This window comes from Mustela nivalis, assembly GCF_964662115.1.
Source record: "Mustela nivalis genome assembly, chromosome: 18".
In the NCBI taxonomy this organism is placed as follows: Eukaryota; Metazoa; Chordata; class Mammalia; order Carnivora; family Mustelidae; genus Mustela; species Mustela nivalis.
Genome location: NC_139037.1, coordinates 31,289,600 through 31,361,688, shown reverse-complemented (window position 1 = coordinate 31,361,688; position 72,089 = coordinate 31,289,600). Strand labels below are relative to the sequence as shown.

The 72,089-nt window shown below is 43.5% G+C and overlaps 1 long non-coding RNA gene across 1 annotated transcript; it reads left to right on the top strand.

The window, feature by feature from the left end:
• The first annotated feature begins 14,891 nt into the window (after positions 1–14,891).
• On the top strand, positions 14,892–65,085 carry LOC309853238. Its single transcript, XR_014305590.1, has 4 exons — positions 14,892–15,014; positions 53,890–53,972; positions 63,558–63,828; positions 64,526–65,085. It is a non-coding gene; the product is annotated as an uncharacterized lncRNA (long non-coding RNA).
• Positions 65,086–72,089: the final 7,004 nt, after the last annotated feature.

Genomic DNA, 72,089 nt, shown 5'->3' with positions numbered 1-72,089 from the left:
CTAAGCCTTTGGGCTCCTTCCAGAAAAGGTTTGGTCTCCTGATAAATGAGACCAGCCAGCCTTGTCCCGGCCCCTCCATCACCTCGCCCGCTGGCAGGTGCACTGCCTAGCGCTGCAGGAGCCAGCCTTCACCGCCTTCCAACTCCTTGGGGGTGGAGGAGGGGACAGTCAGCTGCTTCGGGGAACCAGAACTCTCTGGGAGGGAAGCCATATTTCAGGGGCAGGGTCTCACAGGGAAGTGTCCATGCAGCGGGGCTAGACAAGGTCTAGACAATTTCTTGTTCTCGTTCCTGATTCTCCAGACCCTAGGATCCCTGTATGTATGTATGTTTTCTATATCCCAACTCCAACATGCCAAATACAGCCTTCTGTGCATGACTGCATAAAGACGTAAAAGTGGAGACCCTGCCTGTCACCATTATTTTGATGTCTGTTCTTCCCATAGCAGACTGAACAGAAGGAGAAGACCAAGTCTCTGCACACCCATTCAGCAGCATCTCACAGAGACACGGCTGTGATTGGTTCACGGGCAGCCATGTGACCCCCAACTGGGCCAATAGGAAGGCGTCTCTGGGATTTTAAAGATTAAAGCAGGGAAAGATGCATTCTTTTCTGCGGCCGTGAGGCTCTAGGAACAGTGAGGCCCTGGCCCCTGGAGTGTGTGGTTTCTGGGGTTCAAAGAAAGATCTTGGGCAGTATGATGGTCTCAAGTCTAACCTGTCTGCTGGCTGTTCCTCAAATGTGAGTTGGACTAGGATCACAAGATAGTACAGTAATTTTCACTTATTGGACGTTTAGGGTCAGTCGGCCCCTGCTTAAGATGCCCTCACTCTTGACATGCAAGCGGGCGATCCCTTCCCCGACCTTATAGGGAAGCACACATGTCCTTCCTCCATTGCAATTACCATACTCCACTTGCTGAGCGCTTGAGGAATGGAAGACTATAGAAAATCGTAACGTGATTTCATATCAGATTCAAGCATAAGCGTCTGTATCACCGTGTGAGTCAAGCTTATGCTGAAATAATCGGAAGCAGTCCAAAAATTTGGGGCGTTTTAATCATGCATGTTCATTTCTTGCTCAAATTTCATACCCATGGTGAGTGGTCTAGGACTCTGGCTAAGGATGCAGCAATGTGGCAGAAGAAAAAGCATGACACACTGACTCTGGAGTCTTCTACTTGGAAGTGACCGGTCCCGTGCTTGTGTTTCATTGGCTAAAGCAAGCCACATGACCATACCTGAGCTCAGCAGCTCAACAGCCTTTCCAAGGTAGAGATGGCAAATCCTTTTGACCAGTGCACTGTCTGCCCCACCCTCGATATGGGGCGGCCCCGTGCTTTGGACCAAGCCAGTGCTCAGGGATTCCTTGCACTCTTTCCTCCCTGCCTATTCATTACAACTGTAAGAAATACTCAGGCATTGTCTGTTTAATGTCTTTTTCACCCACTAGACTATAAATGGCTTTGGGGAGGGTGTGTGTCTGCTTAATTGCTTTAACCCAGCACTTAGTCAAGTACCTAATACACACTAGGTACAATGAATGCTAGTCCATGTATAAATGAATGAATGAAGAAAGAATCCATGATGGAATTTACACCCGCTTTATTTGAACACTAGTCCAGCTCTCAGTGTATGCCAGGCCTTGGGCTAGGGTCACAGATGAAGTGGAGGTACCCCATGGCCTGCCCTCCTCCTGGAGCAGGTGGCTGGAGCAGGACCGTGTCCAACCTGCACCACACCCCTCCCCAGTCTGAACCAGGAGGTTGGCTACATCAGATCCATTTAACCCCAGAATGCTTTGTTTAAACGGCACCTTACATGAAACACCAATATAAAATATGGAGCCACATGAAATTCTCATGGTCCTGCTTCTGAGAGGCCAAAATCACAAGTTTATACAATTCAACCTCATAGGAAAGAGATGAGAGCTTTGAAGCTGGGTCCCCAGCCTTTCAGTGTTTTTCCATCCCTACAACACCCCTCCCTCGCACACATATTCACAGAATCCTCGTGTAGAAATCTCTGGATGAAATGATCTCCGAGTCCTAAAAATTCTGAGTTCCTGAATTGAGCATTAATGTGGGACTCTTGGCACCAAAACACGTGCACCAGATCCACGTGACAGCACCTGCTGCATCTGGGTCTCAAAGACAATCCCAGGTCCCCGGGGCCTACTCCAGCATCTTCTATGTGGCTTGTGTCCCGAGGCATCGATTCCACCCCCAACGGGATGAGAAATTGCAGCGCGTTTTCCTTGCATGGCTCTTCCATGCATCTCTGTCAGTGCTGGTTTACATTCTGGGATTGAACTAATTTGTTTCCCGTTTGCTCCTGGCTGCAAACTTCAGGCAGCTCAGCTTTGCTGCCCTGTGTTTGCAACATGGTCACCGCCTGCCTGGGGCTTGCTCCCCCACCCTCGCCCCCACCCGCTTGCTGTCCCCATCCCCAGCTAACCACATCTGAGAGCAAGGAGGATTAGCAGGCTCAGTGTGATGGGGTGCTGGCAGTTGTAGCGGACACTCCTGCTACTGTTGAGCGCTGGGGGGGATGGAGGGGGAGTGGAGGTTCTGATGGCACGTGAATGGAGGCGGGGGGGAGGGGAGTTGTTAGAGAAGGGGGGGAGCCCATCTTCAGTGTGCAGCTTACCTACCACCCGGCTCAGAACACCCCCACTCTGACAGCAAGCAAGCACAAAGAATCAAAGAGAGGCTGCTGATTGCATTAATATTTTACTGAGGATCAAGCCCCGAGCAGTGCGCTAACTGGGGTTCATGCATTCCAGGCTCTCCTGTTCACTAGCCCAGCAGCCTATGGACTCTCATTCTTATACCCATCTTGAGGATGGAGGAACCAGGACCCAAAGCGGGAAATAACATCACCCATTAGAACTCTAGCTTCCAAATCTGTGTGCACCTCGAGGATTTATGTCCTTAACAACGGCTTCTCTGGCTCTTGAGGCTTCTAGGCAGCTCCTGGAAAGTCAGCATCTTCCAAAGTATATCTAGCATCTAGCCTGAAAATGGTGGGGATGCAGTCTGGATTTCTGGAAACCTGAGCTGAGAGATGCCTTTGGGGGACGGGGTGGGGGTAGATTGGAGACGGCTGAGACACTTGCAGTCCTCCGGATGGAGCCACGTGGCAGGTTTTAATTTTAAAATGACAAACTGGGAAGACACTTCCTCAGGCTTCCCCAAATGCCTGCCCATTGGCGGACAAGAGGGCCAGTTTTCTCCTTGACGTTCTTCTCCTCCATAGAGTAAGTAACTTTAGCTGTAAGAATATTTATTTTTCATCCCCCCCGCCACCACCAAGGGACTCTTTACAACCCATTTTCATGATGAGGACGAAAAAAGTGGAACCTCTAACGGTTTTCAACTTTTTTTTTCAGGAGTGGTCCGCAACACATCTGGTTAGTATTTTCGAAAGCTGAGCATATACATATTCTATGATCTGACAATTTCACTCCTGGGTAAATAACGAATAGAAAATAAGCACATGTGTCCATCCCAGACGAACATTCAGAGCGGGACTTACGGCCCCAAACTGGAGGCAATGCAAAGGCCCAGGGTTTCCAAGAGCAGTGATAGTCTGATCACACAGTTGCGTTGAATACACAGCAGTGAGAAGGGACAGATCCAGCGGCACCCAGGGACGCGGAAGAGTGTCACACGCATTAGATGCACAGAGCAGAAGTCAGATAGGAAAAAAGTACATCCTGCCTGATTTGAGGCTTAGGAAGTTCAAAAACAGGCGAAAACTGACATCTGGAGTTAGAAGTCAAGATCATTTTGCCCTGGGCTGGTGAGAGGAGGTGCAAAGGGGCTTCTGGGCGCTGGCTTCACTGGGGCATTCCCCGTGTGCTCTGCCCCCCCTTCGGTATATGTTGTACTTAAATAAAAAGCTTACCTGAAAGGAAAAAAAAAAAAAGGTTGTGACCTTCAGATGTCCTTGAACCTTATATTCCTGCCCTGCTCACCAGGGATGCAGTGGGGTAGGACTGGGACAGGCTTTGTTGTTTTTCTTCAGAGCTCCTACTTCAGTAGCCAATCTCTTACCTGCTAGGTCAGCATTAAATGGAAGAGGCCCACCAATTGGTGAGTGGGGAGTGGGTTCTAGAAGTAACTAGGGAGTCTTGACCAGTGTTTTAAAAGACAAAATGTACTATCGTATTACATAAAATAACCTCAGTATCAGACTGTGAAACAGACAGTAAGGGTAAGGATAATGTGATGGCATGAAATATATTTTTTTAAATTCTGGTAGTCTTAACATGCATGTAATATTAGATTCAGGTGTATAACATAGTGGCATCACTTCCAGGTAACACCTGGTGCTCAGGACGGCATCCCTGTCTCTGACTTCCCCCACCCACCACCCTTCTGGTAACCATATTTGTCCTCCAGAGTTAAGAGACTGTTTTGGGGGGCACCTGTGTGGCTCAGGCAGTTAAGCATCTGCCTTCGGCTATGGTCATGGTCCCAGGGTCCTGGGATAGAGTCCCACATCACTCTCTGCTCAACGGGGAGCCTGCTTCTCCTTCTCCTTCAGCCCCTCTCCCCTGCTTGTGCCCTCTCTCTCTCTCTCTCTCTGTCACATCAATCAATTGATCAATCAATCTTTTGAAAATAAAGTCTGCTTTTTGGTTGGCTCTTTTTTCTCTGTTCATTTGTTTTGTTCCTTAAATTCCACAAATGAGATAAAATGGCTTTTTAAAAAATTACCTACATTCCATTGGTATGTACTGAACTGACATGTTGATATGTATTTTTTTTTTTTTGTGAGTTTAGGTTAAAAAGTTGAAAGTTTGTCAGTTCCCTCCAGGGGCAGCAGGTCACAGGTTTGCCACTGGGAGTCATACCACTTGGGCTCTTATTCTCTCAAGCCCAGGGGTGGGGTGTCCTGCCCCATGATTTTCCTCTTACCTGTCTGAGGAACCCAGGTGATGCCAGGTGCTCATCCCTGAGGAGATTAGAGCAGTGTGACTGTGTACCTGAGCCATCCAGGAGAATGATTGGCTCCTCTCCGTGGTGTCCTGGGTCTTGATAATGTCCAGGGTCCACTTGGAAGTCCCAGATTTGTCCCCACATTCTGAGACCTTCTGGAAAGCTTTTGTTTCATTCAGTTTGGTTTCCTTCTGGAAAACACAACCCTGAAGGGCACCCTGTGGGACAGCTCTCAGGTTCTCCACTGTCTTCACTGCAGATGCTGTGAAACCCAAAGAGCAGGTTGTGAAACCCATCCTATTGCCCAGGCTGGGAGTGCCTTTCCTCAGCAGGTGGCCCCCAGTGGGGCCGAGGCCAGGTTCCTGACCTTGGTGGTCCCAGCCCCGCCTCAGTATGGTCTTGCTTGAACTTTGGGCTAGTGTAAACACTGTCGCTTTCCCACACTCACAGGGAACAGACGTTCTTGATGCCTGCACCCTGATCCTCCTGGCCCACCTGTGTCCCCTGCCATGTACATGCAACCATGTGGGATTTTTTTCTTTACCGTCCAAGGGCTTTCTTTGGCGGAGAACTTGCTTAGCCCCATGAGCAGGAGCAACCAGACATATGGGGGAGTTATAAATTTGGGAAGATTTCCAATCCATGGGAAATAGTTGTCTGCAGATAAGTGCCTGGCCTCCTGTTCCCCAGGGGGTTGCTTCTGAGGTGGCGCTATGTGGTCTCTCAGAACATCCCCTGTGGACTGCCTCCCAGTTACCACGGTGGTAATCTGCTCACTGATGTACCTTTAATCATCTTTTTTCTGTTCCCTGCCTTGCCTTCTCCTCTACTCTTCATCTGTGCTCCTTGGGACCATGTCTCAGGTCAACCTCCTCCACCAAGACCTTTTCTCAGGGCTTACTTATGGGGGCACACAAACGACTCTCTAATTTGTTTCTTTCTTAGGTCAGTGATTCACTCTTTGGCTCCATCTGGTAACTCCAAGAGTCCAGGGATCGCTGTCCTCTTTACGGATGTGTTCTGAATTCTTGGATCAGTGCCAGACTGATAGCTGACGCTCAATAAGAAATTTGGGGGTATTGAAGATACGCAGACATAGACAGGAGTTCAAGATCTAGGAAGCATCAAGGGACTCACAAACTCTTTTACCCAGGGGCTCCGGGGTAGCTCAGTAGGTTAAGCCTCTGTTGGTTTTGGCTTTGGTCATGATCTTATGGTTTGTGAGGTTGAGCCATGTGTCGGACTCTGCATTCAGTGGGAGAGTCTGTTCGAAGATTCTCTCCTTCTGCCTCTCCTCCCACTTGCACACACACTCCATTTATCTCTCTCTTTCAAATAAATAAATAAATCTTAAAAAAAAAAAAAAAAAAGCTGTTTTAGACCAAAGGGAACAGGTGTCATGTCAATGGAGGCTCTGCTCTGACTTCATAGTAGTTCACATAATGGTCATTGTCATAACATCACAGACAGAACACCGTTCCCCTTGATGGTGAAACTTCACAGAAGCAGAGCTTCTCTGTCTTGTCTTTGTGGTGACCCCAGGACCTAGTGTTAAGTCAGGTACATAGAAAGTGCTCAATAAATATTTGCTGAACAAATAAATAATAAATAAGTGAATTTAAGCATGTTCCCCTATTTCACAGTGGGCAAGTGTTGAGCTTTGCATTTGGTTTAATTTGACTTCAGAGCCCAAGTTCTTTGGCCACACCAAGCTATTGCTCCAAATCACATCCACATCCCTTCTGCCTTCTCGTCTTTGTCCCCACCAACTGCAGGGTTCTTCTCCCAGCTATCAGCTGAAAATGTTTATTATTTCATAATATAGACAAAAGTTTATAACTGGGTTCTATATATATCTAAAAGCTTGCCTGTGCAGAGTGGTCCTAGCCAGAAGCTGGCTGCAAAATGAATCCCATGACCTTGGCTATCTTGACTTTGGTTTTTAAAAGCCTCCATGGAACCATTAAACTCCACCAAACTCTGAACATGGGATATCTGACAAATAAAACTGTCTCTTTGGGCAATCTAAAGTCTGATATGCATTTTGCTTTAAGTTGTCCTAAACAAATGGGATGTAGTATGGAAATAGAACAACTATGGCGATCTCACTGGCAAGAGATCCTAGAACATCTCTCTAGGTCTTACACCAGCTGATTCAGTTCACAACTCCCTTGACTGTAAGTAGCTGGGCAATCAAAAGTCTAAGTGAACACTGGCTACCCATAGTTTTGCTCCTCCAGTATCAAGTGAATACTGCCAATGTAACTGGCTGTGGCCAGGGAATATGATGTCACACAGGTAAGCAGGGGTATCTTTCCTAAGGCTACAAGCAGAGCAAATGAGTTGGAAGAGTAAGTTGTGTGTAGTAAGAAGTTGAACAGCATCTTTTCCAATATATGGTACCCTGTTCTTGATTTGGCTCTCAGGGACTAATATAGCCAGAGTAATGCCTCTACCTAGTAAGGTGAGACACTTCATGGAGGCAATGAGAATATTTTGAGGGAATGTGAGGTTGGAATTGGGTAGTTAAAAGTGATTAACCAAAAGGGCTTAAAAGTGTGATGAAAAACCAAAAGAGTACAGAAGAGGGAGAAGACCAACCTGAGGTAGCCCTTGGAGTGGGTATAGATGTGGCCCTAAGGTTCATTCAGAAGCAAATGAAGGAAGTGATGATATTCCGTATCCTCACACCTTGCACATTGGGATGTCCCCAACTCTCAGGTGAATCCTGGGTACCAGAAGGTCTCTTCTTGTCTGGTTCTCCGGGAAGACCTGAGATTGGCTCTCTTCATGTCCCCATCCCCATCAAGACTCACCATTCTCTCTGAGTTTTGGTGGCTGTTCCACAGAGGTGATACTTACATCTGAACGGAGTCCAGAGGATTTAAAATCAGTACAGAAGCCAGAAAAACATCAATCATCTAGGTGCTTTCCTCCATTGCCTGTCTTATCCCAGTCTAAGACCCCTTTTAAAGAAAGGAATTAGAGACATGGAAAAGAGAACCTATGCTTCTCCCCCATCCTCTCTTCAAAAGCCACGAATACACCACTTTCATCTGCACTCAGACTCTTACACACACATAGGACTCCACCTCCCAAACCCACGTGATATCTTGCACACACACCCACCCACAAACACACTTCCCCGTTGAACCAGTATCTTCAGACCCACTCTGTTATCTGTGCTTGGCAGTTGAGCTGTGCAAATGACATCAATGGGCACCCTTGCCTTCAGGCTTCTGGGTTGGTTTGGCCAAACAGAAACTGGCAGGACATCAGACAATTTCTAAAAGCTTCAAAATCAGCAGAAGTAGGGGCCTAGAACCGGAGGTGACCCTGAAAATCAGAAGACTTTTGAAGAAGGACGTAGAACATCCATAGCCTGACTCAGTCTTACCTAGATTATAAGAAGCAGAGGGACCTTAACAATATCTATGTTTCAGTTTCAACTGGCAATCCATCTATCTATGTAATGAAAATGGCTAAGACCCATGCTGGATGTTTCTTCTTTAGGTTTATGTGTTTTTCTCAGAAACATTTTTTTAAATGATAAAAGATTGGTGGACAGGGATTGGCTACATTATTTCTGGAAAGCCTTTGCGTATGTGTGTGTGCATCTGGGTGGTAATGACCTGATTACCTCCTTCCATGGCCTCCCTGGTTACTGGACTATGTGTGCCTTTGGTCTAAAACTGGACCACTGTCTCCCTTTGCACAGAGCTGTGTGGCCAACTGTCCTGTGCTTATGAGCAACCTCACTGCCAACAGTACCTTGTACACATTGGTCCACCTCATAACTATGGAGGATGCCGAGCATCATTATCCTTTAAGAATATCACTAAGGGGAAATTTTTATGGAGAGTGCTTTGGTCATCACAGCATTGATAATGAACTCTCACCTGCCACTTAGGTTTTTAGTCTCCATGTCCACTGCCATACTTGTCTAGACATTGACTGCATTGTACAACCTGGAAGAAACTAAATCAAGAAGGGAGCTACCCAGAAGGAGAAGTTCACCTTTTTGGAGCCCTACTCTATGTCAGAGACTGTGTGAAGGTTTGTTGTTAATCCTCATAATGACACAATGCACCGGGTATTGGCAAAATGCCTGTTCTATAGAGAGAAGCTGAGGTTCAGAGAGGTTTGCAACTTGTGTAAGGTCACCCACATTAGGCCAGGATCTGAACACAGATCCAACTAGCATCAAAGCCGATAGAAATGTCTGCTGCTGAAGCAAGCAAGACTTTGGTGTCAGTGGCTAGTGACAACATGTCAAATTGCTACAAATGCTTTGTGACAGAAATAGAGATGCCCGGTCCTATGGTTAGGGTAGTAGTTAGGGTCCTCAAACCCTGACTGAATACTTTATTAACAGCTCAGGAAAATGTGGCTGGTGTTTGACCCCAATCATGATGTAATAGTGTGAGACCCAGATAAAAATATGAAAGCTATTTTTAAAAAAATATTAAAAAAAATATTTTTAAAATTTAAAAATTTTAAATTTTAAAAAATAAATTAAAAAATTTTTTAATTTAAATTTTTTTTTTAAAAAATATGAAGCTATTTTTAAAAATTCTGAGAGTACCATTCCTCTGCTCAAAGTTATCTGTGGCATCAGTTTCCTATTGCTGCTGTAACAAATTACCACCAAGTAACTTTAAACCATACAAATTCATGATTTTACAATTCTGGAGTCAGATATCCAACGTGGTGCCACTGAGCTAACATCAAGGTGTTGGCAGGGCTATTCTTCTTGCCTTCCCTGCCTCCTTGCCTTTTCTGGCTTTTAGAGGCCGCTCGAATCCCTTGGCTCATGGTCCTTGCCTTCATCATCCAAGCCAGCAAGGTCACATCTCTCTGACCCTTATTCTTCTGACATGTTTCTCTGGGCCCACAGCTGGGAAGTCTTCTTTTAAGGACTGGAATGATTGGATTGGGCTCACCTGAATAATCTAGGATAATCTCTCCATATCAAGTTCTATGCCATTAATCCCACATGCAAAGTTCCTTGTTGCCTGACAAGGTAACATTTACAGGTTCTGGAGATTAGGGCATGGGTTTTGGGAGCCATTTTTTATCTGCCACAAATAAAACCCCCAGAAATGTGACCTTACCTGTTCCTAACTTAGTTGTATTATCTCTACATCATGTGCTCTCAGACACAGAGCCACCCCCCAGGCTTTACTCAGGTCCTTGGGGAAGGCTCACACTCATAGACCCTCCACCTACCCTCCACCTTGCCTCTCCCCACCCACCCCTCAGGAAGCGAGGAAAGGAGGGAAGGGGGAAGGAAGGAAGGAGAAAAAAAGAAAAGGATGATAGAGAGATCTCTGCTCTCTAGAGTAGATTTTCTGACATTGCCTTAGTCAATACAATGGTAAAGTAGCCACAGCAATGGCAGAAGTAACTTAACACAGGTTATTTTGTGAACTCCTTAAGATCTGATGTAATAAACGTGGGCCAGTCACATTGCTCCTGAACTCATTTGCCTGATAAGCAAAATCTTATTGCTGAGAAAAGTAGATGTAAAGCCACCTTGGCTGACATTCACAAATTCTAACAGGCATAGAATGTTGAGAACCCACCAATTTTTGTTTGAAAGTGGGCTTGGATTAAAAAAAAAAAAAATTAGCACAGAGAAAAAAATATGTTGAAGCCCAGCTACTCTGGGTCACAAAACAGCTCACCAGAGCAGAAGTTATGCTACTTGATAAAACTAACACAACATTGGACCTTATTGATGTTGGTATGGCCCTTGGCAGTAGCATTACAAAAATCTGTCCAGACAAAACAAAGAAGTACGCCGCTCTGGCAGAAGAGCTAACTTCCTTGTGGAAACTGAGGAACATCAAAGTCAAGGCAGTCATCCTCTTGGCAATGGGAGTGTTGTCCTCTGCACAAATCACACATCTGTGACGTGGGATCCAGCGCATGGTTGGGATTTGTATAGGAAAGAGTGTTTGCTTTCGCTTATCCTTCATTCATTGCTCATTTTGGAAATAACACCCTGATTTTTCATGGAGTGCCAACTCTCTACTACTCACAGTCATTGCTGGGGAGAACTGACTCCACCCCTAGCTCAGAAATTAGCCCACAACCCAAGATGGGTCAATGGAAATTCTGCCTCTTCCTGACCACCAACATTTGGTCCGGCAGTGGACATGTGTCATAGTTGGGGCCAATGAGGCTCCTTCCCTTGGAGTTTCACAGAAACTAATTGGAAAGATGCACTGTCTTTCCAGAAACTTGCTTAAGTCATAGACGTATGTGACAGAGACAGAGACACTTTATTCAATGACATAGGGAAATAGCTTTCACCAACCCTGCCTGAGAACTTTGTTATCAGCTCAGAAAAATGTGGCTGATTTTTGACCCCCCAATCAGGGTTAAATAGAGTGTGACCCAGATTAAAATTTGCAGCTTCTTTAAAAAAAAAAAAAAGAAAATCTGATAGTACCATTACTCTGCTCAAAGCCTTCAGTGATTTTTCCCAAGCATGCATCAGTTTCCTATTGCTGGTATAATAAATTACCACAAACTAAATGTAAACCATTCAAATTCATTATTTAACTGTTCTGGAGTCAGAAGTCTGGCATGAAGATATGGATGGAATCTGGGTTATCATGTGGGGAAAATCTCACTGAAAACAAAGCCAGCAAGGAACAAAGAAGAGCCAAGAGGTGGAGGAAGGGTCCTGGTGGAAGAGTTGAAGCCATGGTGCTCTATGGAATTCACAGGAACATGAGCCAATCCATTGCTCTTGGGGGTATAATCTACACGGTGCTGACTTCAGAAGTCCCTAAGTACAGGTGACCTCACATGGCTCTGAGCCCAGATACCCTCCCATACCTCAGATTGGAAAACTGAGTTGCCTAGGAACTTCCTTGACCACCTGCCTCCCAGAACTTGTGTCTCAGGTGGTCTGAACTGCTGTGTCTCTATTCAAGCTTGAGTCTTTGCTGGGTTGGTCCTCCTTCCCCAACTCCTCCACTATGTAAATAGTTTCTCAGTCCTTCAGGCCCAATGGGGAGACTTCAGCATGAAGTCTCGTCTCCCAGCCCAGTCACCGATCACTCTCGACTTGTCACCTGACAGCTCCCACAACCCTCACGAGGAGACTGTGCAAATTATTTGATGCCTGCCCATCTCCCTTTCTGTACTGTGAGCTCCTTGAGGACAGGTACCATGAATGGTTCATCTCTGATCCCGCAGTTCGCAGACGGCCTGGCCCAGTGGTCAGACAGTGGACAGTATTAGGACAGACACCAAGGAGTAGTCAACGTTCTGTGAGGCCTTGTAAAGTTCTATTTAGAGGTTTGAACTCTTTCATGAGAGCAACAGGGAGATCCATTGAGGGGTTAAAGCAGCGGGGAGGCAGGAAATTTCTGGCATGCTGACATGAACTTCTGTTTTGCTCCTGAGAGGAAGATCCATCCCTGAGCCCAGAGCCCTACTCTTGGTTCTGTTTCTGACTTTCTGAGTTTTCTCCTTAGGACCTGCTGATCCCTCCACTCAACCCCCGTGGGGCTACGGAGTATGTATCTCCTTACCCAAGCACCAGCAGCCTCTTGAATCTCTGGGTCACACCTATGGTTCATACCCCAGCCTGGGACCCCCTGCGGTAGCATTTTGACCTCCTTCTATTTGCAGACTTCACCTGGAAAATATCCAGAGAGTGCCTCCACCCTCTGACCCTGTGTTTTGCCGGATCACTTCTTACTGGCTGGAGGTAGTCAAATTGCTCTTGATCTCATGCTAGGAGGCCATTGATGTTTCTGCGATTCTGTGGGGCGCCTTTCTCAACTCAAACCATCTGCTGCAAAGCTTATTTGGGAAAGGTGTGATTTTTGAAAGGCACATTCATTTATGGTTGCTATACCCTGTCACCACGTTAGGTCATGAGGCCAAACCCAGAAGAGGAACAAGGATGCTCGGCGGGAGGGGAGTAAGTTGGGGAGCAACTGTGACTCAAGAATTCATCTCAAATCCACGCACATCCAACAGTCCGTCCTTCATCAGCAGGGGAAAATCAGCACGATTGGAAACCACGATTTCCCAATATGCGCCAATTCAGAGATATACAGACATGTTACCTGGACAAAGGAATGGACCTCTTCCTTCTTATTCCAGATATCGGCTCTTTCACAGTTGTCGCAAAAGGACCTTGGCAAAGGTTCAGTTCCCTGGATGAGAAGTGAGTGTTTCATTTTTCAAGGGAACACCTACTTTTCAAGTAGACAGAGCTTGGATATCATACCTAAGTATTTAATTAGATCACACACATTTGTTTAAATACATACTTGAACGTGTTTTCTTATCATACTTGGTTATATAACTGGGCTAACAATGACACCCCACAGTACTTTGATATGAGGGCAGAGGAAATGAATGAAAATTGGGAAGCCGCCCAAAGAGAAAGCAATCCATGAGAGTTCATAGTGGTGGGGCATGAGGTAGGGGAAGGACAGGAATTACTTTTGGAGGTTCAACTTCTCAAGCGCAGAATCAAAACTGTTCAAGTTGGCTATATGGAACCCACCATGAACTGAAGTCAAAAGGAAATTCACTGGTCTGGATTTCTGTCGATCCTGAATCGAGGGCACGGAGCTGATATTGATGGGCGGAAAGTCTCACCCGAGATGAGGGAGGGTCTCTTCTGCTGCAAAAGTTGAGAACCATCATTATAAAAACCTGAAATTGAAGAGGGCATAAAGAGACAGACTTGCCCCAATATTAGAGTGCCCCCCCCTTTTAGAACCATCATTATAAAAACTTTTCCCCTATCTTTCCTTGCCCAAGAGCTGTACCCTGTGATTTCATGGGCTGGCATTTCTGTTTGGCTTCACACAAGGGTCAAACAGCCTCCTTCTGTCTGCAAGTGTCCTTGGGCGCAGTCCCAGGTGCTGCTGGGGGCAGCCGTGTATGTGGGCAGAAACAGCGGGTGCCGAGAGGCTCTGGGTGGGGCAACACCAGCGTCCTTCCATTCAGGATTTCCTTCCCAGAAGCCTGATTGCCCAAGACTATATGCTAAAATGATAACATTTCTCCTCCTGAGGCTCTTGGAAAAGGACTACCCTCTTGAAAATCCTTTTATTTTATTTGGGAAGGGCAGAGGGAGAGAATCTTGAAGCAGACTCAACCACTGAGCGCTGAGCCCATGCGAACCTCCATCCCACGACCCACTAGATCACGACCTGAGACCAAACCGAGAGTAGAGCGCTTCACTGACTGAGCCATCAGGCCCCGAGAATCCCTTCAAAGACACAATCTCTTCCCTAGTGTTTTTAGCTAAGGACTAGCGGTGGCCATGGTTAGGGACATCCATTGGAACCATTCCTTCTCTGACATTTGAACTGAAATTCCGTCTCCTGATGGCGAGATTTCCCAGGGCATCCACGTTTCTAAAGAGTAGCCTATCAAGCGCGGAGCTGGAGGCTTGCCACCGGTACCCCTTTGCTGCGTGATGCCGGGCAAGTGCCTCGCTTTCTCTGCCTATAAATAGCCGCAGGGAGGCAGCGTCTTTGATCTGGCCTCCAGGGAGGCCGATTTCGCTCTGCAGAGGGGAGGGGAAAGGAGGATGGGGTGGGACGACGATGCCATTCCCAGGGCCGCACCTCGACGCCAGTCGGTGGGAGCGCGCCCCACTTCGCCCCCAAATCCTGAAGAACCTGCTGGAGGTGGCAGGCGCGCGGAATCCAAGTGATTTATCCACCGGGAAGGAAATGAATTGGTGGGCGGCGGGAAGGACCATACCCTGGGTGGGTGACACAGAGACTGGGAAGAAATTCTCCCCTTCCCCCCACCCCCACCCTCTTGAAAATCCTTATCCCCAAAGCGACGCGGCTCAGGGTGGCCCGGAAGCTGCTTTGGTTCATGATGTCATAAAAGACGTGGGTAGCCCGCTCCCCGCTGCCTGTCACACGCCGGGCTTTGAACGAGGGGCCGTGATGGATAAGGGGGCCCCTCAACTCGCTTTTATCCGCAGACGGATGTCAGGACCGCGTGCCCACCCCGCCGGGCTTTCATTTTCCCTCCTGCTTTCCCCGCGCCTTTAATCAAGGCCTCGAAGGTAATTGCTCTGTGGACAAACAGCTCGCGGCCTGGTGTGCAACTAACAATTAGTTTAGGGGCTGTGATCTATAAATTTTGAGGAGAGGGAAAGAGGATTTGGTGCACTTGGGCTATCGTTTCTAATGAAGAAAAATAACACACCGGAAGGGATCCCGAGTGTTAGCAAAGCAACTTAATATCATCTGGTCGTGATTTGTAGGGCTCGATAATGCCTTGTGATCTTGGGGAGAGAGAGAAAACGGGGTGGGGAGGGGTGCGCTGTTGCTGGTGGTGTTTCTTGAAAAGAAAAAAAAAAAAAAAAAGCCCCTGGCTTCGTGTGTATGAGATTTATGACACGCGGGCGGCCATCTGTATAAACCCCATGCATCTTCCATCACTGTCCCCCGGCTCTGTAAACGAGGCTGGCCTGAGAGGGACACCATAGGAATGTCGTCCTATTTATTGTTTATAAAAATAAACTGGCTGGCCAGGGATGTATGTGAGGAATTTATATCAAGCAGCTGCACAAGCAAGTGGCCCGGGAGCGGGGGAGCGGAGGAAGTGGGGAGGGGGGGGAAGGTGTGACCCCCAGCACAGAGCAGGCCCTCTCCCATCCGCCAGGGGAGGACCACTTTGGGAGATGAAAGGGAAGGAGGGAGGGAGGAGGCCAGATTCAATATCCAACCAGGTCAAACCCCTCTTCCCTTTGGTGAGACCACGAAGCGGGGGCGCTCGGAAGGCTGGTCTCAGAGGAGCGGGGCTCCCCTCCCAGAGGAAACACTGGTGTGGACCCTGAGGGGCGTCCCTGGGGTCCTCGAGGGGAGCGAGGAGCAAAAGAAGACATTGAACCCAATCAAAGGCTCCCCGATGCGTTGCTGTTTTAAGAGCTGGGTGCCATCTGGATTTTGACTAAGGAGCAGCGAGCGTCCAGTGGGAAGGGTAAGAGTGGGTTCCGTCAGCAGGCTCTCTATCTGGGGTGTCGTGGTCCGAGCTCTGTCATGTGCATGTGAGGTGGGCTATGTCAGGGCTGCTCAGACCCAAAGGGACCATCTGCTCTCCTTAGATCAGTCTCTGGGTCCAACTGACAAGAACAAGGCTAAGAGGCAGATGTTGACAGAATGTCATAGTCGGACGGTTCCTGAAGGGGAACCCCATGGATCCTCTTGAGGAAACAGAGACCCAGGTGGAGGGAGACTTATCCATCCTGCCAAGTGCTTGGAGTGAGGCTGGGATTAGACCTTAGGTCTCCCAGCTCTCACAGACAGGATTCTGCTCCGTTAGCCACACATCCAGTCCTGGGCCATTTGTCCATTCCCTGCTGCCTCTCTGTTCCCTAGAGTCTATTTTCCAGACTAAAGCCAGGGTAATCTTTTAAAGATGTTAGTCCAGACCCCTATCAAAAACCATTCTGTGACTTCCAAAAGCACCTGAAGTAATAGTCAGACACCAGATGGCCTGGCCCCAGCCAGTGTCTCCAAACTTCTCATCTGAACTCTTGCTGGCACCCATTAGCCCTAGAAACAATGGCCTTCCTTCTGCTCCTTGACCAAGCCAAACTCCAATCTCAGGGCCTTTGCACTTACTGTTCTCTCCTTCTGGAGTCCTCTTGCCCAGAAGCTTACCATTTCTGAATTCATGTTGCCATTCAATGCTGCTTAAATGTCACCTCCTCAGAGAGGGCTCCCCTTCCTACCTATTTTATTTATTTATTTTTTTCTGACTACCCATTTAAAAATAGCATCCTTCTTCCACAAGTCACTCTTGAGTTCACTAATCAGCCATACTGTTTATTTTTTTTTCTTTAGAGCACTTATCATGATCTGAAATAAAATAATTATGATCTTTCTTTGTTCCCCATTTGTCTATCTTAAGAGAGCAAGGCCTTTCTTATCTTGTTATCTTCTGTTTTGCCATTTGTAGAATTGCTCCTGGTATGACATAGGCGTTCATTCATTCATTCACTTACTCAACTAGATTTACTGCATTCACTTGTAACTGATGGTCTCATGGAATCTAGTTTCTAGTGAAGAAGGTAAAAGAATAAATTAATGGTAGGACACCTGTCTCAGGATTGTGGCAAATACGAAGTGTTAGACAATTACAGTAGTTTATGAATGTAAAGTTCTGAGCCCAATGCCTGTTCTTCGGTACCTGCTTTATAAACACTGAAGTGTCACACTAACTCTGTCCTCGAGATTCTTAGGTGAACCTGCCTTAATGAATTTATAGTTAAATACAAGAGACTAATGAGCTTGAAGACAAATTACTTGAGAAGGAGCTAATATCTCTTCAGAGAGGTTAACTGAGGCTGTGGGCCAGTTGATAAGATCGTTGAGCCTGCTTGTTGAGAAGAGCATCATGCCTGACCGGGGTTAGGGGGGATGACCCCTTCAATCCCCTGCCAGCCCAGCCCTGCTCTCCCTGCTCCATGAGCGAACACCCAATTAGCCAGGCCTTCAATAAATAGACCGCCAAAGGGGGGAAATGGCATTCAGTTAAACCACCAACACTCGCTTACCTGCTAACCATGTGCATTTACAAATGTTTTTCCACATGGTCTTTGAAATAGGGCTTCTCAACTTTGAGGGGGAGAGGAGAAGAATTCTTAAAATTGTGTGCACCATACTTTGTGTATACACAAGCTTGGGGTTTTGTTGTTTGTTTGTTTGGTTGGTTTTGTTTTCGTTTTCCCTGGGGGAAAGAATCATAATTTTTAATGCCCAGGGTTGCCAGTGAATTCTGTCTCAACATAAGTTCACCGAGTTAAGTTGTCAACACTTAGAGTTTGGGAATTGTGAATCTCTTTTCTGATTTCTTTAAAAATGTACTTTCCCACTAATTTGGGGTGACATTTGTAACATACTAAATTTGGGTAATATTATACAGTTTGCTTATTCAATAATTATCTATTAAGCCTGACCCTGCTAGGGCCAAGAATTATCCTACATACAGCCAAGACATCAAGGCCAAGATGAGGAAAGGTCCTGTTCTGAGAAGGTTACCTTCTAGGGGGACAAGGAGAGTAGATAATAAGCAAATAAATGAATATATATGACAGCTCCTTTTGTTGGTGAGTGCTCTGGAGAAATAAGACTGATTATAATAGAGAAGAAAGAGGGCATTGCTTTATACTGGATGGAGAGGGCAAGTCTCTATGCTGAGACGGTGTTTGAGCCAACTTGAATGACAAGATAGAACAAAGAGCCAAAGGAGGAGTGACTCAGACATTTCAAGCAGAGGAAACTGCTTGTGCAAAGGTCCTGAGGCAGATACAGGGTTAATAAGTTTTAAGGTTGGCAAACAGGTAACATGGCTCCAGAGGAATGAATAGAGTGAGAGTGACATGAATTGAGGTGGAAGTGGAGGTGACATCTTGTAGAGCCTGGTAAATCTTTATTTGAATTTTAGGTTTGATTTTAGTGTTAGGAGAAACCACTGGATGTGATTACCAAGACCACAGAGTTTCCCACAGCATTAGGTACTTCTGGAATAATTTCTATATGTTCATGTATTTGGCAAGAGAATAGCAACACAGCTATTGTTTCTTTAAGAAAAAAATGTTGACTTTCATGTTCCCAGTTGAGTTCCCAGCCCATTTACCAGCCCTACAGTTGAAAGATACTATAGCCAAATATGCTGAGAAGTTGAAAGACCACCTTTTTTCTTTTTAAATAATTTTTTTAAATTAAATATTTTAAATAAAATATTTTTTATTACAAAGCAAAAAAATTTTAGTTCTTCATTGTTTTAAATTTCTCCATTATAGATGTGGGGAGTTGGTGTAATTCCACATAGGCAAATGATCTCAAAGCATTTTTCTCATAATAAAAATTCCATCTTCCGTCCAATGTTAAATGGACCTTCATTTCTAAGAGAAAACAAACAGGAGTATGCTGAGAGCTCTGTGCTGACATTTATAAAAAGTAATTTAGACATAGGCCAAAAAAATTAGTAGAAAGCATTACATCCCAGGTTGGGTGCCCCAGGAAGCAGACTCAGAGATGGAAATCTTCAGGTAGGAAGTTCATGATGGAAGATTCTTGGGATCAATACTTGTGAAGGAAAGGAATTGGGGCGGGGAGGTGGTGGCTGTGCTGTGTCAATGGTCCCATGATCCCACAGGAAGTCCTAAAAATGGGATGGTCATTAAGCATTGTCCTGCGTGGGATTGAAGAAGCCAGGACATTCTCTTGCTGCAAATGACCAACCATTTTATGAAGGCTGCTTCTGTAGGAGGGTGGAGCTCAGGCAAGGGGGAGGCATGTTCCAAAGAGGGCTGATAGCTGGGGACTCTCTGTAGCCAGCACTCTCAACAGCTGTGGAAGCCATCTCCTTCATTTCCAAGGGTATTTCCCATATATACTTGGGTCTGAAATGGAAAGCAAAGCATCTCTTTCCCCTGTTCTCCTAATTCCTATCCCCACCCCACAGAGGTAAACATAACTTGCTTGCTTTTAGTTTTCTGAGTGGATTTGAAATGCCCACACAAGATACTCACAATTATATTCCTCAGTCTGTCAATGTCTATCAAGTTCCTGATAAGAAAGATGAGGGTCTGGACTCATTCTTCCCATGTCCTCCCCTCAGTGTTGTTATATTATTTAAAATTTTTCTGCTAGGAGGTTTTATAACTGCTACATAACATAGTTGGCTTTCTTAATCTGATAACATCATATTGTATCTCATCTCTTCCCATGTAATTGGAAGGAAATGAACACTTCTTACATACCCCTTCCACTTTCTTTCCCTTCTATCATACCATTATTTTTACATTGTCAAGGTTTATAATACTCATGTGCTATAACTATAATCAATAATCAATATTTTTTTTCTCTCAGGTTGAAACCTAATTAACTGTGGTGGTGCAGGTCTTAGGTTAATGTCTCTATCCCCACCCATGAGACTTCTGCACGTCTCACCCTATTATGGTAGAGACCCCCTAGAGGTGTCCACATCCTAAAGCCCTAATCTGTGAATCTGTCACTATATAAGGGGAAAAGAGCCTATTTTGAGATGAGGAGATTATTCTGGGTTATCAGTTATCTGGGTGGACCCAATGTAATCACAAGGGTCCTTTTAAGATGGAGAGAGAAGTGTCAGCATCAGAAAAGGAAGTGTGATTATGGAAATCTGGGGAGGAAAGGATTCTGGTTCCCTCTATCCTCCTCAATTCTCCAACTGGGGATCTGTATGTTGAACTAATGAAAGACAAATTAACAGGAGAAAAACGAGCAGACGTTTATTCTCATGTGCATCATGCTCACGCTTGAGAACACCTGGAAATAAGTAACTCTAACCTCTAATTCTGGTTAGAATTTGGGGGTCTAAATACCAAACCAAGGGGCGCCTGGGTGGCTCAGTGGGTTAAGCCTCTGCCTTCGGCTGAGGTCATGATCTCAGGGTCCTGGGATCGAGTCCAGCATCAGGCTCTCTGCTCAGCAGGGAGCCTGCTTCCCCCTCTCTCTCTGCCTGCCTCTCTGCCTACTTGTGCTCTTTCTCTGTGTCAAATAAATTTAAAAACAAAACAAAACAAAAAATTTTAAATACCAAACTGAGTAGGGGGAAAGGAGGGGAGAAAGGCCACTTAGGAAAGGCAGAAGGCTTTTTGGAAGGATAAGCAGCTCCTTAGGAGAATAAATGGGTGAAGGGAGAGTTGGTGAGATGTCTATCTGGGTGTGGGTGCCAACTTCTTTCCAAGAGGAGAAGAGTATAATTGCTCCTGGGGAGGGGGAGGGGGAGGGGGCTTATGACCCTTGAGTTCTTTGAGGAGGCTCTTCTTTTAGGCAGATAAGGGACTTCAGGAATTCAATGCCTTCAGCATGAAATAATTTTTATGCCAAAGTGGCATATTTGGGGATGTCAAATCTGGGTTCTCTTCCAAAGCAGAGGTCAGAAAGTCAGGGAGAGATTTGCACATGCTACACTGATGGTTTTGAAGATACTGGAAGGGGCCATGAACCAAGGAATGCAGGAACCTCCAGGAGCTGGAAAGGCAGGGAAAGGGAGTCTCCCCTAGATTTTCTAGAAGAAACCAACTCTGATGATTCTCTGACTAGCACATTAAGAGTGGTTTGGACTTCTGATCTCCAGAACTGTAGGAGGGTAAGTTTTATTATCTTAAGCCAGTAAGTCTTGTCATTTGTTAGAGCAGCATAGGAACATAACACACCTCTCATGATACTCTGCTTTATGCCACCTTTTAGTTTGCTTTTATTTTCACCAAGACTTTTTCTTATATTTTCTTTCTGTTTTTTTTTCCTCATTGACTAAAATAATATTTTTATGCCCTGATTAAGACCATCCAGCTACTTCATCACACTATCTTAAGAATGGGCCTGCTTTCATCTTGAAAGCTTATAACCTTGACTTCTAATTCATATTTGGTTATATGGTTTCTTAAATCTGTTTCACAAAACTTATCCAGGAGTTATTCCTCTTTTCAGTCTTCCTTCAGACCCCCGGGTGATTGAATCTGTGTATTTTCTTTCTTCTGTTTCTGTTTCCTATATTATATGGTCAAGTACCTTTTGGGAAAAGTTATGTGGGGGAAAATCTTTGAATCCTTTCATGTCTAAAAAAATGTCTTTATCCCCAACCCTCCCCACACACAGTCATAATTTTTATAGTTTAGTTGAATATAAAATTCTAGGCTCAAAGTAATTTCTTTTTATTATGTTTAGATCATTTGTCTATTTTCTTCCAGGATCCTGTATTGTTTGTCACAAGTTAAATGTGGTTCTGAGTCTCATACTTTATCGATGACTTGTTCTTGCTCTCTGTAGATTTTTTTTTTTAAGATTTTATTTATTTATTTACAGACAGAGATCACAAGTAGACAAAGAGGCAGGCAGGGAGAGAGAGGGGGAAGCAGGCTCCCCGCTGAGAAGACAACCTGTTGCTGGGCTCGATTCCAGTACCCTGAGATCATGACCTGAGCTAAAGGCAGAGGCTTTAATCCACTGAGCCACCCAGGGGCCCCATCTCTGTGTAGATTTTTATAAAAATGTAGTAGAAACATGAATTTTTTTTTAAGATTTTATTTATTTATTTGACAGAGAGATCACAGGTAGTTAGAGAGAGAGGGGGAAGCAGGCTTCCTCCCTACTGAGCAGAGAGCTTGAGGCAGGGCTCGGTCCCAGGACCCTGGGATCATGACCTCAGCTGAATGCAGAGGCTTTAACCCACTGAGCCACCCAGACGCCCCTGAATTTTGTTTTTCAATCCTGCTTCGTATTTGGTGTTTCTGTTCAAAATGAACTTTCAGGTGTAAAACATTTTCTTCTGTAATTTAAAAATTATTTTTAACAGCTTTATTGAGATATAATTCAAATATTATACAATTCAATGGGTCTTTTTAAAAAATATATTCACAGAGTTGCACAAACCTCACCACAATTTTAGAAGATTCTCATCATCTCAACAAAACAAAACATGTACTCACTAGCTGTCACTCCCCATCCTCTCTTATTACCCTACCCACACCTCTAACCCTAGGCAACCACTAGACTAATTTATAGCTCTATAAATTTGCCTACTCTGGACATTTCATAGAAATAGAATCAAATATGGACCTTTTGTGCCTCTTTCAATTAGCATAATGTTTCCAAGATCCATTCATGTTTTCACATGCCTTGGAACTTCTGTGTTGCTAACTTAAATGTATAGTTTTCACTCATTTTGTATCTTTTTCTTTTGGGGAGTTGTCTGTAGCCTCAATTTTCAATGCTTCCGTTGACTTCTTTGCAATTTTGCTACTTAGATTATATTTTCTGCAACAGAAAATCAAATTCAAATAGCTTAAGCAATCAGCAAATATTTTGTATTATTTTTATTTGCAGAACTCTAAGAGGTGGGACAGGATGAAGGATTGGTTGATGTGCTTATTCCAACGTGCACATCATGAAGTGCATGTTCATGTTCCTTAGATTCTGAAGGATCTAAGTTCCTTTCATCTTTGTTCTGTTATCACCAGTACTAGCTTTATCCTAAAGTAGGTTCACTATATGGCTTCCATGTAGAGGAACCAGATATGTGTGCCTTTTTGTTAATGTCTTTCCAGAGAAGGAAACCTCTGAAGATCTCTAAAAATCTAGACTAACTATCTTTACATTTCTCTGGACTGAATTTTGTCCCGTGTCCATTTCTGACCCAACAAACAACAGAGGGGAAGAGATAGATCTGAGTAGCTTCCAGTGTTTCTCACTTAGGGCACAGTTGTCATCTAGTCAACATAATTCTTCATTGTAAGCGACTATTCATGCATTTCAGAACATTTATCATCCATGGTATCTGCCCATTAAATGTCCATAAACCCCCCTATATTAATTTTCTACTGCTGCTATAACAAATAACCACAAACTTAATGACTTAAAACAACACAAATTTATTTTCTTATAGTTCTGGAGACTGGAACTCTTAAACTCAAGATGTTAGCAGGGCTGTATTTCTCTTTCAAGCTTCAGGGAAGACTCCGTTTTCTTGCCTTTCTCAGCTCCCAGAAACCACCTGTATTCCTTGGCTTATAGTCCCCTCTGCTTATAACTCCCAACATCTTCCTTCCATTGTCACATCTCTTCCTGCTATCCTGACCCTCCTGCCTCCCTCTTGTAAGGACTTGTGATTATTTTAGGCTAATCCAAATAATTCAAGATGATCTCTCCATCTCAAGATCCTTAACTTAATCCCATCTACAAAGCCCCTTTACCATGTAAGATTCACAGGCTCCAAGAATAAGGAAGCTGGCATCTTTGGGGAATCATCCTCAGACCATACATCCATACTCTTTGCCCTACACCTTTTCTTCTAACAACAACAACAACAACAAAATGAGTCACATGGGGTCCCTGGGATGAGTGGATGCCTCAACAAAATGGGCGTTCTTTCGGGAAGGGGTAAGGGAGGTAAGGGAGAGATGGGTGCTGAGTAGGGAAGCAAAAGACCTATAAGATTATCAAATGTTTCTTTTCAAAGCACTTTTTCTTATGCCCTGATTGCTTTATTTTCTGAGTGGCCTGTTCTTTTTTTTAATAGATGTCTTACTACCTTAAGTCTTTCTCAATTTTGATATCCTTCCTATATTCTGATGTTTCTGTTTTCTCCAGGATGATTTTTTGTTTATGTGTTTATTTGGGGTTGGAAATAACCCTCAATGGGTTCTCCACCTTTTCCTGATCATTAGTTGTTCCTGATCATTCATATGAGTAGTCAATCATGGACTTGGGTGATGTATACAGCAGGTGGCAATAGGTTTCCATTTCAGTTGTAGAGTGCTTCCCCAGCACCATGTTCCTTGAGTGGTACAGCAAGGTGACTTGACCCTTGACACATGGGATGGGAGACTAGGAGGACAGACCAGCTAGTAGGCTGTGCCCTTCTTCTTGTTGAAATAGGCACTAACAGTCATATCAGGAGCCCTAATCCAGGCCTTGGGTGTAAACCATCATTTACTTAGTATGAGAAGAATAGAGAATGGAAAGGGAAGCCTGAAAGGACTTCAAATCATCACCTTGGGGGCGCCTGGGTGGCTCAGTGGCATAAAGCTTTCTGCCTTCGGCTCGGGTCATGATCCTGGGGTCCTGGGATTGAGCCACACATCGGGCTCTCTGCTCAACAGGGAGCCTGCTTCCTCCTCTCTCTTTGCCTGCCTCTCTGGCTACTTGTGATCTCTGTCTGTCAAATAAATACATAAAATATTTTTTAAAAAATCACCTTGATTTCCACCCCCTTGTAACATTTCTGCTCTGCCTACCTACAGGCATATCACCTCCAGTGTTTCTAGAGCTCTGCGAATAGGAATGCCCACCATCTTTGTAGATGCCCTCCATGGGTGTTCTAGACTGCAGCTTCACTGCCATGATTTATGCTGTTAGTTTCCCATTCACTTTTCCTACTCTAGAAACTCCTCGGATCCTTTGTTCTACTGATGGATTTCCTTCTGTTCTTAGCCCTCTTTGAGTTTATTAGCATTATTCTATTATTATTCAGTGAGAAAAGGAAGAGAAAAGTATGTGATCTTTCTACTACTTTGGGTTTTTGTGGGGGTTTTTTGTTTTGTAGGTTTTTTTTGTTTTTGTTTTTTGTTTTTTTTTGTTTTGGGGAGAAAGAGCATGTTGGGGGGGGGGGCTGGGGGATGGGGATAGAGGGGCAGAGGGAGAGGGAGAGAATCTTAAGCAGATTCTGCACTGAGCATGAAGACTGATGGGGCTTGATCTCATGCCCCTGAGATCATGCCCTGAGCCAAAATCAAGAGTTGGAGGCTTAACCAACTGAGCCACCAGGCAATTCCCCACCCCTGACCTCTTCAAACTAGAAATCTACTGGCAGCTTAAAAATAGCATTATATGCTTTGTTCTCAACTGTCAAGATTTCAGGAATCCAGTCTCAGCTCAACCCCTCTGGTCTAACTGTATCTAAAAGAAAATGGAGTGGCTAACACTAGGCCAGGCTAAGTGTGAGATCAGCTTTAGGGCATGAATTCAGGTGGGTGACCCCCTGTAGCCTCCTTGGCTAGCTCAGGATGGCTTCCTGGTAGAGGTGGACTCATTTCTTTCCCTCAAGAGTCACCCCAGTTACCAGAAAACAGTATGTCAGTGTAGAGCAAAAAGAACTTGGCAAGCAGCAGAGAGCAGACGTGTTGAGAGTTACTCTAGGGCCGAAAATTGTAGTAACAATTTTCCTACCACCTTCACAATGAGCCCAGAAGCTGTCTGCTCTTTCAAATTCTGGAAACTCACAGAGCTGGAGCCATCCAATTGCCCTGGGGAAATTCCCTCACATTCCATCTGAGAGTAACAGCCTTTCAGTCTCTTCAGGAGTGATGTGGCTGAGGGAGAACTTCCTGTCCTCATGTGCCCCCTTATCCATTGCCTTGTCTATGGCAGCAGCAGAAGGCAGGCTCTGGACATCAGGTCTGAGAGCCATGCACAGAAGAAGATGCTGCAGGTCCAAGGATCCAGGGAAGATGAGGAGAAATGGTAAAAGTAGAAGAGTAGGTGAATCTCAGATGGGGGACAGGGGAGCCCCACTGATTCCTTAACACTTCATATTTTTTCTTTCTGGTAATTATCCTTTACGGTAGATTTTATTTCAAATCTGCTCAAATTGTACCAGCGACAAGCCAACATAGACTTCCAACCTTCCCTCCTCCGTTAATTCAAACTTCTCACATTTTGGTCAAGATCTAATGTCATTTTTAGGAAAACACTTTCTTCTTTTGGCATTTTCCTGCTATAAGCAGTAGTAATATTAAGTGTTCAGAAGCTAATGCAATGATTATGCATCAGAACTTTCATCAAGTTGTCTAGCATCATATCCAAATGACCCTTCTGGCCTTTATTGTCTTTAGATCTCAGTTGTCACCCTGTTTTGGGAGCCATTGCAGGAATTTACCATCTACTGAAGTAAAATTAGGGGTTTCTTGACTCTTCTTTTATTTTTCCAGGTCATATTCCTGAGACTGCTGGGGTTTCCTCAAACACTGTACACATTGTGTCAGAGGAGATGACCCAAGTACCTGGGGACATAGAGTGGCTACTGGTTGAAGGAGGAGACATGAAATCCAGGAGCGTCATGGAGACTGGGTGATGACACTGCTCTGTGGGCCGATGATGAAATCACCCACTCTTTGAGTTCATGTTTCTGCAGTAAAATCTTGAGGAAAAAAAAAAGTTGATAGTATAATGTTTCAGTGCTTACAGTTTCTGAGCCCCTACCCTGATCATGAGATGATGTGGTAGGTTGTAAAAAAAAAAAAAAAAAAAAAAAAAAAAAAAAACCAAAAAAAAAACCCAACCACACAAAAAAGCAAACAAACAAAAAACAACCAAACCAAACAAGAAACCCTAGTTCTTCCTTTGCCTGTATTCATACTCCTTTGAATGGGATTTTTTTTCATTCTACAATGAAGAGGTAGAATCTATTTTTCTACCCCCTTGAGTCTGAATTAGTGACTCTCTCTGATGAGTAGAGTAGGGGAGTTCTCATTAGACTCAAGAGGCATCATGGCTCCTGCTCTTGCTTTCTTCCTGGGGCTTAGAAGAAGGAACTTCAGCCAACCTACTGAAGAGTGAGAATAAAGGGAACAGAGATGGGCCATTCCAGCTGAGGATTCCTAGACAGATCAGCTCCCACCCAACTGACCCATGGATGGTACAGCAAGAGGAATGACTCCAGTGAAATATAGCAGAAGAACCACTAATCAGAACCCAATCCAGGTTGCTGGCCCACAAACTCATAAGCAAAAGTGGCTGTTTCAAAGAGTGTCTGAGTGGCTTGGTCGGTTAAGCAGCTGGCTCTTGATTTCGGCTCTTGATGATCTCAGGGTCATGAGATTAAGCCTGGCGTGGGGCTTTGTGCTCAGCAGGGAGTCTACTTGAGGATTTTCTCTCTCTCTCTCTGCCCCTCCCCCAATAAAGAAATAAATCTTTTTTTAAATGGTTGTTTTAAGCCACAAGTTTCAGGGGAATAGGCAATAGGTAAATTGATGCAGACATTTCTATCTTTCTAATCTGCCTCAGTCTTGACAAGCTAGGTTATACTGCAGTCACAAACAATTCTATAGTTTTAGCGGCTTACAATATTAAATTTAATGTCTTGTACTTGTCCCTTTGGGGTCAGCCAGAGCTTTGTTCCCTTTCTCCATATTCTGGGATGTAGGCTGATACGTCAAGTATTGCTGGGTGTCATAGCAGAGAAAACAGATCTCTTAAGATACTTTTATTTGCAGATCATTTCTCTAGATTGGAAGAGACATACATCATTTGTCCTCACAGCTTACTGGTGGGAACTAATCATGAGGCTTCACTCAACCCCAGGAGGCCAAGAAGCACAGTCCTAAGAGGTACAGAAGAGGTGAAGAAGCAGACACATTTACTGAGCCCCATTAATGACTACTTATAAGTCAACCCAGTAAGAGGGGGGAAATGGCGGATGGTTCCATTACCCAAAAGAAATGGGAGAAGCTACAGGCAGTGTGCGCTCTATAGTATGTGGTCAATATAGTGAACACAGTTTAATCTTTTATCCAGTTGAGAATCTCTAACCAGAGACTCAATTTTTTTTTTTCCTTTCTAAGTTTGTGTCCAAGTTGTGTGACCTAGTACTGAGCAATGTTGTGTCTTAGAGATAAATTGAGTCTCACTAAAACCAGTTATATTTCAAGGTTGAAGGTAATACTCTTCTGGAGGAAAAGGGGTGGAGTCCTTCTTCAGAGCTCATAAGGGGAGACGATCCCTTTGAAGATTTCACTTCAAAAAAGTGGGTGTTAAGATCCTTTGAATAAAGAAAGGGCAAAGTATTCAGGACCCCTCTCACTCTAGAGTTGTTTTCTTCTTATTCTCACCTTCACTTAATAAACTTTGACTTCACATAAATAAGTAATAATGATAATACTCTCTAAAAGCAACCAGAATGCACAGTAAGATGGACCCACACTTTATGAAAGCACTTTTATGTCTTCTATATACGTCACTTCTTAGGACCTAAACAGACAGCATAACATTCTCAAGAAGGCTTCTTCTGTTTAATAGAAATCCTGGGGCGCCTGGGTGGCTCAGTCAGTTAAGCGTCTGCATTGGGCTCAGGTCATGGCCCTGGGGTCCTGAGATCCAGTTTTACATCAGACTCTCCACTCACTGGGGAGTCTGCTTCTCTCCCTCTGCCTGCCCCTTCCCCTGCTTGTGCTCTCCTCTCTCTCTCTGACAAAAAAAAAAAAAAAAAAGAAAGAAAGAAAGAAAGAAAAGAAATCCTAACATTTCTAACTTTTCCTTTCCCAAATTATTGTTCCTCTTAACCCTTATTATACCAACTCAGGGATAAGAGTACATACAATTAGTACCATTGTCTGGGAAGGGTAGGAGTTCATAGTCACACAATTGTAATTGCACAAATTAGACGTATACCCAGGTCTCTAGAAGCTCACTCTTATTCTATTTGTAGAAGACTCGGTTAGTTACCTTAATGTCATTCTGCTCAAGGGACAGGAAAATATTTGTTCCTAAATTGTTTTCTATAATTAGAGGGGAAAGTTCTGAGGACTTTCTTTTGCAGGTTTTAGACCATGTTGATAGATTTATCTAGTTGCTCACTTATCCATGATTTGACCAAAAGAGCACTGTACAGAGAGATGAATTCATTTCAGCATCAATGCATTTACTGAGCACCTAGTAAGTGCTAGACATTGAGTCTACAGTGTTGTATTAGAAAGACCCGGACCTTGTCACTCTTTCACAAAGCTTACTCTCACAGTGTGCATGTGGGGAATACAAGGGTGTGTGCTCATGTGTTTGTTTCAGGGAGATAGGACAGAAATTAGTAGCAAACCCATGCATAGGTGTATGTAGTAAATACATGTCTCTGTCTCTCTCTCTCTTAATCTGTTTTCTCACCTGAAGGAAAACTATCTTTTACAGGCTGCAATAGACCTCTCCAAATGGTTCGCACTGAACATGCATTGTTTTATTCCTCATAAAAACAGGCAATAAAGATGAAGGAAGACAAAGAAGAGGAAGTGGGGAAGGAGAATGTAGAATTACAACGTGGGTTTTCCGTGATTTGTATGTCTGATGTTCTGTGATTTGTGTGTCTGCGGATATTCCCATCGCTTGGCTGGATTTTTTGTGCGTCATCTGAATTATTCTTTTGAGGCCCAAGGAATTAAGAACATGTTGTCTTTTCTAATAAGGTTGATTTTTATACGCCACAAATGGTGATCCCTGTTATCCATTGGAGCAACTGAATCAGAGAGAGAAGGAACTACTCATATCTCAACAGGAGATGACTATTTGGATGCTGAGCTCTGTTCATCTTTGTCCTGGCTTGGAATCCTCCTTTACCCCTCTCTTCTGCTTCCCCAGAAGTGTTTTTATCTTGGCATTAACGCCCTCGCATTCAAATAATCTTATTTGGACTTTCGTGGCTTTTGTGTTTCAGGCAAGTTGTTTGAACATCTTTTTTTGGTTTAACATTCTTTAAAAATGCCATGTGATTTCACTGATCTTACTAGAAACCAATAAAAACACATTACTTTAAAAATAACTCCCATAAAACCTCTTACTTGTGAAAAGCTTTCATTCTAATAAAATTGGAGCTAACCAAAACCTTTTAAAAGTGCTCGCAGGCATCCATGAGACTTGGCATGTCCAGATTGTATTACCTCTAGTGGTGATGAAGATACCAGATCTCTACTCTGTCTGTAGGAGTGTGGGTCCAAGATAAATTAACTCACCTACTTTAGAAAAGAAAAATCCAATATGAGAATGGTAACACCCCACAGAATGCCACTCATTCTGCCTTTTGCCAACATAGCCACTGGGAATCTACAATCTTTTCCATCGTGTGTGAGGTTGTGGTTGGTTTCCAACCCCCCCTTTCCTTTTAGTTGCCTAAATATAGAATTAATGGGTTTTAGGGAAAGTCAATGATTGGTCTTACTTGAGTCTGGAGAGGGGAAAGAAAATATCCTTTTCTCTGCAGCCTTCAAAACTCCCTTTGGGTTGCTGCCATCCTATGCCAGCTCCACTTTTAGATAAGACTCATGCCAACAGCTGGGAACTCTGTGATGACAGGAGCTGGAAGGTGGTGTCATGAACACAAGGTTGAGGTGTGGCCCCTGAGTGTCAGGCTTTGGTTAGCTGTGCCAGATTGGTCACCCCCAAACTCTCCAATGGAAAATTTTAGAAGTACAGACTCATGAGTTGCTTTCTTTAGGGATCTGGATGGGGCTTCAAAAACAAAATAGTTTTTTCTTTGAAAGATGCCTAGAGCGGCGCCTGGGTGGTTCAGTGGGTTAAACCCTCTGCCTTCTGCTCAGGTCATGATCCCAGGATCCTGGGATCAAGCCCCACATGGGGTTCTCTGCTCAGCAGGGAACCTGCTTCCCCCCCACACCCCCACCGTCCCGCCACCTGCCTCTCTTCCTAGTTACAATGTCTGACTGTCAAATAAATAAATAAATCTTTAAAAGAAAGAAAGATGCCTAGATAACTCAATGCTGGTTGGAGAAACAGAGATGTAAAACCAAAGAAACAACAAAAGATAATTAAATAAAAAATTCCCTCTCCTGAACCTGGAAGGAGAAGCAATTGGCTGATGAGTTGCTTCTCTCCACCTTCTCCAAGGTGGATTTCTGGGAGCATGCAGATACGTTCCTCCACAAAGGAGATCTGAGATCAAGTAAATACGGGAAAAGCTCTGAGCTGCATTCCTCTCTGCAAGATTCCCAGGTTTTGTAGAGTATATAAAACATCGTAGAATGATCACTACTAAATAAACTAGTTTCATAATGTTTAACAGAGTGTTTCTCCCACTTGCTCACAGAACTTCTTTTTATTAATTATTAACATCTCTAAAGACCTAAGGAACCAATCTTAAAAAAATGTAGTTATGGAAGATCCACACAGTAATTTCCCTGAAATAGTCCATCCTTGGCCGGTCAAATTTCCAGACATGTGTGGCCTTGACTTTCCCCATTGCTTTTCTGGGGGAAGCACCGCATAGGCGCGTGTGCCTTCTTGGTCAGCTGTAGCAACACCATTCTTGTAAGGAAGGACCAAGGGGCTCTTCTGAGACAGATTTTCATTTCTGACAAAGCCTGATCCTTTTTGTGTTGCAGGTGGGTGATCTAGAGAAGGGTTCTCTGTATTTCTTAGTAAGACAGAGGTTACTTTTTTATTTTATTTTATTTTTATGGCTGAAGGTGTCAATCAAAGCTTTTCAGAAATGTCACTCCACCTCCACAGAACTGTCGCTGTGCAGGAAGCCCACACGGCTCTGATGAGACTGAGGTTTCCCTCCACTGATCCTGCTTTGCAGACAGATGAGAAGGGAAACGTTTCTGTGCAGTTCCGTGTCAATTTCATGTTCCCCATCTAGTCCTCAGCATAGCAAGCGGCTTGCAGATACTGATTATCTACTGTGTGCAGGTGTATTACCTATATCACTTCTAATCTTTACAGTGCTCTGCAGACCTGCCCCCATTTTATAGAAGAGAAAATTGAGGCTTAGAAAAGTTAAGCAGCATGAGTTTGTTGCCTCTAAATGGAGGCTCTTTTCGTTCAAAAGAAGCCTCAAAAAAGACCACTTTTTTTTTTCCTTTTCACAGAACAATTCCTTCTCCCATTTCCTACCCCCCCTCAGTCCTTATGTTTGCATTGATTTTCTTTGACTATCTTGAACACCAAAAGAACGTGGGTACAAAGCCATTTTTCTTCTCTGTCTTTTCAGCTACAAGCATGGGTTTTATTTTCTAAGAAAATTCTTGACGTTTAAGGGGACTGAGAGAAGTTGGACCTCAAAGCCCCCAAACCATATTCTTTGAACCTCATAAAGTCCTATTCACAACAGGAAGTTTGTCAGTCTTTTTTTTTTTCCTATGGGTAAATATTTCCCGACATTTCCATTTTTCACTCTTCCCTGAAGATGATTTTAGTCAAAAACAAAAATGGAACTCTGCTCTTTTCTGAGTGCGAATGAAACCCAATGGAAAGCACCATTGCCTCCAATTGATAAGAAGATAGAAAGATACCATACCATGAACCCTGGGGCTTATGAAGAGAACTTGTGCCCATGGTGAGTTCTTCACAGAACGTTCTGCTCTGCCTGCCAGGGAACCCTCTGGCTGGATTGTTGCTCTTCTGGCAACAGGGAGTTTTGGCCTCTGTGGTCGTTCCTTGTTGACACATGTCATTCTTACCACCCAGAAGCTGGCAACCGCTGAGTTGAGTGAGTCCCTCTGGCTTGTGTGTTCCACCAGCCTCTGGAATCCCTGTGTATCTTCTTTGTTTCTTACTCATACAGATTTTGAAGGACCAAAATAATAATAACAACAACAATAATGATAATAATAATAATAATAATAAACCCCCAAAACATAACACATCAGATATATTTTGTATGCTCAGCCAACCGCTTTTCAAATGACTATACGATTCATGCATTAGGATTATACTCAGAGGGCAGCACTTTGGGTTGAAATGAAATGAAAGCATTTCTAGAGAACTAAATGAAAGCAAAGCAATATTGCTCTAAATTCCCAATTAGAAGCTCTCAGGGAGCCCAGATGTGCTCCACTGCAAAGCCCTGTCCCGGGCCAGCCTCACATGCGTCCCTCCACTCGTCATCTCTCTCTCTACCACTCCATCCGCCCAGGATGGACCAACCGAGTCATTCCGCGGGCTCAACACCTATCTTGATCCATTTTGTGAATGCTTTCAGTTTGGCTAGAACTTAAAACACATTTTTCCCCAAGCACTTTTTCCTCTTCATTTTTTAAACTCGTATATTTTAAGGAAAATTTAGCCCATGTGTTTCTCATTATTCCTAATTCATTTGCACTTAACTCATCAAAATGTTGCTTTGCAAAAGCCTTTTGCTTTCCAAGACTCCTGAAGTCCTTTTTTCTGGTACTTTCAGCCTACCCCACACCCTCCTCCCCGCACCACCTCTTTTCTCTCCCTTCGTCTCTTTTTGTTTCTTCAAAGGCACACTTTTCTTAGAAACGGGAATTTTTTGCCCCCAGCCACAGATCTGTGGACCTCCTGTAGGGAGAGCCTATGCGGGTGTGGAGTCAGGCTTCTGGACGGTTACACCTTGCTGTCCTATTGGAGCACTGGCTCCAGGAGGAATGTGTGGGGCTGCCGCGTGGAAGTCATTTTTTTTTTTTTTCTTGACCTGATACATAAATGTCGGGCAGTAGAGAAGAACAACTTAGGAGGCAAACTCTCACGTCAGCCATTTGGGGGTTTAATCCCATATTAACCTTCGGATCGCTTTTCTCACATGTGAAATGGGAATGGCAGGAGTGCCCACTGCACGTAGTTATAAAGAGGATGGGTTGATACACTGTCCACAGGACAGAGCCGTGTGTGACAATACATAGCAAATGTCCAATTCTTAACCTGCTCCGTTTAGCACAAAAGATGCCTTCTACCCAGGGTCACACGTCTCTTCTCAGTGAGGAGCTCAGGATGGGTCTTAGGTAGGTTACCCCAGAGATAAAATCCCGAGACCAGGATTCAAGTGCAAGTACTTTGTTCTAGAGGTTGTCCTAAGCAATGTCAGTGGGGAAGTCTACTAGTCCGGCTTCCAGGGAAACAGAACCAATAGGATATGCATATATTCAGAGGAAGAGATTTATCTTAAGGAGTTAGATCCCACAGTTGTGGAAGTTTGCCCAGTGCGCAGTCTGAGGGGGGACGCCGTAGGCTAGACTCAGGAAAGATTTGGGGAGACTCCAGAAGATGCGAAGGTCTTCTGCTGGGGAGAAGGGCTGCTGTTGCTGCTGCAGTCAGAGAGCAGTCTGCTGGCGATTCCTTCTTGCTAGAGGAGGCCGGCCTTCTGTTCTATTCAGGCCTTCCTCTCATTGGGTGCGACCTGCCCACATCATGGAGGGCAATTTGCTTTACTCAAAGCCCACTGACTTAAATATAAATCTCATCCAAACACACTTCTCATGGAAACCTCCAGAACGATGAATGGCCGAATATCCGTGGCCCAGCCAATTTGGCACGTAAAGTTAACCATCACAGGAAGTAAGACAGGGAAAAGAGAAGCCATCAGTGGAAGTTGTGGTATGAAGCAGATCACCTGGGAGGGCAACTGGAGCTTCACCCTCTGGGGAACTGAGAAGGTGCTGGTTGTACCCCAGGGCCACCTCTCATGGAGACATTGGCTGAGGGCTGCCCCCACATTGGGTGGCCCCTGCCTCTCATAGCCTGTGGCACAAGCAGGAAAATAGCCCTGGCAACTAGAGAAAGCCCTCAGGGAGACAAGGAAGGCACTTGTGCTTGAAAATTGGACAGGTGTGCCAGGAAATGGTGTGGGACCAGAAACTCAGGTGGGGCGTCACCAGCGCCTGCCACGGGGATCCCTTCATCTTGAAAGATACAACCAGGCTTCCCTCTCTGTTTCCCGACTAGCGCTTCTCAGGACTCTAACACAAGAAAAGAAGGTCAGTTTTAGCAGCAAGGGATCGAGAAAGAGGCCTTGGAGAGATTCTTCAGGTCTGCGGTGGATGTATTAAATTAATACAGAGAGGGAACAGATACAAGTTCTAGTTTAAGCTGGAAGTACGCTTGACACTCACAAATGTTTTGGGCACCGACAAGTGTTGACATTAGTCCTTTCCACATTGGCAGGAAGGGTTCATCATCCAAGAACAAAGACTAGTTTTATGCAGCTTTTAAAGATAATGAAATATATCTTCCGCTATAATTTCATGACTTCCAAAGCAACTGGAAGCAGAAATAAATAAATAAATAAGAAATAAAAAACTGACTTTTGCCATAGGAAGAGTATATGACTAATTAGTTTTTTAAAACTCAAAGTTAAATAATGGGACTTAGAAAAAATCTATAGCTCTACTTCATTCCTCACTTGGCAAACTCTCTGAGTCAGTTCAGGGTCATATTTTTGTTTGGTTGGTTGGTTTTTAACAGCTTTATTGAGATGTAATTCACATACCATGCAAATCACTCATTTAAAATGTACAATTCAATGGCTTTGAGTATGTTCACAGAGTTGTACAACCTTCAACACAATCAATTTGAAAACATTTTCATCACCCTATAAAGAAAGCTTTAGTTGTCATTCCTTACCCAAAACTTCATCCCATCCAGCCCAAGGCAGCCACTAATGTACTTTCCGACTCTGTAGATTTGCCTATTCTGGACGTTTCCTGTAAGTGGAATCATGTAGTATATGGTTCTTTGTGACTGGCTTTTCTGACTTAGCATATTCAATCATATTGTGGCATATCTTAGTACTTTATTCCTTTTTGTTGCCAGCAGATATTCTGTCCTATGGATATACCACATTTTATTTATCCCTATATCAGTTGATGGTCATTTGGATTGTTGCCACTTTTTTGGCTATTACAAATCATATCACTGTGAACACTGATATACAAATATCATTTGCTTTTAAATGAACAGCTGGATCTTCATCAATATAAAAAGCTTCTGCATAGTGAAGGAAATAATCAACAAAACTAAAAGGCTGCCACAGAATGGGAGAAGATGTTTTCAAACAACAGATCTGAAAAGTGTTAGTATCCAGAATCTGTAATGAAGTCACCAAAGTCAACACTGAAAAAAAACAAATAATCCAGCTAAGACATGGGCAGAAGACATGAATAGACACTTTTCGAAAGAAGACGTCCATATGGCTAATGAACACATGGAAAGATGCCCAACATCACTCTTCATCAGAGAAATACAAATAAAAACCATGATGAGATACCACCTTGTACCAGTCAGAATGGCTAAAATTAACAACATAGGAAACAATAGTATTGACGAGGTTGTGGAAAAAGGGGAACCCTCTTGCACTGTTGGTGGGAGTGCAAACTGTAAATAGCCACTCTGGAAAATGGTTTGGGTTCCTCAAAAAGTTGAAAATAGAACTACCCTATGATCCAGCAAATGCACTACTAGTTATTTAATCAAATGATACAAAAATACAGATTCAAGGTGATACATGCACTGTGATGCTATAGCAGCAGTATCTACAATAACCAAACTATGGAGAGAGCCCAAATGTATATTGACTAATGAATGGATAAAGAAGATGTGGTATATATGTTAAGATGGAATATTATTCATCCATCAAAAATGAAATCTTACAATTTGCAATGACGTGGATAAAGGTAGAGTACGTTATGATAAGTGAAATAAGTCAGTAAGAGAAAGACTAATATTATATGACTTCACTCATATGCAATTTAAGAAAGAAATCAGATGGACATTTGTGAAGGGGGAAAGTAAAAAAGGGAGAGAGAGAAACAAGCTGTAAGTGATTCTTAATGACAGAGAACAAACTGAGGGTTAATGGAGGGAAGGGGGTGGGAGTTGGGCTAATGGGTGATGGGTATTAAAGAGGCCACTTGCTGGGATGAGCACTGGCTCTTGTAGGTAAGTGATGAATCACTGAATTCTACTCCAGAAACCAATATTGCACTGTATGTTAACTAAAAAATGTTAGATAAATAGATGAATAGATAAATAAATAAATAACATGATTTACTTCTTTGAAAAAACAAAACAAATATAATTTGCTTTTCAAATAACATCAGAACTAATTTTAAAAATTCATGTAATTTTTAAAAAACAAACATTTTCCTCTCAGTTGTGACAAGACATGATCAACACATTTCTAAATGGTCAGTTTTGTAGTGATTTTTTTTTTTAAGATTTTTATTTATTTATTTGACAGAGAGAAATCACAAGTAGATGCAGAGGCAGGCAGAGAGAGAGGGGGAAGCAGGCTCCCTGCTGAGCAGAGAGCCCGATGCAGGACTCAATCCCAGGACCCTGAGATCATGACCTGAGCCGAAGGCAGGGGCTTAACCCACTGAGCCACCCGGGCGCCCTGTAGTGATTTTTTTAAGTCTATTTAAACTCATAGAATATTTGTACAGTATTGTACAGCAGTAGTGATAAATACAGGAGAACTTGGAAGCTGAGTTTTCTTGAGTCACATGACATTGGACTCATTCATTTATTCATTAAGTCATCAAATGTTTATAATGCACCTATATGTGCTCCATTCTAGGTACTAATACAATGCTGAACAAGACAGACTAGGTCTTTCTTTTCCTTCAGTGCTTCGAGTCCGAAGCAGGAAGTAACAATTATAAAGGAGTGAATAATTAGCTATTTTTTCATGAAGACTATGGAAAAAGCAAAGCAGTTTAATGGGATAACAGGTAAATGATTGGAAATGAGTAACTAGCTTAGATAGGGGTTGAAAAAAAATTTTGAGAGGGTGACATCTTTATTATATTCAAATGATAAGGAAATAAATGAATCACTTAGAGACGGTGTGGATGAAACCACAATTACAAAGGCAGATGGACTGAGCCAAAATGGGGGGTTGATTCCAGCAGCAAGAGAGAACATGGTGGGAGTTTCCTGATAGGATTATCTATGATAAATGATGCCAAACAGGTCTTGTGGTAGGTAGCCTCCTATGACCACCCATCTTGTGTAACTCCCTCTGCCTTGGTGTGGTCGGGATCTGAAGACTTGTTTTTAATGCAGACAACATAGCAAATGTAATGTGATACCACTTCTGAGATTAGGTTTTAAAAAATTGTCACTTCCATCTTCCTGGCATTCCCTCCGGCTCTTTCTGTCAGCTTGCCTGGATGGAGCAGGCCATCTGGCAAGGAAATGAGGGAAGTCTTTGGGCAACAGCCTACAGGGACTGAATCTTCCTGACAACCACATGAGTGAGCTTGAAGTGGAGACTTCTTTTGTCAAGCTTTCGGATGAGACCTCGGCCCTGCCTGACACCTTGATTGTAGCCTTCTGAGACCCCCAAGACCAAGGACTCAGCTACACTGGACCCAGGTTCCTAATTCACTGAGAGATAATAAGTGGTGCTGTCTTAAGTCACTACATTTTGGAGTAATTTGTTATACAGCAACAGAAAACTAATTCAGCTCTAATGAAGCATTGACAAGATGCACGTGTATTTACTGAACTATGAAGCAGGCAAGACATGCTACAGCCAGGCAGGCAGTACAAGGGGTCTTTCTTCATCCATCAAGGACTATAATTGGTGCTTGCAAGAGCCTGAAATCTGGGGCTGGGGGCATTGACTTCCAAACACCTAGAATTCTCTCTTGAGAGCCATTCTCAACATCTACACCTCTGCATTTGAGTGCTTATAGGTTGGTTGAGAAGAGAGACCTGTGAATCTCTGTATCCCACAAGAAAGTAAAATCACAAGGAAATACCATATTGGATCTATCCTTTCAGAGCACTAAGCAACATGGTAAGAGGAAAATGTTTGTAGAAACAGAAAGTCCTGTGTGTGTGTGTGCATGTGTGAGTCCATATCTGTGAAACTGTGTGTGTGTGAGAAAAAGAAATGGTGGGTCTGTGCACTTCTATGTTTTTCACTGTCCTTTGAACACATTTAGTCTGTCTTTCCAACCACCCTCCCTGCCACATGTTTGTATGTAAATTCTGGCTTCAGAAGTGAGAAGACCAATGTGGTATAAACAAATTTAGCTGTGCAAGGCAGAGTCAAATCACCCCAAAGTAAGGAGTGACACTCTTACCCAAAGATCCAAGCAGCACACTGCCCTTGGCTGCAAGGCTGCCCAGGGAGCTAGTTTAGCTCGACATCTAACATGCATTTCTGGCTTTGGTATTGTTTCAATTACCAGACCATTCACATCTCCGCTGACACATGCAATGAAGCTTGCTCCTTGCCTGGTACATAATTTAAGGTAAAAAAGAAAAGAGGGTGTGTTTCATCATGGTCTATCATATCTTTGTCTTTTGTTCTGGGAGGTATTTGCATACCTAAAGGGAAATGGCCTCTTTAATTTCTTTCCCTTCTCCTAATCAGCTGAGGCCTATTAAGAAGCACTCTGTATCCTGTAATCAGACAATTTATACAGCATGCACCCTTAGGCAACAGCTATTATAAACAAGCTGGAGAAATCCTTTACAATAAATGATTAGCATGGGAAGACACCATTCATAATTAATTTTTTTTCTGTTTTTGTTGGCAGATGGTCTGAGGCATCCAAGCATGGCCTATTGCCCGCGTCTTTCTTCTGAATAGAGCAGGGCAGCCTTGGGAAAATGCTGGCTGCTTAGCTAGCTCCCTTGAAAAAATAATATAACCCCTCCTCCTATCGGTGTTCAAGGCTTGTAAAAAGCTTAAGGAAAAGGAGTCTAATGGATCACAGGACTGTACCTATTGGTCCTTTCCCTGCCTTGTTAATTACACATTGTTATAACCCTCATGGTAGATGGGTTGCATTAAGGGGCCCAGTTTTCCATCCCATTTGCCATGTAACTCTGCCATGCTCTCTTGCTCTGGGTCTGGAATCTGCCATGTGACTTGCATTGGCCAATGGGATGTTAGCAAACATGATACACCCTGAAGCTTGAATCCCACTGTATGTGATTGACTTGTTACCTCTTGCTTTCCACTGTAGCCACATGAACATATGTGTTCATGATGGGTGATGACAGACACTTGGGATAGAGCAGTCAGTTCACTCATCTCAGCTGAGACCTTTCTTAGATGGGTCACAGGTAGTCACTACCAGACATGTGAGCGAGTCTACCCAAGATCAGCTGAGCCCAGTCCAGATCAATTCAACCCCACTGACTTGTTGCTCAGTAAAGGCATACTGATTATGCTACAGAAATTTCATGGATTTTAATTACACAACATTGTTGTGATGGTAGATAATTGATATGGCCACCAAACTGATAGATAATCTCTATGGAAGATAGGAATCTCTTGTGGAAAAATGGGACTTGGAGACCCAAATGTCTAAGCCTTCATGTATTGATGAAGATTGTGTTGTTTGCAAGAGACCCTAACTTCAACTGATAGAAAAGCTAAAGTGTTTTTGGACTAGTGATATGTGATTGTACAGAGTAACATGTGTACAGGAGTCAGTGAAGAATGCTACAATGTCACCCAAAAGTAGCCTTGGAAAGGGAATAGGATTTTCTCATGTTCATCTAACTCCCTACTATTCTTCAAGATAAGTTTCTTAAATTCTCAACATCCAGGTGCTCATTTTACCATTTCTTTATATTTTTTCACTTTTTTTCAAGTTTCAAGGTACTCTTGACAAAATGTAAAATATTTCAAGTGTAAAATATACCATGTGATGATTTGATTGAGCTAACACATCCATCAGCTCACATATGCACCTACCTTTCATGTATTGGTGAGAATATTTAAGCTCTACTCTTAATAAATTTCAATTATCCACTACAGCAGGATCAACTGGAGTCACCATATTATACCTTAGATCTTCAGATCTTACTTATTTTATAAATGAAAGATTGTACCCTTTTACCAACCTCTCCCTATTCTCCCCCACCCCAGCTCCTTGCAACTACTTTTCTACTATTTCTATAAGTGCTTCTTCTTCTTCTTCTTTTTTTTTTTTTCTTTTTTAGATTCCATTTATAAGTGATACCATGCTGCATTTGTCTTTGTCTGTCTGGTTTATTTCACTTAGCATAATGCCTTCCAGATTCATCCATGTTGTCATAAATGGCAGGATTTCCTTTTTTTTTTTTTTTTAAATGCTGAATAACATTTCATTTTATATGAAATACATATATCTCACAGTCCCTTGATACATTCATTTATTTATGGACACTTAAGTTGTATCTCTACCTTGGCTGTGCAAACAATACTACAATAAACATGAGAGTATAGATATTTCTTCAAGAAAGTGATTTTGTTTCCTTTGGCTATACACCCAGAATTGGGATTCCTGAGTCATATAGTTTTATTTTTAGTTTCTTGAGGAACTTCTGTAGTGTTTTCCATAAAGGCTGTAACAGTTTACAACCCCAACAATGTACTAAGGGTTCTCTCTTCTCTGCATCCTTGCCAACATTTGTTATCTCTTATCTTTTTGATAATAGACATTTTAACAGGTATAAGGTGATGACTTATTGTGGTTTTGATTTACATTTTCCCGAGGATTAGTGATCTTGAATCCCTTTCCATGATATCTGTGGCCATTTCTATGTCTTGTTTGGAGAAATGTCTATGCAGTCCCTTTGCCTATTTCTTGATTGTTTTGTTATTGATTTGTAGAAGTTCCTTGTTTGGTTGAGATACTAATCCCTCATCAGATATGTGGTTTACATATATTTTCTACCATTCCAGAGGTTGTCTACTCATTTGGTTAATGGTTTACTCTGCTGTACAGAAGTTTTTAGTTTGATGTAGTTCTATTTGTTGATTTTTGCTTTTGTTTTGCATTTGCTTTTGGTGTCAAATTAAAAAAAAAAATCATCACCAAGATCAATGTCAAAGAACTGTCCCCTATGTTTTTCTTCTGAGAGTTTCAGGTTTCAAGTCTTACTTTTCTGTCTAATACATTCAGAATTGATTTTTGTGTGTGTTGTAAGATAGATGTCCAGTTTCATTTCTTTGCTTGATTGAAGAAACTATTATTTCCCATTGTATATTCTTTGCTTTTTTGTTGTAAATTAATTGACAACATATGTGTTAGTTTATTTCTGGATTTTCTATTCTGTTCCACTTTTCTATGTTTATTTCTGTAAGCCAATACCATACAATTTTTATTACTATAGCTTTTAATATATTTTGAAATCAGAAACTATGTAGTCTTGAGCTTTTCCTCAAGATTGGTTTGGCTATTCAGGATCTTTCGTGGTTTCATACAGGTTTTAAGTTTTTTTTTTTCTATTTGTGTGAAAAAAATGTGATTTGCATCTTGGCAAGTATTGCATTGAATCTATAGATCACTTTGAGACATTTTAACAACATAAGTTTGTCCAATGCATGAACATGGAACATCTTTTCATTTATTTGTGTCTTCTTCAATTTCTTTCAGTAATGCCTTATAATTTTCAGTGTATAGATCTTTCATCTCCATGGTAAAATATATTCCTAAGTACTTTAACTATTTCTGATACAATTATAAATGGAATTATTTTATTAATTTCTATTTCTGATAGTTCATTGATGGTAGATAGAAATGCTACTGATTTTTGTGTATTGATTTTGTATCCTGTGACTTTACTGAGATTCTTTATTAGTTCTAACAGGTTTTTTTGGTGAGGTCTTCAAGGTTTTCTATATATAATATTATGTCACCTGCAAATAGAAACTATTTTGCTTCTTCTTTTCTGATTTGAATGCCTTATATTTTCTTGTTCTTCTCTGACTATTATGTTAATTGTGGACTAGTCATATATAGCCTTTATTATGTTGAGTTTCATTCCCTCAACACCAAGTTTTTTATGTTTTAGCATTAAAGAATGTTGAATTTTGTCAAGTGCTTTTCCTGTACCCAAGATGATGATATGATTTTTAGTTTTCATTTTGTTAATATGATGTATCATATTGATTGATCTGTAGATATTGAACTATCCTTGTACCTCTGGAATGAATCCCACTTTTTTTTAAACAATACGTTTTAATGTATTATTGAATTTGGTTGGCTAATATTTTGTTGAGGATTTTTACGTCTATATTCATCAAGAGTATTGGCCTATAATTTTCTTTTTTGTGTAGTGTCCTTGTCTGGTTCTGCTGCCAGGGTAATGCAAGCCTCATAAAATTCATCTAGAAGTCTTTCCTCCTCCTCTTTTTTTGGAAGAGTTTGAGATGGATTGGTATTAGTTCCTCTTTAAATGTTTGGTAGAAGCCATCTGGTCTTTACTTATTTTCATTCCTTTTTTTTTTATTCCCTTTTGCTCCTCTGATTTTTTTCCCTTTTGCTCCACTGCCTTGTCTTTGAGTTTGCTAGGCCTTTATCTTAAAAAATGGAAAAAATAATACATCTTGTCTTACGTTTAGAAAAAGTTAAATACAATGATTTGTTAACTCTTAGAATGAACATGGAATGAATTAAGGGATGGAAATTTTGCCATAATTTTTTTCAATAATATCTTTAGCCTAACAATTTACTTGTGTTAAAATATCATAGGGGTACCCAGCTGACTCAGTGGGTGGAACTTGTGACTCTTGATCTTAGGGGACTGAGTTCAAGCCCCATGTTGGGTGTAGAGAGTACTTAAATAAATGAACTTTTGAAAAAATAAAATATCATAAAAAAGTCAATTTTGGGGGAGTGAAATATTTGAAAGCTGATCCTTTTTTCTTCTTGATGTAGTTTGTTGTTAAATTCTGCTATTGAGATTTTCAGTTTTGCTATTGTATTCTTAATCTCTGTATTTCTTTATTTTTTTAAGATTTTATTTACTTATTAAAAAGATTTTATTTATTTATTTATTTATTTATTTATTTGACAGACAGAGATCACAAGTAGGCAGAGAAGCAGGCAGAGAGAGAGAGAGAGAGAGGGAGAGGAGGAAACAGGTTCTCTGCTGAGCAGAGAGCCCGATGTGGGGCTCGATCCCAGGACCCTGGGATCATCACCTGAGCCGAAGGCAGAGGTTTAACCCACTGAGCCACTCAGATGCCCCTTAATCTCTGTAATTTCTGTTTGGTATTTTTAAAATATTTTCTGTCTCTATGTTGAAATTCTCACTTGTTCATTCAGTTTCTCCAAAGATTTCTATTAATTTTTTTTGGAACAAGTCTTTCTTCTTATAACAATTCTATAATAAATGTAGGATATGTTTGGTTTTCATTTGGCTGTGATTAACATAAAATATGACTCAACATAGCTTAGACAAAAATGTGAATTTGTAGATAGAAATGGCTTTAAACATGAAATGATCAATGAGTCAGGTGACGTGACCCAGATTCATTATACTTCCTCTGGTGAGCTTCTGGTGAGGCTCCAGATCTCTAAGTTCCTCTCTTTGTAGTAAATAGTTCTCCTAGCCCCAAACTTTAGGCCCTCATGGAACCATGACAAGTGGAGAAGACCCACTTAGGAGCTTGCTTACCCCAGCCTGAGCTTTACTTCTATTGGATTGTGCCATTGTTGTGCTGGGGCCAGCACACATGGTATAAATCTCTTCCCAGCTCCAAATTCAGGGCCATCATGCTGGTAGCTCAAAGTCAGCCATGGTGGGAATTTACACCACAGAAATTGACAATAGCTACAAATCAACTCCTTAATTACTCAGTTGTTATACATTACCAACACACCCTTTTTTTGTACCCAGGTTTTAATCAGTCACTAGAAAGATGGATTTAACCTATTTATTGGTCTTAGGTTCTAAAATGGGGGGTCAGTTTCCCTCAACTTATATGTCTAAAAATAAGATGGCAACTCAAAATATACTCAGGGTACATTTACCAAAAAGGGGGGGACAGAAGATGTTAGCCTCAAACAATAATTATTCTCTGTAGAAGCCAAAAATACTGGTTTCATTTTTCATTTTTGAAAATGAAGCCAAAAATACTGGTTTTCATTTTTCAGATGAGAAAACTGAGATAGAGCTGGTGTTCAAGGTTTTCCACAAGGAAGTGTTATATCTGGGACTAGACCTCAGTTCTTCTGAGTCAGCAAATTTAATGTTCTTTTTCCTAGGCTATACTCTTCTTATCTGATCTTCTAAGGGTCCACTCAAGTTGGAGAAAATCAAGCCTGGAAATAACATGATTAATTTCCTACCACATTCTTTACCAAGTGATACACAAATAGCACGGAGGTATCACTAGTGAATGATGGAGTATTATTCTGCCTGTGTTTCTCTACTGACCTTGAACTCAGACCAGCTTCCCTCTTTTTTCTTGTTTTTCTGCAAGTTCTCTGTTCAAGATATATATCGATCGATCTATATATATCTGTCTTCCCCTCAAGGATATGATCTGATTTGGCAAATTTGTTTGGAAAGGGAAACAAGCAGGCACTGGGACTGGTCTCCATGAGTTAAGTGAATGTTGTATTCTGAGACGAGCCAGCTTGTTCCTAGGAAATGTAATTTTTAAAACAAAATTGGCATTGGATTTACCTTTGGTAGCTGGTTTCCAAAGTTCTCTTCTATTAAGTTATTCTTGACCATGAAGTAAGTAACACTGTTGGCAGGGATGGAAAATTTGCTGCACTATGTGGCCACTCATCATTTCTTGCCCTGGCAGGCATTATTTATCAATTTGGACACTGACACAGCTCAGAATTGGGCTAAGAGTTCTTGAGTTGATTCTCTAGGCAACCACTACCAACTGATCATGGTGATAAAACCTGTTCCAGCTTCTTTGTCTTTTATGGTCTGTACTTTACAATTAACTTTTGATATATTTACTACCATTTGAATTTTTATAGCATTTGATAATGCAGCCCTTGGTTATATTGTTGTATTTTTCTTTTTTCTTGATTCATATGGGTAAAAGACTTCTCCCAAACAGTTTAAAATCCCAGAGTGCTTCAACTGTGTTTTATACCACTTTGTAATCTTCCTAATGTCAAGATGGGTACAGACTAGATGCTCAATAAATACTTGGTTGATTAATTACCTAGGGAGTTAGGATTAATCACCTAAGGGAATCCTTGGTTGATTAACCTAAAGAATCCAATAGAATGGAGGCCTAGGAACACTTTTGCTTGCACGGAACTATCAAAGTAAAGCTTTGACTACAGATAGTTTAAGTCAACTTGCAAACCTTTACTACGGGCTCAGAGTTAATGAAAATCTTTACTGTAGGCACTGGAATACATTGATAATTAACGTGGTCTTTACCCTCAGGGTGTTTATGATTCAGTATCAGAGACAAGAAGGTTATGCATAATCATCAGAAATGTAGAAATATAAAATTGCCTTGAAGGGAAAGGATTGAGATTGATGGAGTGGGCTGGCTGGTGTAACAGCTGAGCACTTGAGGTGGAAAATGGCAGTGAAATGGGCAGTTATCCTATGAAGCTGCCCTCCAAGAGGTCAACAAGAAATTTAATGCCAACAGAATAGAGAATATTCTTTTGGAATTACACTGCCATATTGAACGGACCTTTGACTTTACAAAGAGTTACTAACTAACGCATGAGTTCAGTAACATTTTCATTTTGGGTATTCCTTTCTTAGTCATTCATCCAAATTTGCCATAAATGTTTTCTTGGGCTTTCAGATTTTTTTTTTTTTTTCATTTGTTGGCAATGATTTTCCAGCAATGGAACATCTTGGGCCAAACGTGTCATTAAACTGTGACCCTGTAAGCCTGACCTACTTGATAGCCTGTAGTTCACAATGCACATCAGCTGTCTTCCTCCTTCCACCTGCCCTTCTTCACCCAGATTCACTCTCATAAGAACCACCCTCAGGTTGTGGAGCTGTTTTTCACCACAATGCAGAGAGCTGGAGGTACCTGGCTATTTGCATCCCTTGTGGGCCAGCCCTTAGCAGACTGGGACAAGTGTGTGGCAGCCTAGACCCTCTGACTCTTATGAGAACACACTCCCAGGCATCCCTTTGTAAGATCAGACTAAATTTGGGACTTTATCTGAAGTTCTACCCTAGTATTTGGTTTTCCCCTTTCTTATCCTGCTCCCCCCACTTTCTTGACCATTGCTAATGGGAGAAATCACTCCATCAAATACTTATACACAAACTTCATGCCAGGATCCAAACTTAACGCAACCGGTGTTTCTCCAAAGGCCATCTGTAGGCTAAGAACATGTAAAGTTCAGCATATTCCAGGTTCTCATGTTACTCATTTTAAAACAGAATTTCAGGGTTTTTTTTCTCAAATATAAAATGCTGATTAATGGATATTAAACAGAACTGTAATTATAGAGTTTATTATTATACAGGTGATTATGTTAAGCAACTACACATTGGCCAAATAGTTGGGGATGAGGGTGAATAAGGTGTAAATATGCCCCAGCCAGCCTGGTGTTGAAGGCTAGTCAATGACTGACTGATCTGACTTCAGAATTAACACTGATGTTCTTCACTGATAACATGTTTATTTGTGTAGTGTGTGCGCACAAATCTCAGAAACATTATTTTTCCCTTTATGATAATGATTTTTTTTTCCATAGAAATCGCTGTGGAAGTCACTAAGTTCAGTGGTTTTCAACTTTATTTTACTTTTTAACCTATTTTAAGCAATGAAACCCTTTAATGGAAAGCATAGGCAGAAGCTCAATATGGAAGACAGGTAAGCCCAGGGCTGTCCTGTTTGATGCAAAGGGAGAGCCCTTGGCTGTTTTTTTTCCCCTCACACTGTCCTAGAGCTGCAGGAAACACAGTCAGAAAAGGACTGGCCAAATCCCACATCTCACTTCACAGGTGGAGAAACCAAAGTCCTGAAGGGCTGAGGACTTGCTCAAGGCCAAAGAAGCAGCTTTGGGCAGCACATGGTGTTAAATGCGATTTTCTACATTCTCTGATCAGAGTTGTTCCCACTAACTTCTATTAGTTATCGAAAGGAGATTAATTATCCTGTTATCTCGGGATAGAGTTCCGTGTGAGTGGAAGAGAAAAAGATAGATGGGCTTCTTTTTTTCTTTGTTAGGTCACCTGCTTGGTACTCCTGTGAACTCCACTTTTGGAGAATAGAAAGCGGTTTCAGCTTGTCTGATCTATTTACAAAAATATTGCACTATCGTCAAAGTGTCTGCGTGAAATGTTTTTCCCCTGGTGCAGCACTCCAAGACTTTGTAAGAACCCAGCCCTTAGTATTGTGAGAGAATAGTTCACTGGAATTAGGACAGAACAAAGAGTCAAATCCAACAGCAGGAATAACCAAGAAAGCCTTTACTTATTTGTCAAAGCAGCTGATCTCAGTCTGTGAGCCCACGGTTTCCTGTCACTTAGCTGTTCTTCCTCATGTCCTAGTGGGATGTGTCTCCATCCATTTTCATTCTTTACCCAGCCTTCTGCTGCAGGGAGGAGTCACACTGGGTCAGCCCCAAAGAGAGTGTCCCCGCTGATCCACTTGTGGCTTTCTCTGATCGTCAGCCAAACTTGAGGACTTGTCCCTTGCCATGAGCTGCTGGAGGTTTGGATGGGCTGAATTTTACACAATGGTTGCATTCCTGAAACAAACAAATAATGCAACTAGGCACTTGGGGATAAAGGAACAGTGTCTCCCTTGACTGACTTGGGAATGGGGACTATTGTCGTCAGGGGAGATGGCAACCAGGGGAGGCTGTGGGAAGCAGGAACCAGGTCCAAGGTGGCTCTCTGCATCTCAGTAGAAGGATTTGATGGATCTCTCCTCAGATCTTCAGCTGTGCTGCCCACTGTGTCTGTGCTTTTTCTGGCCCCTCCCCCACTATCCCTGCTCACTCCTCCACACGTGTATCCTTGCTCTGCTCCGTGCCTCCTGCTTACTCAGTCTTCACGTCCTTGTCACTTTGTCTCGCACATGGCTTTTCAGGGTACAGCCTCTGCTCATAAGATTGACCTTCAATCCCACTTTCTGGAAACAAAGTTCTGTTTAAACACAGAAGAATGTGTTCTTCAAAGAAGTCCTCGGCAAAGTAAAGTGAAGAATCCTTTTGGAAAGCAAACATGACCTGTTCATGGAATTAGTCATTTTGATGTGCCTCTAAGTAGCACACGTGTGTACTCTAAAGAAGGCTTGGAGAGGTCCAGATGATGACCATGAAGTGTCTGAGTACTTGGAGTACAGAAAAGACAGCTGAGGGCCGTCTGCAATAAAGGAAGTATGGGGTCAAGACTAAAAAGCCCTGGATAAAGAGTCAGGAGGCCTCGGATCTAAAGTCCACTCCTCTGGGCTTCCAAAACCATGAATTGGTTACTAGGTCTTTTGGAAGAATTTTGTGCAAGGAATGAGGGGTGGTGTCCCTTCTCTTTCTTCTCTTTCCCTTTCCTCCATACACATCTGTAATGATGAGCATTTTGGTTCATCACATCATGAGAGCATATCTGACATCCCTAACTCTACCAAATTAAAAAGATTTTCCACCTGATTACCCATCGGGTACCAAGTGCCAATCACTTGAGAAGTCTCAGACGAGACATCCATTAGAGCAGACAGAGGCTGATTTGTGGCTCTGAGAAGAGTGTCCACCCACACAAGAAAGCTTTTTCTGGGGAAGGCATTCTTTTAAAGGAAACACGCAGGTGCACAACCCCCACAGGGTGTAGTTCCTCCCTTGGCCTGACCTTCAGTCTGCTCATTTGTATTGAAGCAAAAGTCCAATCCACAGTACACAGGGTCTAGAAAAGACCCCCCTGTTCTCTCAGCTCCTGAGTTTTGGTGGAAGCCTGGCTTTTTCCTTCTTGAACCTGGAAGAACTTTGTTAACTAGGCCCTGGGCTTTGCCCTGACTTTATTCACCCTGTGATTTAGTGAAGGTTGTATGAAGGGAAAAGTCACGTGAGCATCCCTAAGAGATGAGAGCTGATGCTCTAGCTGGGCTATTCTAGAAGGGGTTTAGGCCTAATGGTAGATAGAGGTGAGTGAAGACAGTGTGGGAACCATAGAACTCAGAACAGAGAAATGAATTTCCTCTTCATGAGACAAAAGAGCTGCAGGTTTCTGTGGGGAGGCTGAGGCTCGTGGAAGGTTGAGCAGGGAAGCATTCTGTGGTTTGCAAACTCCTCCTGCTAATAGAGAAGGACCAGCTCCCTCAGCCTGGAGAAATGCCATACCAGAGGGAAGAGGTCAACCAGGAACCTCAGCTGTGTCCAGCTTTATGCAAAGCCAGTCAAGAAACTTCAGTGTTCTGAGTGCCTTTAAAAGCCACTGTCTCGACTCCCTTCTTTGACTGAAACACAGAGAAGGAAAGGGACACCCCTAAAGCCACATGCACATCCATGCAAGGCCAAGGCTAGAACCCCACAAGATACTTCTTCCTAAAAATGAGTTTTTGCTTTAGATCTGAGAAAGATGAATCTCTGATTTAATTAAGAATCTAGAGAAAGAATGAATCCCTCTTGGTTGAACCATTATTAAATATTGGGGTGGAGAGCAACTGCCCCAGGAACCCCAAAGTCATCAAACCATATTTTCTTCTAACCCTCCATCAGACATTGTGCTATGGAGGCAGCCCAGAGCTTTGCCATATCACGTTTTTGTTAGTCAGACAAGTACAAATTTAGAGCGACATAAATGCCAGAGACACCGAGTAAAATCATTTTTATCAATTTTCTATGGCTTTAATTACAATGCAAATTAGTTTGAGCTCAAACTAGTTTCACCAAAAAGGGGACCTTGTTGGCACATGTACCCACAGCAAGGTAAAGATGAGAAGCCCATTGTACCCTCAGAGAAGACTGGATGCCAGAAATCACATAGGCTGGGATACTTTCAAGTCCCTCCTCATAATGATTTAATTTCATCAGAATAGTTTCCCTATAGTCTTTGACCCCTTTAATCTCACAACTCAGGGCTTCATTCCAGAAGAAAACTTGGATTTCCACCCTTAGCTTCAGATGGAAAAAAATCCCAGGTGTGGTCACCTAACCTGGGTCACTTCCCTAAGTATCTCTTCTGGACCAGCCTTCTGCAGAGGGGAGATGGTGGTTAGGGAGTGTCTATCGTTACCTCATATTCTCTCATGTTCTTGTGTTGGCTGAGCCCTTCCCACATGAGGAAGATTGCATATTTAGCCCTTAGAACAGAGGTGTGGAAATGGTTTCATTTTTCATGTCCTCTCTGATCAGTTGCAAGTGGCTATCCTCAGGTTAGCCTTGAAGAATTCCATGACCAGTGATTGATTAGTAATGTCTTTCATGGTAGGGGAAGGTGGAGCAATGGAATGCATGCCACACATTTGTCATCCTTGAGCAAAGGGTTGCAAAGTTGCCTAACCTAAACCAGGGGCACGGGATGCATCAGATAGGTCCTCTGCTTTCAGAGTCAAGTGAAAGAGACAGATCATTAAGAGATTAATTACGACAAAGTGACAAGAACCAATGCTATTGACATGAAAAAGGAAGAGAGCTAACACAGGAGAAAGAGCAATGTTTCGATTATCTACACTGCTTTGAGAGAGGGATGGCGAAATAATGACATTATTTCTATTTTTTTTTCCTGCAACACATTTACATGTCTAATTATGCTTTTCTCAAATTAGTACTGGAATGATAGCCCATTGTCCAAATACACAAACCGGAGAAGAGATGAATTAGAAGTGCTCTCTAAGAGAGATGGGGTGCCATCCCCCTGTGATTATTTTCTGTAAATGAACCATTTGGAGTTACTGAGGGCTGTTGCACACATTTAAAATTTACATTTTAAATAATACTCTAATGAAGTGGTTAAAGATACTAGGACTGGGTCATTATAATGTGACAAATTGGCTTCCGCTCCCTTGACTCTTCTCCCATCAGAAATCAGACACACGACCTGTGTGTGTCTGTTGGGGGAAGTCAGTGATAACCGCTTTGAGGTAGCTGATGTGGGTCAGGAGCAAGCCCTTCTTCATAGTAGCTACTGTGATGGTACTTGGCAAAGGACGGTTATAAAATGTCAAGACATCCATGAGCTTGTGTGCATGATAGTAGGCTCTTCAAAATCCATCAGACCGACAGACCAGTGGTCTAGAGCCCCAGCCTCATCCTACCTGTCTCCAGGTAGCAAATCTATAGCTGAGCCCAAGTTTGATGTTTTTCTGGCTCAGAACCCATCTTTGGTAAGCTCTGGAAAGTGACCAAGCTATTACTTTCAATTTTTATCTACACTGGAGAACGAAGAGTCTGTCCTGGCCAGATCCATCCCTTTCTGCACCCTGACCATATTATGAAAACTCATGAGTTCTGATTGGTTGGCAGCAAAAGGTGCAGGAGCCTCTGTGAGATCCCATGGCTCCCAGGACCAACCACACCACCTAAGCTGGGTACAGATTTCCTAGAAGAGCAATGGGCAAAGAGCAGGTGGGCAGTGTGGTGGCTGAGCAGGGACACAGGGACTCAGTCGTGTGCTGCATGCAGGTCCAAGTCCTTCCCTCTGGGCTTGGCCAAAACCACAATGCATTTGGCCCTGGGTCTGTTTTCTTCTTAAAATTTTAAGCCAAGTGTTTTCAGGGGAATTTAATCCACATGTTTTTTATTCACTTTTATTCATTTTGCATTTAGCTCATAAAAATTCTATTTCTAAAGAGGTGCTCATTGGCCAAGAACCACTTTTTTTCTTTATTCTTCTTCTCCTTCCTCTCCTTCCCCTTGGGAGTCTCCTTTCTTAGGGAAAGAAATGACTTATTCCCGCTTTTTGTGTACCTAAATATCGAAGACCAAATGTCTGAGTTTGCTCGGACATTAGCACCCATTGATTTGAATACGTTTTGACTTCTCCCGGAACGAAATCTCTAGTGGAATTTCTATTTCAATGTTCACTCTGTTAATGCCATCACAGGGTACACTTAGGATAATGCCATTTAACACAGTGTAATATTAGTCATCTTGGTGACTCACACGAGGGTGAGGGTAGAGCAGGTGGCTGGAAGGATGCTCTTTAACATAGAGCTTCTGGAATTTGGGGCTAGAGTCCACGCTTTCCAACTATTGATGTCTTAAAGGATCTCCTACTGATATCATAGCCCTGAACTCTGTATCAGGATCAGCACATCTCATTGACTCTTGGACCACTACTTGGCATGGGGACTTGCAAAATGAGCACAGCCCCCCAAAATGCATGTGAGGGACAGAGGGGGTGACTGCCCCCTGTCCACTGCAAGGAGCGGAAGCCAAGGCTGCTGGACAAGAGTCAATGTTTTTTTTTTTTTAATACGGTGACCATGCTTTCCAACAGATGTCATCCTTCGATTGGTTTACAAAGCAACTTCTCTTCCTTCCATGGGAGAGAAGTTGGGAAGGGAAGGTAGAGGTAGAGGGGCTAGAGGATGCCCGTGATTATGGTAAAGGCTGTAGGGAGAGCGCTCATCTCCCTCGGGTTTAACATTCTAGAGTGATGCTTTCCAGTAAAGACAAGACCATCCTTACTTTTTTCTTCACTTCTATCCCTCTCAGTCCATAAATCAGAGTTCCGTAAACAAGAGGTGCTGGATTAAAATTTGATTTTATTGAATATCACTTTTAGCCTGTCTCTTAGAAGATCAAGGGAAGCACATGGGTTTAAGATTCGTGTCATAATTTTAAGCCTGGGACTTGAGTTCTTCTCATGAAGTGGTTTAATTTCCCATGGGATGTTGTAGAGGCGAACTCTTCTTTGAGCTTGTTCTACTGAAGTCAGGAAGAAATGTGCCCTGTGCTTTAGGAGACCTGGGTTGGAGAACTGGCTCTGCCGGACTTCGTAGCTGGGTGATGGCAGGAAGATACCTAATTTCTCTTGGTCTCATTTCTACCATCTTTGGAAGGGAGACCCATGGAACTATGAAAATCACCTACCTCAGTTTTCCTCATTTTCTAGGTTAGTTCATATTTAGATGACTTGGAAACAGATATTTAGATCCTTTAGAAGTCAGTAGGCAAAGCAGGCAGAGCCTGGGCCCCCATGTCAGACCGCCTGGGATCAAATCCCATTTCAGTCAATTCTTGGTGAGCTATTTTATCTCTCTGAGCCTCGGCTGCTTCATCTGACAAACAGGATAACAACAGGACCTACCGCATAGACGAAGAAGAGTCGATATGGGGAAAGAGCTTGGAACAGCACCTGGCCTAGTGTACGGGGTAAGTAAGCATTAGCTTTTGTCATTGACCCAAACTCAAGCCAACTATATTGACTGAAATTAGAACCCTACCTTCTGGGGACCACTATTCCCCTGGGTGTAGCCAGGACTGCCTATTAGATTCTTCTGGAACACTTAAAAAAAAAAAATACCCTGTCTGGGGGCACCTGGGTGTCCCAGTGGATTAAAGCCTCTGCCTTCGGCTCGGGTCATGATCTCAGGGTCCTGGAATCGAGCCCGGCATTGGGCTCTCTGCTCCGCGGGGAGCCTGCTTCTCCCTCTTTCTCTCTGCCTGCCTCTCTGACTACTGATCTCTGTCTGTCAAATAAATAAATAAAAATCTTTAAAAAATAAAAAAAATACTATGTCTGGACCTCATGCCACATCAATTAAATAGGAATGAGGACAAGGGCCTGAAAATCTCTATTGTTTAGAAAGCCCACCACCAAGTCTCTTTAGTACGTGGCTAGGACTGAGAACCACTAAACTGTGTTGTTGTCCTCGACCATTTCCGGGGATTTTTTTTTTTTTTTTTTTGAGACTATAGTTTGAAATCTTTATGTATTAATGGTATTATTAACTATTTTTCAAGATCTTCTTCTCTGGTAAGGGGCATAAGTTGTTTTTCCCTATTCTTCTCGCTTCACAGATGGGGAAAAAAACATTTTTTCTCTTGCCTTCCTTTCTTGAAAGCCTCTGGTGGGGGCTGAGCCCAGGCACACGGGGACTTATTTCAGAAGATCCAGGACAGCCTTCCACCCACTGTCTCCCCCTCGCTACCCTCACCGCCCCCCCCCCCCCCCGCGGAAGAGACACACCTGATACCCCCCCAGTCATTATCATTTTAATGTACAAAATGACATTATGCCGAAAAGAAGGGGTTCATAAATTATATCTGATTTTAGAAAGTTTTCCAGCCATTGTATAAATGACAGATCTATAAAAGAAGACTGAAAATGAATTTCAAATAAAAAAAAATAATTCCATGTTTTTATGGCAAGCTTAAAAAAAAAAAAGAAAGAAAAATCTCTGAACAAAATGTTTCTGAGGAGGGTGATTCAAGGAGCCTGTGGAAGGAGCCCTTCCTAGCAGGAGCCTGGGCGCCAGGAGAACTGGGATATGGAGAGACAGTCACCAGGTTGGCTAGCCTGGAAGCCGGAACACAGTCCCCCAGAGGCCTGAGGAAGAGTAGTTTCATTACCTGGTTTGAGGCAAGCAAACATCTAAGGTGTGCTGGAAACGACTTGTCCACAGGGGCTCTGACAGGCCTAGAGGCCTCACTGCAGGTGATGGATGGACCTAGGCCCTGAACTTCTCCACACGGACATTTTCAGCCATGCACAGAACTGGACTGTTTTCCTCTTCTCTTTGTACCCACCACCTCCTTGCCACCACCGTCACCACCAGCCCCCCCTCCCGCCCACCTAGCTTGCATATAGCCAGACAAGCCTCTGGGGAGAAAAGTTACCCTGAACCGTGCCCTCCCCTGGTGAAGGCTCAGGGACATGTAAATTTCCTTCTCTAATCCATTAGCTCTCTTCATTCATTCAACAATCATTAAACCCAAGTCTGGGACAGGAACAGAAAGAAAGAACAGAAAAAAAAAAAAAAAAACAAGAAAAGTGCCCTCATCCCCAGGGTAAGATGGTCCCATAGTGTGGCAGAGTGGCTTTGAAGAAGCTCCTGGTAGGTCCCTCCTGTCCCCTCCTGTCTCTCCCTCTCTGACAGCCGTGTGGCTTCTGAACACCTGTGTTGCTCACCAGCGCAAGCCTTGGGTCATCACGTCAATGCCTCCCTTCCCTGCTTTCGGTTTCTTGAAGCCAATTGCCCTAGAGGTGGTGGACGTCCTTTGCCTACAGGGGTCTTCCTTAAACACATTCCCAAGGACAACACGCTCCTTGGAGAGGTTCTATGGGAAGAAGGCTTGGAAGCCAAATACATGTAGGAAATACTGCATGTTTCCATTCCCTTCTTGGAAGCTCTTCATAAACACTGGCAAACAGGAAACGTCTACGTGTTCTGGGCATGATGGGGTCTTTCTAGTTTTGAGTTACCCAGCCTCTCCCAAGCCCATGAGGCCAGAGGTCAGTTTCCCACCATACATATGAATATCGCTGTGCCTTCCTCTCTCCCCACTCCAATCCTTATCTTCTATTCCTGCTTTAGTTTTCTCAGAACTGAGCACTTTCTAAAACCCAGTTTTCTGCATGCATGTGTGTATTGATGGACTGTTCTCTTGTCTGTCTTCCCCCATTTGAACTCAAACTCTATGAAGGGAGGGACCTATGCACACGTGTAGACACATCCACAGGGAGAGACACACACTTGCTTGTGCACACACCCCCAGACACACAGGGGCTGAGAACAGCACCTATAATGGGGTGGATTGCACTCAATAAATATTTGTTGGGAGAACGTAAGCCAACAGGCGTCCCCCTGCCTGTGCTAAACATTGCTGGATCCAGATGAAAAGAACTTAGCTTCTAGCTCCAGGAAAACCCTGCTCCTGTAACTCAACTAAAATACTACTACTTTGAGGGATGCCTAGGTGGTTCTGTCAGTTAAGCATCTGCCTTTGGTTCAGGTTGTGCTCCCAGGGTCCTGGGATCGAGCCCCATGTCAGGCTTTCTGCCTGGGGAGTCTGCTTCTCACTCTCCCTATGTTCCTCACCACCAGTTGCTCTCATTCTCTCAAATAAATACATAAAACTTTTTTTTTTTTAAGATTTTATTTATTTGACAGACAGAAATTACAAGTAGGCAGAGAGGCAGGCAGAGGAAGAGGAGGAAGCAGGCTCCCTGCTGGGCAGAGAGCCCGATGCGGGGCTCCATCCCAGGACCCCCGGATCATGACCTAAGCCAAAGGCAGAGGCTTTAACCCACTGAGCCAACCAGCCCTGACTGTAAAAGCCCTCGAAACACCTTCCTGAATCTCCCCGGAGGGAGGATCTGTCAAGGTGGTGGTATCTGTTGCTGGAGTAGGTCTGATCAACTTAGCTCTGTTCCTCAACAGGTGTTCTAATGGTCCCTCGAAAGGCTCACGATGGACAATTCACTTAATGCAGAATGAATGCATCCTGCTAACTGCTAATTCACAGAACCCACTTTGGTAAGGCCAAAGGCTAGGAAATAAGGTTTGGTTTTTGGTTTTTTTTTTTTTTTTTTTTTTCTGGTCAACCTCCTTCTATCTGCTGGGTCCCAGCTACCTGGCATACTTGTCTAGTACTTGGCTCGCACTAGTACCGAAAGATCGCTGGGTTCAAGTAGCCCATGCTTGACAGAGAACTTATTTGAAAGCAGCAACTTTCTTTTCTCCTTGGTCCCAGAGGAATTAGAGCCCTTTCTCTGCTCTTCTCAAAGCATTTGCCTTATAATTTAACATTTGTTAGAGCTTCCATAACCAACTACCACAAACTTGGTGGCTTTAATAACAACAGAAATGTATTATCTCATTGTTTCGGAGGTGGGAGGTCTGACATCTAGGTGTGGGCAAGTCCCCACGGCCTTGGAAGGCTCTCGGGGAGACTCCTTCCTTGTCTCTTCCAGCGTCTGCTGGTTCTAGAGTTCCTTGGCTTGTGGTTGCATCCCTCCCCCTTTACATGTCTTCTCTTCTTCCTCTTTGTCTCTCCTCCGTGTCCCTTACAGAGACACTTCTGGGGCACCTGGGTGGCTCAGCTGATGAAGCGTCTGCCTTTGGCTGGGGTGGTGATCCTGGGGTCCTGGGATGGATGGAGCTCCCTATCAAGCCTCCCTAAAAGCCATCTGCTTTTCTTCTCCCTCCCCCCCCTCAAATTCCCAAATAAATAAATAAAATCTTTCAAACAAAACAAAAACAAAAACAAAAAACTGAAGCTACTTCTTACGGGGTTTAGTATGTGCCTGTGTAATCCATGATGATCTATTGTATGACCCTTAATTTAATTATATCTGCAAAGACCCTATAAGTTCACATTATGGATTCTTGGAATTAGGTTATAGACCTATCATTTGCGGGGGGGAGGGCGGGCACCATTCAACCCATCACAGGTCTAGAATTCAACACGAAAGGTCATGAAGTATTGTCTTCAGAGAAAATAAAATGCATTGTAGAGGTAAGGGACCACCATTGTTTCCATAGTAAAGAAACGGACTTGCCTGTCTAGCATGCTCTTCCTTACTTTTAGTATCCCATGGGAAATAATTTGGAAATCGTTCTCTGGCTTTGGAGTTTCACCTCGGGAATCTTCTCTTTGAGAACTTGCAACCACCTTCAGGACAGAGCATGTGAGGTCTCCACGGTGGTCCAGGAGATCCATATCTTTGCAACCTTGTCTCCCACGGCACCCCAGCTGCAGACCCAGCTGGGACTCCTCTCCATGCCTGTGCAGTCCAGCCCCCAGGCTTTTGCTCAGGCCGCTGCCCCCATCTAGAGCACTGTTTCCTACCCAGCTCTTTCCCCTCCAGTGTGTCCGCGCACAAGGACTCCAGACATAATCACCTGCTCTCCTCACCCCTGACCATGGCCTCTCAACTCTACCATGAGAAATAATTGCTTTCTTTAAAGTGTCTCAGACTTTTCTATCCCTCTCTAGCCACTGTCAATTCCCTCGTAATTGGCATGTATGTCAGTCTTGCACACCATATCCAGAGCCCGGTGACACAGTCTTGCACGCCATATCCAGAGGCCGCTGACATGGAAATCTCCTCTGTTCCTTCTCCTGTCCCCTCCTCCTTTTCCCCAACTTCATAACCATCCCCCCCTCATCTGTTCTTCTTCTCTTTCTCCCCTGCCTCCTTCTCCCTCTGTCTTCTAAATCTCCCCTCCTCCTCCTCTTTGACCAGCTCTTGTTAGACATTGGGCTTCTGTTACTTAAGTCCAACACCTAGGACACACAGCGGCCTTATCGCCCTTCTCTGTGATGCACAAGTCAACCCCGTGTGCGACATTTGCCTCTGCATGCTGAATCATGAGGTCAAAATTCAAATCCCAACTTCTGGGGAACCACAGAGCCTCTGTGCCTCACAAAGCATGGCCTCACAGGGTCCCCCGTCACCCTGATCGAGGACCGTGCACACAGTGGGCATTATGCAGATGTGTGTGGAGTGAATGAACAGATGTTGAATCTTGGGGCCACTTAAAATATTTTTAAAATAGCAGAGGAGGGTAAGAGAATCAGATCGTTGGAGCCCGAGCTATGTGCACATCTGCCAAAGGCCGCCAAAGCATCTAAACAGCTTGTTTGTTAGTGGTCTGTGGGTTAATGAGTAGGTCCCTGCTTGCTTCTGTGGAAATGAGACCTCATTATCCTGTCTTTTTAATTTCAAGTCTGACATTTATGAAAGGTGAGCAGATATGCGTAAGAGCAGCTCACCACGGTGGGGCTTCTGCCTTGACAAAAATAATCCTAGTGTTTGTTTTCCTGGGAGCCTACGCTATGGCTTCTTTGGCAAGACTTTTTTAAAACATGAAACTTGGGATTACAGATGGGAGCAGAGGTCTGGCAACGTCATCAAAGCAGCTGGAGGACCGGGTCTGTCTTTCTCTAGTGATTTCTCTGGCCCTATCCCAGGCGTCCGCTTTCCTCACGTGGAGACCCTTCACTGCCCAAGGAACAGGACGCTGCTGCCAACAGGTCATCCTTCAAGGGTACAGCTTGCTGCCAGGAAAGGGTCAAGTTAAGAGAGCTTTGGGGTTCCAAACAGAGGGCAGATGGGACCGTGAGAGGCACCGACCTTCTCCTGCCTGGCTGGACCACGCTAGTCCTTCCTCAAAGGCGTCTTTAGCTGCTTTGCTTCTCCAGATGGGAGCTTCTCTTTTTGCTTGGAGTTTCTAGGTAACTCTCCCCAAGTGGGTGACTTCTTGCAGCCAATGGTGGTGATAAAAAATAGCTCACATTTATTGAGTAGTGGTGACATGCCCGGCACTGCTCTGAAGGCCACGCGTCCCCACCACAAGGCCATGAAGTTAATAGAATCACACTAAAGATAAAGCAAGATTTCGGTCTTGTTGTCACAGGACCCTCTTCCGCGAATGCAACTGGTCAAATCCCATCCAACCACGCTGCTTCAATGCATGCAATTTCGTGCATGTAAATTATACTTTCACAAAGTTCGTTTAAGAATTACGTGGGGGCGCCTGGATGGCTCAGTGGGTTAAGCCTCTGCCTTCTGCTCAGGTCATGGTCCCAGGGTCCTGGGATCGAGCCCCGCATCAGGCTCTCTGCTCAGCGGGGGGCCTGCTTCCTCCTCTCTCTCTCTCTGCCTGCCTCTCCACCTACTTGTGATCTCTGTCTGTTAAATAAATAAAAAAAAAAAAAAAAAAAAAAAAAGAATTACGTGAATGCGTGTGTAGTGCTTACCACATGGGCACACACAATCTCCAATGTTCCCTGCCCACTGAAACCTGAGAACATTCCTGTGATGTCACTATTGTCATCATTCCCATGAGGACATGGAAGCACAGGAGGGTTGACCAGTTGCCCAAAGTCATGTCTCTGCAAGGTGGGACAACTGGGATTTGTACTCAGACAGACTCCACTGCATTCACGAGCTCTTTGGGGTCATGAAGGCCTTCGAGGAAAGTACTGTAAGTTGTAGCTTCTAGGAATCCCATGTTGAAAACGTCTGTCCTCAATGAAATGCTTTAACGAGAGAAGCAACAAACGGTTTGTCTTGTCTATCTGTCTTTGTCGACACATCCCCAGGACCCAATGCTTAACAGTGGCTCTATAATCCATGTTCAGTGAAATAAACGGGCAGTGCCTCAGGTGACAGGTTAGGTATGATGACTAATTTTATGTCCACATGATGGGGCTAAGGGATGCCCAGATAGCTCACGATTTCTGGGGATGTCTGGGAGGGTGTTTCAGGAAGAGAATGACATTTAAATTGGCCAGCAGATTAAAGCAGATGACCCTCCCCAAGGAGGGGGGGATCACCCAGTCACTGAGAGCCCAGGTAGGACAAACAGGTGGAGGACAGGTAAATACCCTGAAAAGGATGGAGTTGTAGTTTTGATTTGGATAAGCCATTCAATCTTTTCAAAAACTCTGATTTACCATCACCTTTGCAATGAGGTAGTCGCGCCTGTCTTATCTCCATTGTAGAGATATATGTGGTGCAATGTTTTTTTAAGTGTATTTAGACTCCAGAACAGGGAGGATGCAAGTGTAGGCTACACTTCACTAAGCATGCATCTTAGGAATGCCTCAGTTTTCCTATCTGTAAAATGGGATATCAGAAGTATGTGAGGACTAAATGAGTTGACATATGTGAAATCCTTAGAACCATGCCTGGTACACGGCAAGTACTATATAAGTATTGGTATAGTAAGGTTGCTGGTATAGTAATTATAAGTATCGTAATTACTCAATCTAGTCTTAAAAAGCTACACTTTGTAAGGCAGGTGAAAGCTGATGCCCTCGTTTTACTGGTAAGGAAGTCAAAGGATTCTCTGTGTTATTTCTGCAACCTTTATTTGACCCTAAAATGATTATAAAACAAACAAACAAACAAACAAACAAACCCAAAACAAAACAAAACCAAAAAAACCAAAAACCAAAAAACAAAAAACTCTTGGTAGTTCCTTACTCCAAGCTAGAGTCTGAACTTCCTCGCGTGGCAGGCAGATGGGATTCCCAGGAGCTGGCCACAGCTGCCTACCCTCCAGCTTGTAGCTCTGCCAGCCCTGCTCCTAAAGAACCGGGCTCCTGGGCATCCCCTGAACTGGTCTTGGGATTCCTACCTTTCCATATACTCTGCTGCCTGCCTGGAATGTCCTCCCTCGGCACCTGCTGAACTTCTACTTATCTTGTAAGCCTAGAGAGAAACGTTTCTTATTCTACGAAGTCTTCCTTAACTTCGTCCACACGACTGGTCCCCTCCTCCTGTCCCTGCTCAGTATTCTGGGCTTGTTTCTGGTCTCATATGCCCCCTAATTGTGTTGTGAAATGTGTTGTAAATCCGTGCTCCTCCATAACCTGTGAATGTCTGCTGGGCAAGAGCAGGTCGTCAGAGCACACCCCACCTGCAGCACAGGGTCCGAAGCACGGATACTTGTGAGAACTTGATCAACTGCTATAAGCATTTCCTTCTCACTAACAGGTGCCACCCAGTGCTTCCACCAGGAACCTGGGGGTCAGCCCTGCCTCTTCCCTTGCCTCTTCTCACTGCTCCAGTCACTCCCGGCCAGTGCCGTCCACTCGAATCCAGAGGAGCCCTTGCTCCATGCCCAAGCCACCACCAACTTTCCCTTAGAGGACTTCTCTACCTGCTCTGGGCACCCCACTTGCAATCAGTTCGCCTCACAGCCCAGCCAGAGTACTGTCTTCATAAGTAACTCCTTTGTTGCAATGTCCTCGCTTCTACCTCTCCAAAGCTTCCCAGCACCCCTCTGATATAGCACACCTTCCTCCACGGAGTTTGTAAAGTTCTCCTTCCTCACTCCTGCAATGTCATCTCACTTGGTTTTCCCTGCTTCCTCCAGTTCCTCCAGCCTTCAGGCCTTTGTACAAGCAGCGTCCCTGCTTGTACACTTGACCTGCCTTCCCCTCCTCGCCACATCCTTTGCGTGTCTGCTAACCTGTCTGGTCTTCACTGAATGGCGCTTCCCTTGGTGAGCCACCTCTGACACCTGAGACAGGGTCAGGTCTCTAGTTGGAAGCATTGATGGTACCTTATCCTTTCATCACATAAAGTAGGGTGACCAACCATCCGTGTTTGCCAGGATAGAAGATACAGTCTCGGGATGCAGGACCTCAGCACCCCAATTAGATAAGTCCTGGCCAAACTGAGACAAGTTAATTGCCCTACTTGTATTGTATTGTTCAATGCCTGCTATTGTTCAATACCTGCTCACGAGATTGAGCACCATGAGACCACAAAGTCTGTGGGTTTTGTTGGCATCTCTATTATTGACATGTAGTGGATGCTTAGTAAATATTTGTTAGATGGATGGATGGATGGATGGATGGATGGATGGATGGATGGTGGCATGGATGGACGGGTGGATGGAGGGATGGATGGTTGGATGGAGGGATGGATGGTTGGATGGATGGATAGGTGGATGGACGGATGGATGGATGGGTGGATGGGTGGTTGCATGGATGGACGCATGGAGGGATGGATGGTTGCATGGATGGGTGGATGGATGGATAAATAGATCTTAAAGATCTTTCCAACCCTTGAGTCTGAGACTCAATAAAGGACAAACAAATAAAAGAATTAATAAGATTGATCCTTTCAAATATCCTTGGGACAACTGGTGATTGAACTCTGCCTGTGGTAAGGACAGAAATAAGAAAAAAGGGTTTTTTGTTTGTTTGTTTGTTTTGTTTTTTCCTAAACAGAATGTCTATATCTAGGCATGAAAAAGAGGCAAGAAATAAGGGCTTCAGTAAAACGAGGTCCATTAGACACTGTGCTGAGCACTTTTCACGCATTCATTTCTTAGAATTGCATATCAAATAGGTAGTGTTTTTCATTTCTCTTTTACAGATGAGGAGAGGCAGAGATGGTAAGTTTAGGTAACAAGCCCCAGATCAGACACACACTGGAGTCCCAGGTGGGGCAGGCTCCATGATTAACCTACCTCTTTCCCCACGTTGCAGACCATCTTGAACTTCTTCGTGTCTGGATGCTAATGAGGGAGAAGAGGGTCACAGGAAAAAAGGGAAATGAATGAAAAGAAAGCGGGGCCTGAACTGGAAAGGGAAGCAGAGACCCTCCCTGAAGTCACCTGAGGCCCTGGGAAGAGCCTGAGTAACAGAGACATCATAAGAGAAATGGAATCTGAGTAGTCTTAGGAAATCAAAGCTAAATGACCATTCTTTAAGATTCGTACTTGGAAATTATCTTTCTCCATAGAGGAGGAGAGTGGAGGTATTGATTGCATTTATTTTCTCATGACACAAAGGGTAAATTAATCCTTTTAGAGCAGAAAACATGTTTTTATTACATTCTGAGTAATTTCCTTTGAAAAAGAAAAACCTTTTTTTTAACACTACAAGCAGTAAAACTAGCTTCACCCCCCCAACACACACACATCTTAGATGAGAATATATGTCATTATTCATGCATAATCTGATTCCAAATGATTCCTTATTTACAGTTTGTTTGTTTGGGGTTTTTTTGGTATTTCCTTATGTAAGCAAGAATTAATACACTCCGACATGAAAGAAATAAGCTAAATTATTTTTACTGCTTCTCTTTAAGACATACAATATGTCTTCTTTAACTCTCAATGACTTGCAAAACAGTCAGAGGAAAACACAAATAAATACCTATGGAAACAAAGACAAATATCCCCCGTGGAAGGAGAGAATGCCTGCTTCTGGCTTTCCTTCCCATGGAGCCTGCTGGGTGGGGACCAGGTCTGGGACTCACCCTGGAGCTGGTCTGCCCCTTCCCTACGTCCATCTCAGACACTGGCTTAGCCTGGCATGTAGTCTCAGTGAGCCTCCCAGCTGAGTTGAAAGCAGGAGGAGCATCCAGATGTGAGTGCTTTCTGCACATCTGGGGAGGGTGGCTCCTAATGTGGAAAAGCCCTAGCTATTCCCAGCCTTCTTTTTTCCCACAGAGAAAGGAAAGCTGCCAGCGAGCTCTGGCGTGTGCGAGTGGTCGGAAGATTGTATCTGCATTAACTGGTCCAAGAATTGACTGTGATTTCAAAGCCTACAAAAACGCTTTTGGAAAGCCTCTGTTCACTCCCGGGATGCCTCAGGGCCAGAATCAGGGGTGAGACAAGGAGCCCAGAGCTCACCTGGGGCCCACCCTGCACTCACACAACCCTGAGAGCAAGTGTGTCCTTAAGTGTGCACTCTGGCCACCTGTTCGAGCCTCACTCAGGGTCTCAGCCCCAAGATGTCTCTCTGGGGAAAGTACCTTCACCTGCCTTTCTTGGTGCTCTTTTCCTGACTATCTGAGTACCTTGCACTTCTCTAACTCACATTTCCGTAGACAACGCTATGTGCCATTTAAAAATACTTTCTCGGGGCGCCTGGGTGGCTCAGTGGGTTAAGCCGCTGCCTTTGGCTCAGGTCATGATCTCAGGGTCCTGGGATCAAGTCCCACATCGGGCTCTCTGCTCAGCAGGGGGCCTGCTTCCCTTCCTCTCTCTCTGTGATCTCTTCCCTTCCCCTCTCCTACTGTGATCTCTCTGTTAAATAAATAAATAAAATCTTAAAAAAAATAATAAAAATAAATAAAAATACTTTCTCCTTTTTAATTCCTTTGTCCCATAATGCTCTTTTGTGGTGTCATTATAAGAAAAAAATGGAAGCCTTCCTCCCCCCACCCCACTCCATTTAATGTAGAGATGAAACAGCATATCTTTGATAGGGATTCTCAAGAGTGGCAGTAAGAAGGCTATAAAGTTTGACCTTATGAATCCAGAATACGATGGCCGCTGGGAACTTCAGGTCCTTTGCATCTCTGGGCCTGCCTCTTCTTATCCCGTCATGCCCTGCACTCTTTGAAGAGATAAACTGGCTTTATTTTCACTCCAACTCAAAGTTTATTCCTAGTCATCAACTAGTAGGGCTCAGGCTCAGAGGACAGTTGGATGGTACACAGATACCACAGTGAAACTGAATTGAAATATGCCAGTGACTTACTGGACTATAACCAGGTGTCAGCCTCTATCCTAAGCTGTCACTGACTCCTCACCCAAGAACCTACCTTGGATCCAGGAAGACAAGCCCCTGCCTTGTGCCCTGTGTGGGTGTGTGAGTACGTGCCTGTTCTGTGAGCTTTGCGCTGGCCCTTTGTTGACCGTGCCTCTCCCCATGGTGAGGAGACTGGGGCTAGGGGGATATGCCCACCTGGAACTATTGTCTCTTCTTCTAGACCACACTCAGCATGCCCAGAACCTCATAGTTTTCTGCCTATGGATTGCACATGCCTCTGTCCTGGGTCTGACCTCTCAAAGAGTGATGGTGCAATCAGTGAGTGTCCCCCAGGTCAACAGGTGACTGTTAATGGGATCCAACTTGGGATGGAGATGACCTTGAGATGAAGGGTCACATGGAGCAGAGACAGGTAGACTGCCTACCTGAGGGCCCTTTGTGTGATATTTCTTTAGCCCACAAATGTTAGGGGTGGGTTCACTCGCTGCAACCTCTTGACACTTCCTTAGGATTATCTCTCTTGTGTCGTAAAAGGAGCTGTGATCCAGAAAAAGTCAAATCACTTTTCTAAATGTACACGTTGAGTGAATTTGGTGGGGCCCAGATTTTAACGTGGATATTTGGCTTCGGTGTCCCCAACTGTATCCGCTATTCCCATGTCCTGAAGATCTATGACCCATTCTTGAGATATCAACACCCAGCACTGCAGGATTACAGTCTAGCAGGGAGCTATAACTATGACAACTATCCCAGAAGCAGCATCAGGGGCTTCCAGGGGATTCCAGGGACCAGGCTGCACACCTATATGGATATGTATACATTTTTACATGTCTATATGTAAATAACAATGTGTGTGTTTATATATGAAAATTTCATTATAAGATATTGGCCCATACAATTATAGAGGCTGAGAAGTCCCATGATCTACCATCTGAGAGACCCAGGAAAACCAATGGTATCATTCAAAGGTACTAACAGGAAAGCCAATGGTGAAGTTCTAGTGAGGTTCACTGAAGGCCAGAGAACCAGGAGTGCCAAGGGCAGAAAATCAATATCATAGGCTAGCAGTCAAGCAGAACTAATTCAACATTCCTCTACCTTTTTGTTCCATTCAGACTCTCAATGGACTGGATAATGCCCGCCCACCCTGGGGAGGCCCATTTTCCTTACCTAGTTCACCAATTCAGGGGCTAATCTCTTCTAGAAAAAGCCACGCAGATACACCCAGAAATAAAGCACAACCTACCATCTGGCATCTTGTGCCCCAGTCAAGATGACAGATAAAAATAGCTGTTACCACTCGTCAGACCAACCTTAGCTTTGAGGTAGAGTCCTAGAAGTGTAGGTTGACCTACAGGTCAAGGGGAAATGGGTCAGTAGCTGATTAGATGAGAATGCATCTGGGCCTAGTGATATCACCAAGTATGGGACCTTTAGTCGATGGTAAACACTGAGCTGAACTAAGGGAATTTTCCTAGACCTGCTGTGTCCAATATGGCGGCCACTAGACACGTATGGCTATTTAAATTTGAATTGATTAAAATTAAATAAATGAAAATTTCAGCTTCCAGTGACAACCAGTTACATTTCAAGTGCTCAACAGCCTCATGTTTCTGGCAGCTACCATAATGGACAGTACCGAACATTTCCATCACTGCAGAAACTTCCATTGGACAACACTTCCCTGGCTAATCTTTGAGTGACCTTTGGTAATATTGCTAATGTTGAAGGACATACTCTCAAACTTTTTGCCTTATTTACAAATGCCAGAGATCTTTTCTAACATACCAAAGTAGGGTTAGGGCTCTGTAGTCAATATGTTTGGGAAACTCTTGATAAAACGAGTTAAATTAGGTTCTTAATTTTTAAGGTATAAATATGCTAATATGTATTTTGACTGACAAAGGAGGAGTTGGAGAAGGTAAGGTTTTTCTGACTTATTTTGACCATATCATCCTTTAAAAATTTTTTTTTAAAAATTCATTTCTTGGGGTGCCTGGGTGGCTCAGTGGGTTAAGCCTCTGCCTTCGGCTCAGGTCATGATCTCAGGGTCCTAGGATTGAGTCCCACATCAGGCTCTCTGCTCAACACGGAGCCCACTTTCTCCTCTCTCTTTCTGCCTGCCTCTCTATCTACTTGTGATCTCTATCTGTCAAAAAAATAAATAAAATCTTTAAATACATTTCTCAAGTCTGGCATTCCATCCAATCAGAAGACCAATCAGAAGAATGCTTCTTTAGATGGTAACTATGAAACGAAACTTCTTGGGGCTCTTGTTCTTGGGAAAGTTTGCTGCCATGTAAGAAGTCGATTACCCTGAGACCCACATGCTGGAGAAGCCACCTGTGCTCCAAACAACACCCCCCACCCCATGACTGAGAAGCTAATGGTCACTCCTGCCAAAGTACCAGACATGTGCTGGGGTTGCCTTAATCCCCCCAGACCAGATTGGTCATCTCCTGAGTACCTCTGTGTGACATCAGTTGATGCCCAAACAAATGCCTTAGCCACACACTGCCTAAACATCTGACTTAAAGAATCCATAAGATATAACAAGCTGGTGTTGTGTTAAGTCTCGTAAGAGTTAAGTATCAGGTAGTTAATTTCTCCAGCAGGGTAGTAACAGAGTTAACAAAGCAGTCACCTATCCCTAGCTCAGGGTTGCTTTTCAGTCTTCAAAACTTCAAAAACCAAACCAAATAAAGTATGACGAATAATGACTGTTACAGAGGGAGTTGGACTAAGGTATTAAGGGGAAAGCCAACCCAGGAGGCAAATTCTAACTGTACTAGTTATCTACATGGCATAACAAATTACCTTACAATTTACTGGTCAAAATGAAACAAATTTTTATTATCTTACAGTTTCTGGAGGTCGGGAACATGGGTGCACTTAGCTGGCCCTCAGGCTCAGGGTCTCTGAGAAACTGTCATTAAGGTGTCAACTGGGGGCTACAGTCATCTCAAGCCTCAACTGGGGAAGGATCTATTTCCCAGCACACTCATGTGGCTGTTGGCAGGATTCAGTTCCTCACTGGCTGTTGGTCGGAGATTCCTCTAGGCTCCTAGCCATGTGGACCTCTCTACAGGGCAGTTCACAGCATGGCAGCTGGCTTTAACAGAGCAAGCAAATGAGACGCCAAGAGAAGGTGAGCAAATGGAAATATAATCCTTTGTAACCAGGCCTCAGAAGGGACACTTTGTCATTTTTACCATATTCTATGGATTGTAAGCAAGTCACTAGGTCCAGGCCACACTCACGGGGAGGGGATTATACAAGGGGATGAACGAACAGGAGGTGGGGATTATGGGAGACCATTTGAAGCTGCCCACTCCATTGACTTCCCAATGGAATCATGGCTAGCAGTGCTTTATACTGGACATGCAGGAAGCATTGACAACATTGTTATTAAATAGGGTGCGACCATCACAAATGCAAAATAACAATGATATTTGTCTTCCTAATGCATCTACATTTCTGCCTTCCCACCGCTTGCCTCTATTACCTTTCTGTTTGTAGGATCATTTTTGCCAAGTCCATGTAACATTATTTTCTAAGGCAACGACATCTCAAGCTAGACTTTGCATATGCAAGTTTCTGTTAGCTCTTTTTTCTTGGTCAACCTTATGTGTTCTTCTTGTGTCCCTTCTGCTGGCTGCTGGTATTGATGGACTTGAACAGATCATGGGAACATACCAACCTGTGCCATGTTTGTTACTGATGTGTGTAAGGAGCCTAAACTTCAATTCCTCTTATCTAGGCAGGTGCTATATCGTTCCTCCCAATAGGAAGAAAAGACTCAATGCGCACAATGAGGTGTATATGAGCTGTGCATGTAGGATTCTTAGGTATCACGAGGATAGCTTCTTATATTTTAAACTGAATGTAATAAGGTGAAGAATTAGTCATATAGTCAAAATTAGCCCCTGAGTAAATCCCTTTATATCTCATAGAAAGCACAGGACACATTGTTTTGTGCACAGGCTCTCAAAAATTCTATCACATTGAGTTTTCTATATTCTGCATTGGAAAAGATCATTGTTTCTTCTGATCAAACCCCAGATGAAGAGGCTGGCTTTGTTGACTGGGCTTTTTCTACCAAGCAAACAATCTTAGTTTATGCCTAGCATGTTTACTAGACCTTATCTAAGTAAAATGGGTATACGATATGGTTTTACAATTTACATTTTTGTTTTCATTTTTTTTAAATAAATAAGATAAAAACAACAAAGAAAAGAAAGAAGACAAACCCTATGAAAACTCTGACAGTCTAGTAACAGTGTAGCTCAGTAGTTGGTGAACTTATTCTATAAAGGCCCAGATAGTCAATCACTTAGACTGGAGGTCATATTGCTTCTTCAGTTCTGCCTTGTATCATGAGAGCAGACAGGGCACAAATGAAGGGGTCACAGCAACATCTCAAAAAAACTTTAGTTACAAAAACAGGTATCCTGTTGAACTGGAACTGCAGGTCATGATTTGCTAACCCCTGCTGTAGCTGAGCTATCGCTTGCCTAGTCTACCTTGCATTGAATCTCTACAATCATCCAACTGTGCATCCATCCTTCCATCCATCCATCCATCCATCCATCCACCCGTCTGTCTGTCCACCCATCCATCCACCCTCCCATCTATGCTTCCATCCATCCATTTATCCATCCATCCATCCATCCATTTATCCATTTCCCTGACCTTCCTTCCTTCTTTCCTTCCTTCCTTCCTTCCTTCCTTCCTTCCTTCCTTCCTTCCATTCATCCACTTAGCCAACTAGCTAGCCACATACTGATTCAATGCATGCTCACTGCCTTCTGTCCGTCCATCCATCCATCCACCCATCCAACCTTCCATCCATCCATCCATCTGTCTGTCCATCCATCCATCCATCCACCTAACCTACCTTCCTTCCTTCCTTCCTTCATTCATTCCTTCCATCCTTCCATTCATCCACTTAGCCAGCTAGCTAGCCACATACTGATTCAATGCATGCTCACTGAGGGTCCACAGTGTAAACGAAGCACAGATATCCACAGAGGTGGGCATCATCGCTTTTGTTTTATGCTGAGGCAAGAAATAATTGTGTCTGTTCCTACAGCTCTGACTGTCATTGAGATCAGTGAAGCTGACGCAAGTCCCCAAAGTCAGGACATCCTCTCTCTCACATCTAATTGCCTCCTACGCCCACCTTTATTCCAAGCTGTCTCTTCTACTTCTTGATTCCTCCTTCAGCTGCAAGGAAGAAAAACAAACACATGAGCAAATCTTAAAATTGAGGCTGCAACTTAAAGATCCTTTGCCTGGGGAACAGGGTATGGACAGGTGAGGTCAAGACACCCTGGAGCTATGGCCTTGCACTGCCTTTGCAACCTCCATAGCATCTCTTGCTTTCCGAAACTTTCCCCTTCATGCTTTCTGCTTACTGTGTTCTTGGCCATATTTGTAAGACCTTCTGGTATCGCAAGCCATCTAGGTGTTGTCACTGGTCCTCTCTGGGAAACTATAAAGAACCTCCACCACTCCCAGGAGGCTGCCCTCGGTCATTCAATTCGGAAGAACTTCCACAGTCAACCACAAGCCTGCAGAAATTGTACAAACGGCAAATAATAGAAGCCCAGTGTTGTACCAAGACCATGGCCTTGCCATGAAAAATGTGGAATAAAAGGACAGGGGGATGCATGTGGGCTTTCCAGGTTCATTTTTGATATAGGAGAGGCTAACTGATGGATACATACGATAGATCATTCTGCCTGAAAACGGGTCATCAGGATCTGAGAGTTAGGGGTCTTCATGGGAAGATGCTTGGGTTTGCCACTGAGTCACAGGTTGGCTCTGGCCATGAAGCAGCCTCTCTCCAGTTCCCGGCTGGGCCTTCTGATGCACGCCCAGAGCTCTGAAGGCTCTTTTGGTTTGAACAGGTGTTGAAAGCTGGGGAAAGCCAAAATATTTTGTTCTTTCTGGGTCACGAACTGTTTGCTGTTAGAAACATCTGTACGGACGGGCGTACGGGCTAAGCATAACAGAAGCGCAGCAGACGATGATAGCTGTCTTTGGTAGGGAGCCCCCTGAGGACCCCAATAAAGTCGATCTCTTAAGCACAAGCCCCTTGCTTCAGGCCACAGTGGCAGGCAATGAATTATCCGCGTCGGTTAAAAGGGCAAGGTCGCCTCATAACAACATTGCCCATATGCTGCAGCTAAATCAAGCCTGTCCCCAAATATCATTTGGGGAAGATGTGTGTGTGTGTGTGTGTGTGTGTGTGTGTGTGTGTGTGTTTGGAGCGAGGTGATGATGGCCAGCTTTCAAAAGCAAAAATCACCATAATTAGAGGAAACGCTACAAGTTCATTTCCTCAAAAAAGAGCAAGTGAGAGAGAAGGAGTTTAAAGACTAGATGTTTAGACAGGCCCGCAAGCCCCCTTGTGACCTTGCTCTGATATTTAACAAAACATTAATCTTCTTGCCAGCAATTATAAAGGATACAGTGATGTCGCTGGCTCTCGGAGAGTGAGTAATAGTAATT